This window comes from Liolophura sinensis, chromosome 12 (genome assembly GCF_032854445.1).
Source record: "Liolophura sinensis isolate JHLJ2023 chromosome 12, CUHK_Ljap_v2, whole genome shotgun sequence".
In the NCBI taxonomy this organism is placed as follows: Eukaryota; Metazoa; Mollusca; class Polyplacophora; order Chitonida; family Chitonidae; genus Liolophura; species Liolophura sinensis.
The window spans coordinates 12,227,390-12,299,478 of record NC_088306.1 but is presented as its reverse complement, the minus strand read 5'-3'; the positions used below and the strand labels follow the sequence as shown (position 1 = coordinate 12,299,478).

At 39.1% G+C, this 72,089-nt stretch overlaps 4 protein-coding genes and 1 non-coding gene across 6 annotated transcripts in view; 1 reads left to right on the top strand and 4 right to left on the bottom strand.

Moving 5' to 3' along the window:
* The window catches only part of LOC135479023 (uncharacterized), a 63,077-nt gene extending 56,715 nt beyond the window's left edge, over positions 1-6,362 (bottom strand). The window contains exon 1 of the mRNA XM_064758726.1: positions 6,233-6,362. The gene's annotated coding sequence lies outside the window, so the exon portion shown is untranslated. The remainder of the gene's footprint in view (positions 1-6,232) is intronic.
* Positions 6,363-8,838: 2,476 nt separating this feature from the next.
* Positions 8,839-29,266, bottom strand: LOC135478989 (DNA-directed RNA polymerase II subunit RPB1-like). The gene is given in 27 exon segments (XM_064758689.1): positions 8,839-11,469; positions 11,471-11,580; positions 11,961-12,144; positions 12,539-12,742; positions 13,429-13,611; positions 14,224-14,331; positions 14,482-14,582; positions 14,924-15,170; positions 15,883-16,107; positions 16,354-16,559; positions 16,904-17,009; positions 17,963-18,107; positions 18,765-18,975; positions 19,518-19,740; positions 20,249-20,377; positions 20,662-20,751; positions 21,052-21,300; positions 21,880-22,089; positions 22,440-22,650; positions 23,353-23,477; positions 24,109-24,241; positions 24,510-24,730; positions 25,197-25,358; positions 25,725-26,006; positions 26,240-26,404; positions 26,678-26,947; positions 28,617-29,266. Coding segments are annotated over 27 exon segments (5,853 nt in total). The 5' UTR covers positions 28,698-29,266; the 3' UTR covers positions 8,839-10,197.
* Positions 29,267-29,732: 466 nt separating this feature from the next.
* Positions 29,733-29,804, top strand: Trnaw-cca (transfer RNA tryptophan (anticodon CCA)). The gene has a single exon. It is a non-coding gene; the product is annotated as a tRNA-Trp (tRNA).
* Positions 29,805-33,525: 3,721 nt separating this feature from the next.
* LOC135479701 (general transcription factor 3C polypeptide 6-like) lies at positions 33,526-38,851 on the bottom strand. The gene is made up of 5 exons (XM_064759605.1): positions 38,813-38,851; positions 37,677-37,760; positions 36,297-36,399; positions 34,347-34,475; positions 33,526-33,653 (listed from the first exon to the last, which is right to left on the bottom strand). Exons 1-5 carry the CDS (start codon positions 38,849-38,851, stop codon positions 33,526-33,528), a joined length of 483 nt encoding a protein of 160 aa, XP_064615675.1.
* Positions 38,852-49,162: 10,311 nt separating this feature from the next.
* On the bottom strand, positions 49,163-70,352 carry LOC135479142 (kelch-like protein 26). Of its 2 annotated transcripts, none has more exons than XM_064758898.1 (3): positions 70,253-70,352; positions 57,131-57,275; positions 49,163-56,349 (listed from the first exon to the last, which is right to left on the bottom strand). In XM_064758898.1, the coding sequence occupies exons 2-3, from the start codon at positions 57,254-57,256 to the stop codon at positions 54,730-54,732; spliced, it is 1,746 nt and encodes a 581-aa protein (XP_064614968.1). In that variant the 5' UTR covers positions 57,257-57,275; positions 70,253-70,352; the 3' UTR covers positions 49,163-54,729. The 2 variants fall into 2 exon arrangements, with proteins under 2 accessions (XP_064614968.1, XP_064614967.1); XM_064758897.1 differs by lacking the exon at positions 70,253-70,352 and adding an exon at positions 65,955-66,016.
* Between the last annotated feature and the right edge of the window lie 1,737 nt (positions 70,353-72,089).

Genomic DNA, 72,089 nt, shown 5'->3' with positions numbered 1-72,089 from the left:
GTGCGCTAGCGCAGTGTAATTACCCAGGAGTCTATCACCAATGCAGTCGCTGTGAGTTCAAGTCCAGCTCATGCTGGCTTCCTCTCCGGCCGTAAGTGGGAAGGTCATCCAGCAACCTGCGGATGGGCGTGCGTTTCCCCCGAGCTCTGCCCGGTTTCCACCCACCATAATGCTGGCCGCCGTCATATTAGTGAAATATTCTTAAGTACGGCGTAAAACACCCATCAAATAAATCAATAAATAAATAGTAAGGATTGAGTATCAAGACATACAACTGACAAACTTTGTGTTAACATTTCTCAAAACACTTAGAATTAAGTGTGCACACACAATATGGTGTACACTGCCTAATGAAGGCTTCTCTAGCCGACACGAATCTCCAGATTCTGTGAATGTGAAAATATTTTTAAAATATGCGAAAATTTCATGTTAACTTGTAACCACACAGTCACAATAAATGATGAAATTGAATACAAAAGATTTGAGCTGGAAAACTATTGAGGTTCAAAATGAATATGTGACATGTATATATACATATATACACATATGCAAAATCTGAAATATTAAATCAAATTATTAAATGAGCACCTAGACTGTAAGCTAAATATTCCAGTCATATGAAGAGATAGCTGTAGCCACACCTTACCCATGCAGAGCAATGGAATAACGGTCTGAAAGTCACTTCTGAGTTCTTCCCTTAAAACAACTCTGTCAAATAGTGTCAAGTCAGGCAACTAAGAATATATACATTTGATGTCCAGATTAACACTGGCAAAGACATTAAGAAAACAAAAGTGCACAAAAATACACCTCAAATACATGCAGTTAATAAAATAATAGTGCAGATACCTTTACAAGCATATAGGCAGGCAGAGAATCTCGAGCTGTCAACCTTCGTTGTCGTTCACCTCAGCTCCCAAATAACAAGATCACCCAGATAACTGTATAGGAGAAAAGCCTGATGTGCCACGGAGCTGTGTGGATTTGTTTAAGCTACGTTAATGCCACCTAAACATCGACCAGCGTGTGTGCTGTGAAAAGAGGTCGTTGTTCAGTATTATACACGGATTACAAGGCAAAACTTGCCTGCTGATCAAACTGGGTGATAAATGACTTATTAATTGAAAACTCAATACTTAATAAAGCTTACAGACCCCAAATGCCACTTAGTTGAAAGTTACCCAGCTTCATGAATTTCCTAACCCAATAGTGCTCCTCAGAATTTTCTAGTGAATAGAGCCAAAGCAAAATCAGCCCATGAATTGATGGACAGGACAGTCAAATGGGTAGAGGGTGGAATGGGGGGAAGAGAAAAACAGGAAGCCATGGGCCAACCACAAAGCCTCCATTCATTTTGATCAAAGGTCGAGAGAGGCCTCTGAGATGCCAACCGTAACAAAACATTTGGCAAGATTATAAATTGAACCTCGAGGAAATGCTCCAAAACTGCCAAATTTATAGCTTAATTATGCAACAATACTGCTTGGCACAGTCTCACAACCCACATGCACTCAGCATAATGACCTAGGATAGGAAATCATTCCATTCATTTGAATAATTGTCATTCAGCGTAAGATAATTTCAGCACATATTTCAGACTTAGTACCCATTTATCTGAGCATCAGATATTTATAGGTCTCTTTATATATTTATAGAGCAGACATGTATCCACTCAGAGATAGTTTAGCTGCACAACTGGCCCAATGTGCGATTTCAATGAGCAGTTTGCAAACACACATGTACTACTCACATTATCTCACTGATCAACGGATCCAAGATGATCTCCTGTGTACTGCATGTATCCGTACAGTATACAAATACATGTAGGACACTCTCTGATGTCAACTGATTTTTTAACAATTAAAGATCATTCTGCATCCAAGAATGTTCAACATGTTAAAAGAAAGTCAGTTTGGAAATCCAGATTCAATGAAAATATTACCTGAATACTTCATCATAATTTTGACTCCTAGTTGAAATACAAAGTACATGCAGTAGAATGAAATTGTCTTAAATATTGCGAGCAATTCACACTGAATGAAAAGTCAATCATAACGATATTCTGTTGATACTTTAATAAATTTCAGGATACAAGACAAAGAACATCTGATGCCAAAAGGTAAAAATTTCATTTGATTCCTATGTTAGGATTTTAGTCTATTCGATTTTTGGAAGATCACATTTGAATAACACAACAACTGAGACCCTGATAGATCTGACTGTCCACCATGATTTTCAACCACATGTATAATACCAGGACACCAAAAGTAGAACTGGTGAGCCTTAATGAACATGTCCATTTTCTGCCGCAGTCATTTTATAAATTAACCCTACAACTTGATCATTAGTCTTTTTTGTGGAATTACAACTAATCCCACTAGATTCCAAAGGCTTGGACTTTACTGCACTGTCTGCATTAGTCATGTAAGTAGGTGACAACAACAGCGTTGTCATCTAATGCAACCTGAATATTTTACTGTTTTGTTTTATATACTTTATCCCTTATGTTTAAAGGATTCATGAAATGTACTCTGCATTCCTAAACAATGTCACAGTACGATTAAGCTTCCCCAGCCTTCTTCACCAGAGCAAAATGACCCTAGAAGTTAGGCTTGACCAACTCTTGGCTGTTAGCTTGAAAGCCGATGAGGATGTCCAGCCAGCGGTCAGTGACGTATATTGTGGAAACTGCTTAAACAACAAATGGAAGAGAATAGCAGAGGTCGCCAGCTGCAAAGTCTGCATTTACACCTAGCTTATTGCAGTCACCCTAATTTCCACCTAAAATCACTTTAAAAATTCTTGAGTACTTGCAAAAAAAAAAAAGATTTACAAACATAAATAGTAACAGCAAACAGCAAAGATGCCCAACAAATTAACAATGTCTGTTCATTTCTGTATTCCTGATTTGATTATTGCCTCATGCCAAGAATTGTTCACATTATGATGGCAGTCAGTTTTATGTGTTGAGGAAAATGGAATAGCTAGGCAAAACCACCATTCTTTGGCCAGTTACTGAACAACTTATCCAACAGATACAGATTCAGTTCTGCAATGTTAGTGCTCTAAATTAATACTGGAGGATTAACTTGATACATTTTACACGATTCCCTTAAGGAGGTGAGAGATATATCTTGAGATTGCTGGGGAACATGCACATTAAACCATAGAGCATATAGTTCACTGTTCTCCTCCTGGCCACATTTCTAGACAAGAGACACACAAACAAATCGAGGGCCTCCATGGCTCAGTTGCGCGCTAGCACTGCCTAATGACCCAGGAGCCTCTCACCACTGCGGTCGCTACGAGTTCAAGTTCAGCTCATGCTAGCTACCTCATACATGCGAAGGACTGCCAGCAACATGCGGATGGTCGTAGGTTCCGCCAGGCTCTGCCTGGTTTCCGCCCACCATAATGCTGGCTGCCATCGTACAAGTGAAATATTCTCAATACGGCGTAAAACACAGATCAAATAAATAAATAAATAAACACAAACAAATCAGGCACCCGTATCTACTATTAAGATAAAGGGTGATGTGACACGACATGCATAACTACAGCTGCAAATTGCCTCGTATCACTACATATGCAACTTGTCCAGTGAAAATCATGTATAAGCATAAATAAGATGTGCAATGCAAATACATGTAAGTATCTAATGTACAAAAAGCTTTTCATCAAATGCACTTCATGAGTATCCTGATGTGACATGCGCAAATCTCTCTTTAAGTCCATCTTTGTCTCAATTTTCCACATAAAAACAACCAGCCCATCATATTAATCCTCACAAAACAGAACATATCAGATCACACATGTACATGTATGTTCTTTGAATTGTTTGTAAGCTATATAAAGACTTCAGCATGAACTGGAACATGCAGAACGTCTTAAATTTTCAACATAACAACCCAGACTATGACACAAAACAATTAAGCCCTATGCATCCCTCTGGGGCCCAAACAGTTTTGGAGCATTCTGATAACAGTGTCAAATCAATCATTCGAAGTTTACTGTTTATGTTCATAGAATTTGTTTAGCGAAAGTAGTTAATACAATATTCTCAAAAAGCACAGGTGGGGTGCCTTTGATGAACGCAAGAGGATTTTTTTGCAAATGATTATTTTATACGGGAAAATATTGTCTTGGAAATCATTACTCAATTAATCTAATTTACTGGTCATTTTATGTAGTTGTATTTCACTCTTTCATAAGAATTTTTTTTAACCTTTCCGATGTTGTGCTATGTTTAGTGTACACTAAGATAAGGCTGAAAACAAATTTTCTCAGGTCAGACAGCCTATTGATGGACAGTCAATTAGGAGTATAACTTAATAGAAAATAGATATAAAACAACTTTCATTGTAAGGTATACAAGTAGAGTGACTCATCCTAGCTGCCCCAGTATTACATGTCACAAGTTCTAATAAATCACCAAACTTATAAATATGGAGACATGTATTTAGGAACACTTGTCGAATTTCAATATAATGGTATAATGTATGTTTAGACCAGACTAGTCCATCTACACACAAAAATTGTTTAACATTAATTTTCCTAGCCCTAATGCCCCCAGATTTATAGGCCGTCAACAGAATTCATGAGTTTCAGCCACACCTGTAGACCAGTTTTTGGCTACATGTAATTCTTATCTGTGTCGGAGTCCTTACAGCAGTTGTAAGTTTCAAACAGAGCTTTGTTGAGGCGGCAGAAGTGCATCTAGGATGGGAAGTCTCAACACAAGTCAGACAACACTGTTTACAATCAGCAATACATTACAGATAGGTTATGTTTTAACATTCTGCGATGATCTTCGAGATATAAGCTTAATTGTTTTGTGTCATAGTCTGGGTTGTTAGCAGTCTGCCAAGGAATAAGCGGAGTCAGCATTTCATGAGTCCCACAAGTTCACACAGATATGGATGAGACAGGGTGAAGCTATCGCAAATCAACAAAGCCAAAAGGTGAGATTTTACGGTACTCCTGTAGACTGAATACACACCTCACAGTCATGCCTGTCGGCCTAACTGCACCGTTAGCAGCTGCCATAAAATCCCACCTATTAGCCAACTCAGATTATAAAGGAGAGACCGCTTAAATTGTGGCATGCATATTTGTGCAGGTCTGTACTTTTGCATGATACACAAGACAAGTGCCTGAGGTGTGAGGCAGCAGCTACTAAAAGGAAAAGAAAATTTAAATCAAACAAATACTATTGAAAAGAGTATGCATTTCCTCGCAGGTGCATGCCATAAAAACAATTGTAATATGTACCTCAAGTTGATAAATTATAAATAAAAGTCAGTGCCAAAATCCGCCGTGGGCGACTCCATTTTGCCTCAGAACTAGTCCTGAAGTCTTCTGTGTTAGGAGGAGAATTGCTGTCAGAAAAACGCCAAAGTGCAGTTCGTACATTTCCGGTAAAACTCTTCTTCCCAGAAGGTAGCAAACAGTACAGTTCATTTTCCCCTTGACAATTGGGAAACCGGAATGTTGGATGTAGGCTCAGAGTTTACACGAACAAGCCGGCAGTTTTAACGACTCTCATTGGCTGAGAGGCAACACACCCCCGGGATAAATTACGGGGTGTTAAAAATGGAGTACGCCATGGACTCAGAGATTTATGCCAGCTTTGCTGTTTTCAGGCTTTACGTGTATGGCGAGGAAAAATCGCAAAATTCTGCAACAGGCACCACCAGATAGAAATAAATGTGCTCTTTTCAGCCTATAGTGTCAATGTTTTAAGTTTTCTTATCCTTTAAAGAAAAGTAAATGTGGTACGTGCATAGCTCCAATAGAATGTGAGAAAAGATGGAGCCATGGAGGGCTAAATATACATCTGAGAATGTGTCAACAGCATATACCTCAACTTTACAAAAACCCTCTAGAATTCTGTAGCCTTTTCGGCAGTCCCATAAGCATAAGGATCAAACTACAAGTCACACAACACCCTACAGGGAGTGACCTTTACACATGCTGATGACAGAAACCACATAGGGCTGCCAAATAAAACGCTGAATGCCGACACTGCAAATATCACATCGGAGAGAAAGACAATCGAATTATACCCAATCTATTCTCTAAAGACGAAATCAGTTGTGGTTAAAAAAAAATGAACGATAATATTTAATCACACTATGTCACGGGGGAAAAAAAACACTGAAAAATCCTCCCCCGCACATGGCAAAGGCGTTCTAAAACCAGTAAAAGCTACCGTGTGAGTATAAGATCATACCAGTATCAGCGTTCCTTCAGTCACTGGGTTGCGCTTAAGCACCAACATTTAGGCCGCCGTAAACATTTCATTTGTCAAAGTTTGTTTTCTAGTTTCTTCCAAACCCCACATCCTGTTGTTTCTCTGCTTGACACCATGCACTGCGCACTAACTGGAGAGTTCCGACAGGGGAGGCAACCCACATCCGCGTAATCCCATTGAGTTTACTTTGACAGAATGTAGACGTCACAAATATTGCTTTTGCCATTAAACGTCATGTTTGAATTATATTTACTATATTTATGCTTACATATAGATTTTTTTGGCCCATTGTTTGGTGTGTATAAAAATATTAAGAATATTATTACTTAGCCGCAGTAGTGGCAGTAGTACATACAACACCGGTAGCAGTAGTAGCGGTACATGCGGTAGTAGTGCTACATGTAGTAGTGCTACATGTAGTAGTAGTGGTACACATATGCCTTGGCCTACATATTTATACCTCTACGGTTACACCCGGCAACAACGTGAGAAGAAAAAAGAAGAGTGAGAGAGGGAATAGGAAGACTTTTATCTTCTTTGTTGCTACATGGGGCGACAAACAATTTTTTTTTCAAATTTGAATCCGCGAGTTGCAGATATATAGCCTTATAGCTAAAGCCTGTCTTCTTTCTGCACCTACTATGTAGACTAGTATGTGAGACTGAAATTAATTATTTGCAGTTATCATACCATATAGTCGTTCGCCAGTAGGCCTCTTTGCCTATATCAACATAAGATTGTTTTAAAAAAACTTATTCTATTAAATTATTGAGGTAGCTATAGGCCTATAAAAAGCTGCCGCGATTCGACATAGGCCTGTATCTACATGTATCCCATTACATTGGAACACGATCTTAACAAATTCTGTCATTTACGTGTATACCCCTGTATACCAGGGTAGGCTGTATCTGCATATATAGGCTGAGGCCTTTATTTATGGTGTCATTTGGAAATAAAATCCTCCACAATTCCTTAACTACACTCGGAATTTGATCGTTTCGGTGGTCTAGTGGTTAGAGAGTTTGCCTCGAAAGCGGGAGAGCTGAGATCAAACCCGGCTAGGCCAGACCAAAGAGTTTTAAATGGTTCGGTACTTAATTGTTGCTGCCCCACTTGGCACTCAGCATTGAGAGCTGGTTTAAGCAATTCAGGAAACTCGACTGCATCAGTGTTTATTACCTCGTTTCTGGATTGGAATCCGCTCAAAGCATGCAGCTTTCACTGTTTATATACACCGTGTACATATGCAGTTCTCTGTCCATCAGCATATATTGAAGGAGACCTACAATTCTGTATTCCCTTCCCCTCATATGTCCACGTTAATGGGCCTGAATACACTGAGAGTTGATGGCGGTGCTTCCCGGTACCGGTATTCTGCAAGTTACTGAAGTACAAACTTGTAACTTCAAATCAGAATTAGTTCACCGAGTTACAGGTCTCTACGGACGAAGTTCTCTACACGTGTAACCCGCAGACTTGCTCGCTGTATTGGTGGAAGACGAGTGGCGTCCAGAGAACTTAAAGGCTACATGAAACGTTTGATTTTTATTCCCTAATACACAGTTTATAGATAGTTTATGTCCTAACAAATAAAGCAGCAAATTGAATTTTAAAAAAATGAGCTAAGATTGTCATTTTTGACATAACCTTCTTCCTTTCCCTTAAATCGATAATCTTTGTTTAAAGAGTTCCTTTTCATGTATCCTTTAAGATAGTGCCAATGGGCCTATATACGAATGTCGTCTCCCATTTGTCTCTACACCAAGGTCTCTATACGAACAGCTGAATGGCGAATCTACCACTTCCCTTTCCAGGACTGGTTTGCTGGTCTACTGCAAGTCAAACCCAGATTCTCATTACACGTGATTGTTCTTTCTATATGTAGTTAGCTCACGCAACTCTTTGACGCACTCGCGATATAATGGTTTGAACGGTTGATTTGTTGACATGCTGCGCTTACCTGTATGATTCTATTACGGCTTCAGTGATCAGGGCCGATAATTCCAGTCATTTTTGACTCCCGTGAAAATTTTAAACTCATCACTTCAGGTACTGTAGTAAAGTTGAAAGTTAAATTGTTTTACTGGCGTCTTCAAACTTCACTAACGGGGCTTCAATAAGTACTAAAACCCTATTTCAAATTTTGACTGTAGTTTGATTTATTTATTTGATTGGTGTTTTCCGCCGTACTCAAAAATATTTCACTTATACGACGGTGGCCAGCATTACGGTGGGAGGAATGACTGTAGTCTGAAACAGCAATGTAAAATTAGCCCTCGGAGCATGAAGGTTTCGCCAAGTATTTATTTGATTGGTGTTTCACGCCATTCTCCAAAGTATTTTTTACATACACGACGGCGGCCAGCAGTTATGGTGGATATCCCACGTCCATCGGCTAGTTGCTGTCAGACATTCTGAAGTACGACCGGGGAGTCCAGCTTAACTCCTAGCTATCGCATTGGTGAGAGGCTCCTGGGTCATCCATCGATTATTTCGCCAAGTGCATGTGTACATTATGTAGTAACTCAAGTACTTCATTTTACACAGTCATTATCAAAACAAACTGAAAAAAAGACATTTTCCAATTTCTGACAAGATCTTTATTTCAAACGGACTCGTAAGAACAATCCTGCATATATACTTTCGCATCAATCGCAAACTTCAGAGCGCTCTTCATACACCAAAAATTCTGTGCACCTATAGTATAACAATAATTGAATTCAACCGGAAAATAAAATACAACCGTGCAAGTAGAGCAACATTGAAGGCTGTAATCCTTCAGCAATAGTAGTCAGACAGTCCGTACAAGCGGCGTACTCTTTCCGGGACACCTACACTGAACGCCAACAGAATCCGCACAGCTTTATAGCTGTTAACATATAAGATTTAGTTTCTACCACACTGATTCATGGTTTGTACTACCTAGAACAGTTTCTCAAAATATTAAGGGGATGTGAACATGGGATGGAATGGCAGCATTACGAATACAAATACGCAACAAATGCGCATCAAAGAAATTGTAATTGTTCGGGTGACACATAATACATCACTTCATTCTTCCTTACATGCATGTCCATACTGGACTGTGGAAATTGAATTGGTCATTCACAAGTTTCAAAATAAACTGTGTAGTTTCCTTCCAACAACAATTTTTTTTTTTACGGCAAACTCAGGAAAATTTCAGAGCCATATGGTAATGTTAACATTTATTAACAATAAATAGAGAAGTCATCAATGTCTATGTACAAAACTATTTTACTATGTACATTAAAAATAGTGTGACCACAAGAATGCGCAGCAACCTCGGTTAATCTTAAAACGGACATAACACAAATTACATCGAGAAGTAAAAACTGCATAGCCTTGTATGGCCAAGACTATAAAACAGTCAGAACATATAGTTATCTAAGTGCTATTAAGCAAATATTAGGTATTTAAAATACTAGTACTTGAAACCTTTGAGAAATCCTCATCAAATCAGGTCGTGACTGGGCCAAAATGACTTAGCCTCCCAGGCAGTTTGGAAAGATGACCTATTGTGTCAGTACACCGCTATGCAGTGACTTATAAAAAGTGCTCGTTTTAAGGTAATTGGAATACCATACCGATGATACCACGAAGTTAGCCATCTGACTGGCTTTGAAATTTTTACATATTTACAGTTCATATATACAAGATAATTCACTTATACTACAGTCTGTAGTACTTCTCTCAATCAGGCCATTTTGTATCACTTATGGCCATCTTCAATGATCATGCTGACTCTTCTTGCGCAAAATAAGTACAACATACGTACAAGCACATGTAGGCTTGTACCAGATATTCACCCGCCTACAAATTACATTACTTGAAAGTTCACTAATGTCAAAGTTTTCTCAATCTTGCTGGTCACAATTGTGAATCCTCCTCCTTTGGGTCTGTACTTTGTGGATACTGAGATCAAATTATTCTTTATCACTGTCATCATCGCCTCCAGAGTAAGCTGGGCTAGTAGGGGAGTACTTTGGTGTTGTAGGCGTGTATGTTGGGCTGGTAGGAGAATACTTGGGGCTGGTGGGACTGTATGTAGGGCTTGTGGGGGAGTATTTTGGGCTGGATGGGGAGTATGTTGGGCTTGTGGGAGAGTACTTTGGACTAGACGGAGAGTATGTGGGAGATGCTGGTGAGTACTGGGGAGAGCTGGGAGAGTACTGAGGGGAAGATGGGGAATACTCAGGGGAGCTAGGGCTGTACTTGGGTGATGTAGGCGTGTACGTGGGAGAAGTTGGGGAGTACTTAGGACTACTGGGTGAGTAGGATGGGCTGGTTGGAGAGTAGTTGGGGCTGGTAGGACTGTACTTCGGTGAACTGGGCGAGTACTGTGGTGAGCTTGGAGAGTAAGAAGGACTGGTTGGAGAGTAGTTTGGGCTCGTAGGGCTGTACTTGGGGCTACTTGGTGAGTAGCTGGGGCTACTAGGACTGTAGCTAGGGCTGGTTGGGGAGTAGCTAGGGGATGTGGGGCTGTAGCTCGGACTAGTTGGACTGTAAGATGGACTTGTAGGGCTGTAGGATGGGCTGGTTGGAGAATACGATGGGGATGATGGAGTGTAGTTAGGGGAGCTTGGAGAGTAGCTAGGACTGGTTGGGCTGTAGCTTGGGCTGGTAGGGGAGTATGACGGACTTGTTGGGGAGTAGGAGGGGCTGGTTGGAGAGTAAGAAGGACTAGTTGGAGAGTAAGATGGACTTGTAGGGCTGTATGATGGAGATGTGGGGCTGTAAGAGGGGCTTGTTGGAGAATAGGATGGAGATGTAGGGGAGTAGCTTGGGCTTGTTGGGGAGTAAGACGGGCTGGTAGGAGAGTAAGAGGGGCTGGTTGGGCTGTATGAAGGTGATGTAGGGCTGTAGGAGGGGCTGGTAGGAGAGTAAGATGGAGACGTCGGACTATAGTTGGGGGAAGTCGGTGAGTACCCAGGGCTTGTAGGGGAGTATGATGGGCTGGTAGGAGAGTAACTTGGACTCTGTGGCGTCATCGCTGGTGAACTTGGAACATATGAAGGTGATGCTGGTGAATAGCTTGGACTCATTGCGCCGGCAATGGGGCTTGGAATATATGGACTTGATGGTGAGCCAGGAGAGCCAGGCTGAGGTGACCATGCCGGTGAGTAACCAGGGCTGTACCCACTCTCGCTGGGGGCAGGGGAGAACCCAGCTGCCCCTGGGGTCATTCCACTGCCCACCACCTGGTGACCATGCCCCATAGCCTGGTGTGGCGCCTGTGGACCACGGCGTCATCTGTGGCGACATCCCACTGGTTGGGCTGGCCCCAGAGGCGAAGAACATGCCAGTTCCTGAGAGGCAAACAGAAAAGGACTGTAGTTACTCTATTGTCAGTTTAGTTCAAACCATTATCATAACTACCATTATCATAACTACATATTATCCATAACCTCTTCAAAACAAGAAAGTTCAAAATACACTGAAAAATTTTGCTACGAAAACAGAAACAAAAATTTGAGAAATTAGATCCCTACAAATACATCTAACATATATACCCTGAAAGTGGTGCAACATCTGAAACTCTTGTCAAATACATTTTAAGATCAGAATAAAGCCAAAACATTTTTAAAACAAATAAAACTTGGACTTCCTCCAATGCTGCATGAGCTCGATATAATAGTACTACAGTATAATATCAAGATGAATATTCTGCACGCAATGACACACTGACCTGGTCCCATCATGCCGCCCACATTTGTGGGAATCTCCATGCCGTATTTGCACTTCTCTGCATCCAGCATCAGGTCAAATGACCCAGTCCCGATTCGGGCCAGCTGGCCTAACATGATGTTTTCTGATACACCCTTCATTGGATCAGATTCTGCATGGGATGCTGCCTCCATCAAAATGTCCACCTAAGACATCAGAAACATTCGCTAATTATAAACATACATTCTAGTCTGGCACAACCAGCTAAAGTAAAAGGATTGGCAGTAATCAGTTGTTCAACTGTCAACTATTTAATATTTCGCACAGCATAAACAAGGAGTGTGCAACACACAAAATCCTGTTAGTTTTAACAACTTTGCATGCACAAAAACGTCGTTCATTCAGTAGATTTAGAAACGAGAACTGATACTATAAGCTCCAGTTTAGATTGGTAATTTCTTCAGCCATTATACCTAAAGTCTGTACCTAATAAAATTTGGAATTCCTTAGTGAAATTGTAAGACTCCTTCAGTATGCCAGGAAAATGTTAGAGACTATTTACATTCTTCCACGTTTTAGCAACATCCGACCTGAACTTACCGTTTCCTCAAAGGAACACCTGGCCAGAGCTCCTGTTTCCTGTCTATTGATACCGTGACGTGTGATGGCCATCAAATGACCCTTGGCTGTCATGGCGTCGCAAAGCAAGGCTAAGTGACGGTAGTTGACATAGGAGCCATCAAAAGAGATGACGTGATTCATCTCTTTCTCTATGGACTTGCGGACGGCTTCAATTCCCAGTGCCTAAAACAAGAATGTTCACCATAGTGTTGGAGCGGCAACCGACATTCTTCTGATTTTGATCCATTTTACCACTGGAATATGGGAGTGAAATTCCTGCATTTTGCTCACACCAAAGTCAAACTTACAAATCTTCGTTCACTGATATTCTAACCCAGAATATAATTTCTAAGCAAGCTTATGAAGTTTACTGAAACTAGTTAATAACTAGACATGTTGTAGAATGCTTAAAAACATCACAGGCAACCATTCCATTGATAGGGTTGTATCTCATTTCCTGGCAAGGAGACCGGGGTATATGGATACAACTGAGTGAGTGAGTGAGTGAGTGCTTGGGGTTTAACGTCGTACTCAACAATTTTTCAGTCATATGACGAAGGAATCCTGAGGGCGTATGTAATGTGCCTCCTTGATGGAGGACAGATTTCCACCGTTCTTTTATCTGGTGCTGCTTCACCGAGACGACTTACTGAAGGCAAGTAAGCCGCCTCGCCCGAGCCATTATAATGATATGGGTCAACCAGTCACTGCACTATCCCCTTCATGCTGAACGCCAAGCGAGGAAGTTACTACTTCTTAGTTGTGACTCAACCCAGGACTGATCCTGCATCTACCCCTCCCGAAGCGGACTACTAACTGTGCTATCCGGGCCAGTCCTGGATACAACTGATAAAACGTTTATGACTTACGGAGAAGATTTCCACGATATCATTGGAGGTTGATCTGACAGGGTCCACATCCTTCTCACTGATAACTTTCATCAGGCTGGTTCCATCCGTTTCCAGAATCCATTCTGCGATGGCCTTAAACTGACCATCGTCTGTGATCACAATACGCTTTTTGTCGTCTGTGGTTGGCAAATGCATGTACACCTGGTCAAAGACAAAATGTACAACTCAAGCGTGTGACTATTTTGTATTTTTCCGTTTTTCATACACATTCTGTACATGGATCAACTTTAGGATATTTCTCCTCAATACTCAATGACTTAAATCGAAATTTCATTATTTTACCAAAAAAATTGATTTATTTATTTCTCTGATTGGTGTTTTATGCCGTACTCAAGATTATTTCACTTATATGATGGTGGCCAGCATTATGGTGGGCGGAAACCGGGCAGAGCCCAGGGGGAAACCTATGACCATCCGCAGGTTGCTGCAGATCTTCTCACTTACGGCCAGAGAGGACAAAAAATTGAGTGTTGCATATTTATTTTCAGTCATTTGATTTGTGTTTTACACCATACTCAAGAATATTTCCCTTTAACGATGACGGCAAGCATTATGGTGGTAGGAATCTGGGCACAGCTCGGGGGGACCCACAACCCATTTGCAGGTCTAATGGCATTCTTCACCATGATCAAGAATATTCCACACTTCTTGTCATTTCAATATGGTCAAATTGACCAGATTGTCTTTTCAGTTGAATGCAAACATGCCTGCCTACTGGAGAACCAGTAACACACGATCACAAAGCTTAAATACCTTGGCAATCTGTTCAATCCCCTGTAGTGTCATGTCTGTTAGGATGTTGGCCTCGATACATCTCAAGAATACATCATCTTCCATCTTATCTGCCATTTCTTCTTCAGTCTGAAAAAAAAAATCTCTGACATGATATATAGGGAAGAAAAATGAAGCCCATCAAATAAGTCAAGTTGACAATATAGGCAAAAAGGATCCGTCTTGTGTTCATCATCATGCATAACTCTAATCCCGACCCATGTCAAAAGCTTTACTTACATCTTGAAACTTGCCCTCATCAGAATTCATAATTCGGATTCTTAGCACCAGTTTTTCAGCATTGTCATCATTGAAAATGCAGTTTAGGTCATCGCCAAAACCTGTAAACAATACACAACAGAGATTCATAAATGAACTAGTTTTTAAAATATCAATTAACAAGACATTAACAGGTTGAAGGGATTGCTCTCAGATCTGGTGCCGCAATTGGTTTCACTTCGAATCAAACGGTAATTCCGTTATAATCACAGAGCAGTAACAACACATATATGTACTCAAAATATTCCCCCCAATCTAAAAGAGCGTGAAGTTGGTGACATAACAATACATCACAGGCTGCATGTACAAATACAGATTTACAAAATTTAGAGAGTTATCTACCGCAAGCAGTGGAAAATTAAACCAAATACAATGTAAGTGAAAATTTAGGTTTGGTTCACACCTGCTGTGATTTTCTCAGAGATCTGTTCCATGGTGAGCTTCTTGTCTGTCATACGCTTGCGATCCAGTTCTATTCTTAGTAACCAAGACGAAATCCTGGAGACATCAAAGTCAGGCATCTCATAGTAGACATTCACCCATTCTTGGTCTTCAGCGATCACTGTATTCTGAGGGTCAGGGTCGTAGTAGATAGCGGTGTTGGCTGTTACCTTTCTCAATGTCGTGTGCTCCAGGCGGCACAATACATCCTAGAAAAGATTGTCCGTTATAGAAGGTTCTTAGTAGAGATAAAGTATATCGGAAATTTTTTAGAGATGTAACCCTGTCTCTTTCTCTCTCATGCTGATCATTTCCCAGTTTAACCAGAAAGTGCTCATAGCAGTTCATAACTCCTTTCATGTAGAGGCATGTAGACTTCAGCTGAAAGAGCTCAGAAATCAGCTGAAAGAGCTCAGAAATCAATTACAGGTGGCTAATTAATATAATCCATCATGACCTGTGGAAACATTGGAAGTGGTAACAGGTTTTAAAGTTAGTGACGGAACCAAGCGGAGGGGTGAACCCAATATTTACCAAATCCATTGATAGAGATCGGACTTTAAGTATGGAGGCAATTTACAGCTCACCTGTGGCCGATTAGTCATGCCAGGTATTTCTGTAGTAATTTTTATGTGATTTATAAAGGTTGACCTCACATGGTTTTTATTTATTTATTTATTTACTTTATTGGTGTGGAACCCACGATCATCCGCAGGTTGCTGAAAGACCTTCCCACTTACGGCCGAAGAGGAAGCCAGCATGAGCTGGACTTGAACTCACAGCGACCACATTGATGAGAGACTCTTGGGTCATTACGCTGCGCTAGCGCGCTAACCAACTGAACCACGGAGGCCCCCACATGGTTTTTATACAAAACTCGCATACATGCTTGGGTCACACCCATATGAAGTTATCCCTTACCTTAGCTTTCTCGGCATCCCTGGCAGAAGCTCCAGTCAAAAATACAGTTAGGGATGGGGTCTTTGGCTTCTTGGAGATATTGATGATCTCCTTCAGACGTGGAACACCCAGAGTGACATTTTTAGCAGACACACCAGCATAGTGGAAAGTGTTCAGTGTCATCTGTGTGGCGGGCTCTCCAAGCGACTGAGCACCCAATGCACCCACCATCTCACCTGGATGTACCTGCACAGGTAATAAATGTTTATGTCAGACAGAATAGACATTTCAACAACCATGGACCAATATGGCCTCATTCCCTGCTCAACACCAGCATTGAGGCAAGCATGCACAACAGTTTCATTATTAACCAGTCTATACCTTAAAAATAATCTGTTGTCTTGCTACGGTTAACTAATCTTTAATATCCGACCAATGTTTATTTTATTGACCATCTTGCTAGTCAGTTTCTGGCTAAATTGTTACCCATACCTGTGACTGATGAAATCTACTCTCCACTTCCCCCAGCAGCCATTCAAATGCCTCGTGAGACAGCCTGTGTTCCTCAGCCACCCGTTTAGCACAGAGGGTGGAGCGAACCAGGCACTTCATGAGCAGGGTGGCATTTTCATTGGCCTGTTTACTTAGTCTGTCCTCGCCAGCCACAATGATGAGACGTCGGCACAGGTCTCGCACACCTATTACAACACAGCAAATTTACATGATTGCTACAGCAGATACTGAAGGTTGAATTAACCATAGTTAAAACTATAGTAATTCTTTGGCAAGAAACACAAAAGGATCCTATTTGTGTGTTATAAATCAGAACGGACGATCAGTTTACAGACTTTTACCATTTGGGAAAATCGGATTAACAAAAAGCGTTTCCATCATGCCAATATTAAATACTAAGCTTAAAACACTGCTCTCAGATCTGGTGCCGCCATTAGTTTCATTATCAATCAAATGGTTATTCTGGTATAATGGCCGAGCAAACGTTCAGATTTATTTTTCCTTACGAAATGAGCATACAGGTACACACCTTCGATGACCTTTAACGGATGAAGGTCTGTTGGTTTCCTAGAATCCAATCTGAAAATTTTCTGTGCATTCCAGATCAACCTCTTTAAGTTACAGGGCAAGACAACCTGCAATTACAATATCAACCATACGCAACAGTCTGGAAGATTTAAACCATTTTCAAAAACATTTTAAATTAGAGCAAACCAACAGAACTTAAGTACTTGTGTATTATTTAAGTTTCATTTTATTGTTCATAAATTTGTTGCAATAGCTGCAACATCCTGCAGGGCAGACCTCATCCAACACTAGGTGTTCCTTGCTTAGTGAATGGCATATGAGTGGTGTAATTAAACGCCTGCCAGATTACTAAATGCAAGTGATATCGGCGTCGGGCAAGTAAATCATGTTTTTTGGTTGCCCGTCAGCGTCAGCTTGAATCTTTCGACTGTTTTGGTAAAACACTTGTGTAAAGCCCCAAACTTCACTTCGGCCATGCATAGCTTTCAGACGGGCGGATAAAATCAGAACGAGGATTTTGCTTAGTGTGCAGCACGTACTCTCAAACACACAGATATTTTTGTGCTATAAAATCAGCAGTTTGTTTGTGCATAGCCTTAACTTCTTTCAATAAATATGTTATGTTTATGTATGGCTAATAATTGAATACATCAAAAAGTGACATGAATGAATGGCACAACACAAATCTGAAGTCATTCTATTTTTTAGAAAACAAAAATGTGGTTTGAAACAGCTGTTGTTTTTAATTCAATACAATTTTAATATTAAGGTTTGAAATAAACTGCTAAACATATGGTTACGTCGTGGTATGGCAAGTAAATATTAGTGCAGTTTTCACTGTCAGCTGGCCCGGAGAGCAAACACCCTAAAAAGTTACACCACTGCATATGTTAATGCAAAAGGTGTCACAAAATTGACCTCCCAACCAACATAATGTGGTTACTGGAATACTTCAGTTTGCCCAATGTCTGATCTTTTCTGGATTATACCACAGTAATCATTTCCCGTATTCACACACAACACCAGAGCAGGTTGATGATGAGTTAACGCAGCTGCTCACCTTACTGTCACCCCGAGGGAACACCTGTCTGAGGATCTCACGATCTTCCTTCAGCTGCTCCCACTCCCTCTCCACCTCAGCTAACACCGTCGCATCACCAGCCAGGTCCTTGATCACATCCTCTGCCAACCAACGCTTCAGCTCTCTACAGGCAAGATACATACATTACTCAGTGGGGGGTTGGGGTTTGGGCATCTGTGGCATAGTTGGTAATGACAAAGAAGCCTCTCACCAATGTGGTCGCTGTTCAAGTCCAGCTCATGCTGGCTTCCTCTCTGGACGTACATGGGAAGGTCTGCCAGCAATCTGCCCCCCCCCCCCCCCCACATCCCGTTTCCTCTCAACATAATGCTGACCGCCGTCGTATAAGTGAAATATTCTTGAGTACGTCATAAAACACCAATCAAACAAATAAATCAAACCAATCAAATAAATGCATTACTCAGCTCAGAGATTCTTCACAGAAACATTACATCAACACATGAATGATTACACAAATACTTTTTTACAAAAATCATATTTATGAATTGAGGAGCTGAACAAAGACTGCCAAATTTTGTCAAATCCCACAACCATCCGACCACAATTTATCCAAATCAATAACCCAGTGAAAAGCGATAGGCTAACCCTTAACTTGTATACAGGTAAACAAGGCTGAGGAATGCTACACATAAAGACAATTTATCTGCATCTTAAACAGTTTTGTCGAAATGGGACAACTGGACACAAGAGCATCACAAATGAAAACAAATCCCTCATCCCAGAATGGATGAGTGACTGATTCAAATTGCAAAAGGCTTGCCTTTCATTTGTGGTGTCAAATTTGAACCTCCTTTCAAAGGCGTTATCTGACGGCTTCAGACTGGGCATTTCCTGAAACTCCACGGCTGTTCCATCCAGTCCGTCCTCCCCATATCGTAGCTGAATCAGTTGTTCAATTTGGTTCCTCACTGTTCCGTCATATTTCACCATCACACTCTCCATAGCCTTGATCAAACGACGCTGGATGTAACCTGGTTAGAACACAATTTTGTTAGGTTTGTGCAGCTGCTCTCTGGGGATTTTACCATGCAACAAATGCTCAGGAGTTCAATGTTCTGGCCATGGGTGAATTTCAAGGCCATTAATTTGTTCCATTCTATAGTTCTCACAACTACATGAAAATTAACTTTTCACCGAGGGAAGAGGGAGCCTATCCAACCAATGTCTGTTTATTCTGTCTTTTGGACAAGAAAACACCCAGGACTTAAAGCGTGCCATTTTTTCTCTGACAGAGCTGTTACAAAAAACCCACCAAACTCAATACCCAGCATTTTTCTTTGTAGCCCTCTCGCCATGTATAAAACAACAAATAGAAATCAATGGTTGGGTACCCTCCCTTTACTTGAATGCCCACCACATGATAGGTGACAAAATTTTAAGATAGTCATCATATAGGTGACTTCATTAACTCTTAGAACATATAAAACACAAAAATTATATTTATGAAATGGCTATGCATCACAATTTTCCTCTGTTGAGTAATTGTACATTTCACACATGACGTCGTAGTTACCTGTCTCAGCAGTTTTGACGGCTGTATCAATCAGACCCTCTCTGCCTCCCATAGCGTGGAAGTAAAACTCGGACGGTGTCAAACCAGCGAGGTACGAGTTCTCCACAAAGCCCCTGGACTCAGGACCATAATCATCCTTGATGAAATGTGGCAGAGTTCGATGCCGGAAGCCAAAGGGGATTCTCTTACCCTCCACGTTCTGCTGGCCTACACAGGCAATGACCTGACAAGATACATTCATAGGTTTGATCAAAAAGAAATGCTTGGTTTGGTCTACATACTTTACTTTAAACTGTAAGTAAAGACAGTAATTTCAAAAGATTATCATATGTATGTGTATGACCGCTTTATAATCTGAATAGTATTTATTTATTTATTTGATTGATGTTTTACGCCGTACTCAAGAATATTTCACTTATACGATGGCAGCCAACATTATAGTGGCAGAAAACTGGGGGAAACCCACGACCATCGGCAGGTTGCTGGCAGACCTTCCCACGAACCCGAATAGTAAGAAGATTGAACAATTGGAGAGAAAAAAAGTACAGGTAACAGATTTAAAGCGAAATTCCATCAACTGAGCTGTAAGTGGTAGCTTTAACACAGATTATAAAGTGCTCTCAGATCTGGTGCCGCGATTGGTTTCACTTTCAATCAAACGGTAATTCCATTATAATCATTGAGCTGCACTAATCTCTCTCTACAAGGTCATGACAGTATCATCTACTTACCTGTGAGATGTTAATTTTTGACCCCTTAGAACCTGCCACTACCATAGATTTGAAGTTGTTGAACTCTGACAAGGACTTCTGAGCTTTACTCCCAGTCTTGTCACGAGCATCATTGAGAATACGATTGACCTGCAGAGAAGTAATACATAATACACACTGTTTAGTTCTAACATGGGCTGGGATCTATTTGAAACCAAGACTTTTTGAAACAAGATGGATGAAGTATACTAACCACAGTAACCATTTACTAGTCTGCTTGTCATGTTCACTATAAACTAAACAAAATATTGGAAACAACAGTGTATAAACAGTACTCCAATTGTTAACAAATGCCAGAATCTCTTGTCTCACAGCTGGCCAAAATCAAGAATACATGAAGAAAATAAAAACATACAAGACAAATTCCATCGTACCTGGTTCTCAAAGGTCTGTCTGAGTGTGTTACCAGGTGTCGGCTCCAGCTCATCATTATGGGCCTTTTCAATCACCTCTATCACGTCCACCTGTAAGGGAAACATAACTTTCAACTTTTACAACTTACTCTATGGTATTCACCTTACATACTGTAGTCCTGAACTTGCTGTCTGAGACAGCTTGAACTCCTTGCATAAGATAGAATTCCTCTAATACAACTGCTGGCATAAAGATTGTTGAGCACTACTGCATCCAATTTAGACCTTCACACTAAAATCGCATTATAATTACGAGGGAATTCAGTTTTAGGTCTTTCTACAAACAGAAGGTTTTCCCCTTTGAAACCTCATCCCATGGGAGACAACTCTTGCGGTAACCTGTGATCTTACCTTAGCCTTCTTGATTGTGTCCTGTATATCAACGTAGGTCTGAGGATCAGCGATGGTGTCTCCAATCCCAATGCTGTGACCCTCTAGGAGAAGCCAGTTGTTAACGACAGTCTGAATGTTACCGTAGAGTTCTCCAGCCTGTTCAAACCCCAGCTCCAGAAATGTGATATGGACGAGACCTCCTGTAGAGGCTCCCAGAGTCTTCTTACACAGGATACCACTGATGAGGGTGCCGTCCTCTATTAACACCTGTCACACATAATACATTTACCTGTCACACACGTTACCAGCTCTTTGTCATCCAAGTTACTATTTAAAATAATTTAACACTATGAGGAATATGCCACAAGTTCACAAAAAGCAGTATTGAGAATAGTGTCATTCTGTACATCAGAATAGCAAATGTGGCAATCTTTCATTACAGACTAACACATCAGATTAGTAACAAATGATATAGACCTTCAGATTTCTTTCACTATTCAGCTTTGCGAAACAACCATGGATGATTTGGCTTACCACCACACAGGCTATATTTCAGCTATATCGTGGCAGCGGAAAACGATGAAATTCCAAATAATTAAGTCCACAGTTAGGTGTCATTATGCAGCCACCTTCAGAAAAGTACAGCAGAAACAAATGTTCAGGCTTGTATACATATACAGCAGAGAGCACAAGGAAATCAAGAAATTTGAGAATTGTAACCAATGGTTCAATATATGTCACTCCTTTTGGGTCAACTAAAAATATTCCGAGCCTGGCTTGTTTGAAGGGAAATTGATCTGTGGCCGCAGTCCTCCTTGAGAGTTGAGGGAAGTGAAAAGCATTTACCTTTGTGTCTCCTGGAGAGATCCACTTGTACGGCCCGCGATCCTCCTCATCAGGGTGGGTACTGTGGGTGCGGATCAGGTTTACGCGACCAGGTATGATGAGTGAGAACAGTTGTTTACCTGTCCACAGCGGCCGAGGTTTTAAGATGGCAGGTTTGGGCATGCGGCCATCCCAGATCGGCAGAAACATCAACAGGTTCATCATTTCAGCCTAGAAAAACAGCAGTCCAATTGTGTCATTCACACAAAAACAAAAAAAAACAGCTTTACTAAACCCTTCCATTCAATTAACAAGTTCTTGGAATTTCACGCTAAAAAAAATAGATTGATAAATACAATGTAAAAAGCTGCAGAAAACTAACTCTGATGAGCAAGGGTGAAACGCTGGAGGTGAAATCAAATTTCAAAATTTCTAAGAGTAGCATCTTCACAGAAATCTAAGAGTATTCCACTTAGTGAGATTACATACTTGCGCTGCATTATTGTTGATCCTGAATAACTTTGAACATTGTAAAAGTTTACATGACTCTTGACACAACACCGAGTCACAAATCCCCTCACCCTTGTAAGGAAGACATCCCTCTTGGTCATTTTGCGCACAGCACAGAGCGTGTCCTGCACGATACCCATGACAGGTCTGTTGGCTTGAGGGGTGATAATCATCCTGGGGACAGCAGCCAGCTCCCAGATCTCTGCCTTTGTCTCCAGGGACTGGGGCAGATGCAGGTTCATCTCATCGCCGTCAAAATCAGCATTGTATGGGGTGGTGACACTAATAATGGATGACAGCAGTTAGCATGAGGAAGAACGTCTTTCGTTCAGTACTGGGAGTAACCAGTCCAGTGAGACTGGGATGCAAAGGAAACAAAGATTTGACATTCCACTTTCACTTTTGGGCTCACCTATGATGATTTTGGAGGTACCCCTTTTGTATCTTCTTTGCTCTAGAGCAATCTAACATTTTCAATCCTGTTTCCAACTCCAAGGCGCAACATTTCCCTTTTAGCAGCACACTACCATTTCTGGTCAGAACAGTTTTCATATTTCTATTTCGTTACAAGATGTCATATGGTCCATCAGGAAAAAATTAGAGTGATTATAAAATGTTCTCACAGACATCAAAATCAATCTCTCATCATCTGGCACAAGCACATCTTGGAGTAAACGATGTTAATGAAACAAGGCATATAAGATGACTGTGTGTGTGTATATCAGTACAGACCTCTTAGTCCTCGTAAGCCCGAGTTAACCACTATGTCATTCCAGCCCATTTTGTTCGTGAATAATTCGCTCAGTTTGGCGAATTCTGAGTTCTACTGATCTTAGAACGGTGCTTTGAAGATTGTTTGGAAGGTACAATGACATACGTTTCTGTACTGAAGTATTATTTTATGATCTTTGTCTGTGAAGCTGCAATTATACAGACGAAAATTTAGCTATTATACAACTGAGGTAAGCGTGATGAATGACATACCTGAGGTTCAGACGGAATGTAGACCAGGGTAGCACCTTCACTCTGTGACACATCATACTCATTTTGTGGAGAGTTGGCTGACGGTTGAAGATGATGTTGTCTCCGTTCTGCATGTGCCGTTCAACCTGTTGACAGAAGATACAACAGATATCTTTGTTAAAAAATAAATTGCACTATTTACATCTACCTGTAGCCAAAATTTGTAATGGTGGTTTAAAAGTATTGCTCTCAGATCTGGTGCCGCGATTGGTTTCACTATCAATCAAACGGTAATTCCGTTATAATCACAGAGCAATATGTAAATTTGACCAAAATTACAGCTTGTGCCACTCCACCTTCTGGTATCAGACTTATTTCAAACCTGGAAATCAGCTGTGTTAATCTTATGTTCACTAAACCTCTAAGTAACTCAAACATGACATCCAGTGTATTACAACGCAATCTCAACATAGTTCTATTTTTTAAAGTTTCTTTCTTATCACTGCCATCTTTTACAGATACATGTATATGGGTACTGTAAACTAGGCCTCAAAACTTTACGAGACTGAACAAATGCAGCTATAAACCGAAAAATACTGGCCACCACTGTACAAGTGAAATTTTCTTGACTGGTCTAAAACACCAATCAAATAAATAAATCAACTGCGCCATCATTCAAATCTGAATTTGTGAACACCAGTTCATTACATATGTAATTTGGAATTGAAAGGTACTTGTAGTTAGCTTTCACCAGAGACTGTACTTTTGCTCACTAACCTTATAGCCGATCTGAAGATGGAGATCACTGGCTTTGGGGTGAAATCTCAAGTCTACTCTCTCTCCATTGTCACGGATGATGTACTTTGCACCTGGGTACTGATTAGCTCCCCTTCTGACCAAATCATGCAATCTGAAACGAAAGTCAAGCACACATTTACAACCCTGACATTTGGAAAAAATGTTGTCTGTTATAAATTCATTACAGATAAACAAGAACCTACAGATCTCCAAGTATACAAAAGAGATTTCTTGTGTTGAAAAGACAAATTTAATAAAAACAAGCTGGCTAAATAAGAAATCCTTCCTACATCTTTGCAATCAATACAAACCTTACCAAGTATCACTTGAATCCATCCTGTGTTTTGCAGATCAGGATCATTAAATTCCAGCTATCTTACCTGTCAATGTTGAAGGGTGTGACGATCTCTGGAAAGGTCATGTTCTGTGCAATGGACCTTGGTACGCCCACTTGGTCAATCCTCAAATTAGGGTCGGGTGTGATGACTGTGCGTGCAGAAAAATCCACACGTTTACCCATCAAATTGCCTCGCACACGGCCCTCTTTACCTTTCAACCTCTGCTTCACAGACTTGAGCGGTCTCCCTGACTTTTGAACAGCCTGTTAATGACAAAAATACATCAACATATAAACAACTGTTTTCTACAGGGAACAAACTGTACATGTTGAAGTCAAAGGAGAGTTTTCATTCAAGGAAAAACAAAACATGAAGAAAAAAATCTTGTATTTCAAAGCCTGGGTTTAGAAGTTATCTTGAACAAATCGGTGCCATCAGAGAAAAAAATTAGAGATTTGGTGAATCACAGAGTCTCATTCCATATATAACTTCATCATGTGGCACAAATGAAAGACATGTAACATCGATGTACTCATACCAGTTACCAGTTTAACTGTCACTGAAGAATTGCCACCCCTCTCATCATTTCATTAATAATGTATGGCAGATATAATATTTATCATGACCTGAAGTGATTTGCTAATAGAAGGCATTTTGGAAGAAATATTGCCCAAAGTAGCACGAGTGGTGATTACCTATTGGCTCCAACGGGGCTTATTAACCTCTCACCTTTGGTAGTCCTGGTAACTCGTTGTCCACCAAGGTGGCCACATGGTACTGAAGCATCTTTGTGTCTTCAGATATAATGTGTGCTGCAGCTCCGTTCTGTTCATTTCGTCTCAACTGATTGTTGGCTTTCACAATGTCTGCCAGTTTGTGAGTTAAATCATCCTAGAGCAGTACACATAAACATGTCAAACCGTTCTTTGAAGCAACTGTTTGCAGAAACAACACTGATTTGTTTACCATTTTAGAATATGAGGAAAGTATAGGATGGCATTTATAACACGGAAACTGCTCATAATTTGTTAAATTTTTAAACTTTAATGTGTGTGGAGCCAGAAAAGAAGTAATCAGTGTTTAAACCATCCCAGCTTCATACAGTCACTCCCAATTAACATCCACAGAAAACAACTAACAGATCCTATATTATACAGATACATGTACGGTGCATGAAATGTAACTTTCTTGTATGTTCTTCGAAGGAAGGTTACTTTGCAGAACAGTGCTTCATTTCCTACTGTGAAAAGCACTGACCTGATTCCGTGCAGAGCCATGCATGACTACAGCTGGTCGGACTGCCAGTGGTGGAACGGGGAACACAGTAACAATCATCCAATCAGGTCGCGAGAAACGTGGGTCCATTCCAATGATAATGCAGTCCTCATCAGAGATTCTCTTAAAAATTTCCAGCACACGGTCAGCCGTCAGTGATATTTTCCTCTCCTGTGAGTCTTCGTTGACATGTTTCCACTCAGCTGTTAAATCTAAACCCACTTTACGGATCTGTGGTTGGAATCTACCACAGCCGCCATGTCCCTGACAAAGTAGAAACCAAACTCAGTCTTGAATTGGCAATTAAGATTTGGGCACAAACACAAATAATTCTGGAGCATATATATATACACAACAATTCTCACACCACATGCAGCTGGTATGAATATCCAAATAGTACTCTGATGCCAACTTGACAGTTCATTAAATGTAAAAGCGAAATCGAAATTCATGTAACACATATCTGTTAACTTCATCGGATTAAGAGGCAGGCCTACCTTTTTCGCCTCTGCATTTTCCTCAGTGGACTCGCCTAGCTTTGTGTCCATTTCGTCACCCCCTTCACACATGCGCTTACTCTTACACAAGTCATACACATGGGCAAGACGTTTTCGGGGATGACCCTTTGATTTCGACACAATGTCTTTGATTTTTGGACTGCTCTGAAAAAAAGTAAGTATTCACATTGCCTTTAAAGCTGAATAAAGGACGTGAACACTGCTAACAAAGCATTTGTGAAACTACTCCAAAAGGATAAGGAATAGATAGAGAACCAGTGAACAATCCCATTATTCAGTTCGAAAGATTTTACATACAGCCACATGTACGTAATTTTAGACTACATGTGCCACACATGCCTCTAACTTGATCATTATCATGTATTATGCCTTTTTACTATAAAAATGTCAAACAATACAATAGCAAGCATCACTTACTGGATCAACCAGGAGCTTGGAGCAAAAGAAACACACACATCGAAGTACTTTCACTGTCTTTGTAAGAAATCCAACATGGAAAACAGGCTTGGCCACCTCAATGTGACCGAAGTGACCAGGGCATTCTGACATGTTCCCTGCACATGTCTGACACCGAGACAGTCTGTCAACAACACCCTGCCGTGGATCCATAAGACCTCCCAATTTGGGGCGGCCCCCTTCTGTCGTCTCAGAATATTTAATTCCGCCATCCGTAACAGACATACGACGCTGAAAGATTAGAGTTTTTCTGATCAGCAAGGCTAAACCTACAAACTCTTGACAATACACAGGTACAACAAGCGATACAAAATAATTGTAGACATTACCTTTGTTATCAAATGACAAGACAGGATTTTTGCACCAATATTTATTGAAGTGGATACACTGGAGACTTTGAGCAAAAGCTTCATATTCAATAATCAAATAAAATTCTCTGCATTTACTAAGAACAGCTAAAATGAATTGTTTTTCACAAAATATCAGTGTATATTTTCCTTCATCCTCATACCAGGCTCATTTTTCTAATCATCAAATAAAGCAATCTTCAATAAGAGTCACCTGTACTCACTGAAAATAATGGGTTTGCACATCGCATGTCTCGACTGCACAGCTATATGTCATTATACACATCACAACAATTATGTAATATATTTTAAGATGTACCATCAGAAAAAAATTAGAGTGTTTAACAGTATATTTCATCAACAATCAACCAGTTATTTTTTCATCATATGGTACACTGTTTTCTTTAATTTCAATCTGCTTGACTATCTGCATTTGTGAATCAAGATTGACTATCTGCAATTGTGTATACTTTTATCTTCTGTACTATACATACATGCAGATGAACACCTGGACCACACAAACTTAATTTAAACAGAAGAAAATCATTTTCCAAACATTCAGGAAATGTAAACTTGCAAGAGTGATTAAAATGGTGCTCTGTTCCTTAATCGACACAAAATATAAAGTGGTAATTCAGTTTTTGAGAAGACCGACCACTTTGTACTGGATTTGCAGGAATCATTTGATTATTACTTATTTTCATGATAACTTAGGTATTCTTAAAAATAGCACTAACTAACACAAGCTGCTGTTTTAGAGGGGATTTAAAGGCAATCTTTGTTCCACATACCTTGCATGGCCTCGAAAGATTTATCAATTCAAAGTTTGATTTATTTGTGTTTTACATCCTACTCAAAGAGTAGGCTATTTCACTTTAACAACAGCAGCCAGCATTATGGATGGAGGAAATGGGGCAACTCATTAGAATTACCTATATTTACCTTACCTATACTGCTTTAAGATTTACAAAACTTAAATACTGTACCCAGTACTCTTTATTTTCACATCAAGATCAATTTTGTTTACATTCAAATTTTGTGTCAACGAAAGATAACAGACCCAGGATAACTAGTAGTATCTGTCTCTCTTTCCATATATGTAACTATTTCTCACATCCCTCAGTATCTTATTGCCGACTATTTAAACTTAAGTTATTTCGTTTTGCTTCGTCGTTCATTTATTTTCTTTACACTGTGTTCGCGCGCAGGGTAAATGCCGGCGCATAAAGTCATCCGCTGTAAACAAGACCAGAAGTTTTGCGTTTTACACCAACAGTACCAAGTTAGTATTCTATTCAGCTCCTGGTTTTCCTTCTTCCTTCATATTTCAAAAAAATTTGCAAGCTTTTACTTCCTTGCTTATGCAACATGTTTGTCTACATTCGAGCGTGCGCACACATGGCACACAGGCAGTTCCGGCTCACGGCACCACTGCGTTGTCGATGTGGACACTAGAACATTTCCATTTTCGGGACATGATGTCAGATATAGGAACAATGAAATGGGTATTTCATTAGGTAACAATCACTGATAACCAAAAACGGCTAACATACTATTTCATCTGGACTCAGGATACCAAACTGGACCCGTTTTACGGTCATCAACGGTGCACTTGAATCCCCCGTGTACGCCATCTTGCTGGCTTCTTCACTGTCTCCGTTCAATGAACAGAAAGTGGAGACCTGGCGGTCTCTTCCCTACAAATTACTAAATTTCTGGAATTTAATACGAGCGGAAATACTTCTCCACACAAATACACAAACCAAAACAGGTATATCCACAGGATAACACCGTTTCACTGGGTGAAAGACCTTTACTCTTCCTCAGGTCTATCCACCTCCCCTAGCGTAGGGGAGCTCTTGGCTCTCTTGCGATGTGCGCGGCCTTTTATAGGGTTATCGAACTGGGGGTGTCCACAACTAAGTCATGGGGTACCGGATCAAGTCACATGACACGCCATTACACAGAAGAATTCGCTGACGGCATATGAACAAGAACCTACAGATGCAATGCTCAAAAGATTACCCATCAGATACATTTTTTTTATGTGTAAATTTGATAAGCTTAGCAATAGAAAAATTCAGGAAAGTTCAAAGAGGCGTAAATGCATGCCTACTTGGATCATATTTACTGCTCAGACTGCATGTTCTTGTAGGCCCATTGTAGAAAGTTAGCCAACCTGTACATTTGTATCTCAGATTAAGCTGGGAGTATGAGAAGGCCTATACCAGAAACGTTATTAAAATTTTGATATTCATCAATATATTGATTAATTATTTATTTGTTTATTGGGTTTACAGTAGTAAATCTAATTTTACAGTCACGTTAACTGTTATGGGTGTAACGGATTTAATATTATACCGGTGCCATTCACCGTAAGTGTGCCTACCTGTGAATTTCAAGCTGTAAAAAGAAAGTATGTACACATAAACGTTAGGAGTGCGGTGTTAATAATGCATGCATGATGACCTACATGAATACAGATAGGCCTAATTTATATTTACCTAGCGTCATAATAATTTGACCTATATATTAATGTTGACGTTGTATTCAGATTTAGCCGACAGTGCACTTGAACTACACATATTGATAAGATGAACCAGGGATTTTGTCGTACCACCGGACTTCAAAATCCTATACTTGTTATATTTTCAATCACCCTTCATGTAGACTCCGTGGCGCAACGGTAGCGCGTCTGACTCCAGATCAGAAGGTTGCGTGTTCGAATCACGTCGGGGTCACAGCGTTTTTTTTCTTTGTTTTACTTTGTATTGCCTTTTTCGTTTGATATTAATGCATTACTATGCTGTCTGGTTATAAAGAAGACCAAAAAAACAATCAGACTTGTAAATGGCAACGATTTTCCTGTACGGCTATACAAGTAAAATTATAACTGCACGTGTCCTCTTTGACCTAGTAACGAGATTTAGACTTTATACTCATCTAAGTGGAGTTTCAAGCTTTACTCAAGAAGTTTTCACTTGACACATATTTGTTGCTTACGTGTGCATTTGTTTTTCACGTCTCTTCCAAGTCTTCTTATTTCAAAAAAGAAAGGTTGTTTATTATATTTTTACCGTTACTTTTCATAAAGCCATAACATTGTATCAAATTTTAATTGAAGATGTAAATGGCTCTATTGAACCGTCTGAGGGATCTTAGCAGAGAGTTGTGGTTTAAGCCGAACACTAGGGTACGACGTTAAGCACCAATGAAATTAATAAATCGAGCATAATGTAAAAAAGAGCATAACGCCCCCAAAGATAAAACTGCAGATGAATAGAGCAAAATGCCAGTCTACGAGATGTTCTGTAGCATTCACTGTCACCACAACAACATGTGGGTCACACAAGTTACGGACTTGTGATTGTGAGTTCAGGATCACAAAGCAATCTTAGACTTCAGTGAAAATTTTAATCATTAAATTTGGTACGTTCCTTCCGTTGCTTTAGCTGAAATTTGTTGTACCCAGAATTTACATTGTCAAACAACAATTTTACCTGGTTACATCAGAAATAACAAGTTTAAAGTCATTTTAAATTTTGACTTGAGACTAAGATCGCTTTGCAATCCCGGGGTCAGCAGTTTTAAGTGACTATTGAGGGATCATGGGCTATGTGCCTTCCCCACCCTGCTCATTTTTTCTTTTATAGTCCCACCTGGATGATATAAGCATGAATCTGTTTTTAAAATTCTGGACATAACACTTTTGTCCCGAGATACAATAAAACAAACATCAAGTTCTTAATGTATTGCTCAGCGTGTTGATTCAGTTTAGATGTTATGTTGCTGCCCAGTTGTTTTGTAGCATTCTCATGGTTTTTCTTTGACTAAGCTAATATGCAATACTGAATACCAACCAGTTATGTGCCCTTCAAGACCCTATTGTATATCAAAACACCTTTAATACCTATCTAAAATAAAACACTTTCAACTCTCTGAATTCTGGCTGACATGTCTGAATGTGGAAAACATGAAATATTTTGAAGGCATATTCTGAAAAATCTGCACAACTATAAACAATGTTTGGGATTGTAAGACAAATAATCTTGGTCCACAGACTATTCCAAGATAAACTCTGATAACAACAGAAACATTTTTTGCAAACAGCAAATTGCTTCAGCAGTTAAGCAGACCTCGTTGAAAGATTTGTAACCACATCTAAATGCATATTGATTACAGCAGAGTGTGGAATAAATGATTATGGCTTAACGCCACATCAGCAATTTTCCAGCTATGTTGTGGCAAGTGGAACATTGAAACAGCCAGTCCTATTTGTACGTGTCACATATAAACACCTTGCAGCAGGCTGTGGCTTATTGTGATCATCAAAGTTACGAGATATGACTCAATTCTATAACAAGACATCTGAATGGTCAGTTGTTCGAGACAACTGTTTCGCTAAGCTACGCCATGCTATGGTTTCATGAAAGTTATCAGCCACCATACACATACAGAGACATAGAAGGCACGTATCCAAATATTTCATATATTGTTTTATTCAATGATCCCTTTCACAATGCAGTTGGATACGATATATATACAACTAAGCTTTTGTCAAGAAAGAGCAAATTGCCGAATTTGAGTGAATTAAGCTTTTTAAAACAAACACGTTACTAACCAGTTAAATTCAGTACATCTTACATACAGACCCTTCCAACACACATGGCTATGCCTATAGGAAATGACTGCAGTAGGCATGTGTTCCTTATACTGACCTGAGTGGAAAATAAACTGATGATGATGATTTAATGTGTACAGGGACAAACATGTTCCAGGTTTATTGATTTGATTCATGTTTTACTCTGTACTCAAGAATATTTCACTTACACCACTGCGGCCAGTAATATGGTAGATGGAAACCTGGCAGAGCCCGTGGGAAACCCATGACCATCCGCAGGATGCTGGAAAACCTTTCCACATACTCCCGGAGAGGCAGTCAGCATAAACTCGACTTGAACTCACAGCCACCACATTGATGAGAGGTTCCTTGGTCACTGCACCGTGCTGGTGTGCCAACCCCCTCAACTGTAGAGGCCCCTGTGCCAGGTTTATGATTGGACAGAAAGCTTGGTACAAGTGCACTGGTGCCACAATGTTCTGAATCAGCATTCTTGTACATATGTATTAGATCCATGAGTGGCATACGGTTTTGCAGTAATCAGGTATTACAACAAAAATTTTATTGAGTTGTTAGGTGAAAGTAACATCATACAACAGGGTCAGCAGCCCTCCACAAACTGAAATAAATCTTCTATCGATTTATTTACACGTATTTGATTGGTGTTTTACCAAAGAAGACTTTCCAACCTATGACCGGAGAGGAAGTCAACACAGGCAGGACTGGAACTCACAACAACCGCATTGGTTAGAGTTAGTGAGTGAGTGCTTGGGGTTAAACATCATACTCAACAATTTTTCAGTCATATGACGACGAAGGAATCCCTTAGGGTGTATGTAATGTGCGTCCTTGTTGCGGAACGGATTTCCACCTCTTTTATCTAGTGCTGCTTCACTGAGACGCCTTACCGAAGTAGGACGCCCCGCAAGAGCCATTATACTGATACTGGTCAACCAGTCGTTGAACTATCCCCTTCATGCTGAATGCCAAGCGAGGAAGTTACAATTTCCTCTTTTAAAGTCTTAGGTGTTGCTCGACCCAGGATTGACTCTGGGTTTACTGCTCCCTAAGCGAACGCTCTACCAACTGTGCTATCTGGGCCGGTCGCATTGGTGAGAAGGCCCTGGGTCATAGTGCAGCACTACTAAGCTAACCACTAGGGCACAGAGAACCCCTGACTAACAATACCAGAAACATGTCTATTTATCCACGACCACTTAACTGAATACTTCATGATATAATTCATTCAATAAGAACCTCATCTTAGTTTCGTCTTCCCCTCATCGGATAAAACCACATCACATGTGGCTTTCCATTTCGTGATGTTGCAGCTATCGACGTCATCTGAGCGACAACTGCAATGTACCATGCTAACCATGAACGTCGTGATTTGTTCACCCTTGTAATTCTTATCAATTTTGCGTGTTGCTGATGATCCACTAATATGTAATAATTGTATTTTATCACACGTCATGGGCCTCATCCTTCTTCTGAACACATTAGATCATTTTGGAGGCGTAAATTATGCCCACAGCCCCCTTAATCTGGAGCGCTGACAATAACAGTGCAATTCCATGAGGCCAAAAAGTACACAGTCAGTAAAGGGCTTATGAAGACACAAAGTACAAAGATACGATGGAATAGCTGAATGAATCCCGCCTTTCTCACAACTTTTGAATGAATCCCGACTTTCTCACAACTTCTGAGCTGTCAACAGCAACACCGGACTCATTTCAAGTAAAAAATGAAATTTTGTGAGAACAAGATCGCCAACTATTGGTCTGACAAGCTCCTTTGTGGACAATCACGGTTTCACAGTGTTTGACAAGGGAAGACCACTCTCATGGTGGCAAATCCATGGCACCAGTCTGTTCCTTCACAACTGTACCCTTTTCTGGTTGGCTGGTTGAGGAGATTTGAGACTCGTCTTCACCTAATGAAATTCCTGAAGAGGACTGATTTTCAAAACCTGATGAGCAAATCACACACACAAAAAAAACAACAAATAAATGCAACTGCAAAATTTACCAATCAAGAATAATGTTCACACTGGGCCCAGAGTCTTGACCAAATTCCATATAGAATAGGTGCGAAATGAATGAAGTTCTAAAACATACACCCATTCACGTGCACAGTGAGCAATTAAATGCTCAATAACTGATTCAGCAACACAAGAAAGATGGCTCACAGACCAACTTTTTCAGGATAAAGAAATAAAACCGAAGTTTTTACTTCTGACCAATCATCCTCCATAATGTTCACTTACAGAATGCACGGACTTCGAGACATGGCATCAGATAATAATAAAGTTGAACAACTGACAGAGATGATGGAATAAACAAACTACAGTATGCCCTGTACAAAATGGGCAACGTTTCAGTTCAGAATCAGGGCAGATTTTCGGGCCTGGTGTGAACATATCTACAAGATGATGAAATTTTAATTTCACATCGAAGTACAACTGAAACAGACCATTAAGGAGCAACTAAGTCTACATATCAAGGAAAAAAGCACTGAAATATGCAACACAGTCCCAATAAAGCTATTCAATGGCTAGTGTTATAGATCGTTGCTCTAATCTTAAAATCAAATTTTCTACATTTCATGACCATGACGATCATGAAATACAAACAATTACATTTATTGTATATGTAAATCTTACTCAAGTTTTCTTCATCAAACTGTAAGTCTCCTTTTTCTGAAACAAATGCCCTTTTCATGGAAAGTTGTTTGACGGTTTTCCCAGCATACTTTAAGGCTTTTGCTTCTCCAGAAGAAGACAATTGAGAATCTGTACAAGAAAAAAAACAAAAACGGTAAATGAAAACGGCAGCCCTTGTTATCACTCACTGTCAAGTATAAGACTTGTCAGCTTAATGTAGAAATCTGTGAGATTTGTTTTTCTGTTAGGGTGCAGAGTAATGCTAATAGCTTATTCATCTATTTTTAAATGCTATTTGGCATGTATTCTCTTGCGAATTTCATGTCTTGTTACATATATGGAAGGTTATGACACACAAATGACACCCCTCTAAACTGTTAAGGGGGTTCTATTTGTACGGTATACAAGACAGTGTGGGAACTAAAGTGGGAGAGTTAGACTGTGAGGAATAGACTGTAGTTACTATTTCAAGCCCTGGAGATCAGACCCGGACTGGACACTACACAAGTAAATCAGCCCAGCAGGAAATGCGTACCAACAGTACGGCTTAGCAGGACACATAAAGTCCTATTGTGTCCCTCAAACTATGATCAATGGTATCCGTGCCTGGATTGTGGCCATGCCTGGATTGTGGCCGTGCCTGGATTGTGGCCGTGCCTGGATTGTAGCCATGCCTGGATGATAGCCGTGCCTGGATTGTAGCCATGCATGGATTGTAGCCACGCATGGATTGTAGCCATGCATGGATTGTAGCCATGCCTGGATGATGGCCGTGCCTGGATTGTGGCCGTGCCTGGATTGTAGCCATGCCTGGATGATAGCTGTGCCTGGATTGTGGTCGTTCCTGGATTGTAGCCGTGCCTGGATTGTAGCCGTGCCTGGACTTCACCCGTTCCACGGCCGTGTGGTGAATTTGGTGACCCAAACAGTACAACTGCTAGGAAAGGAGTAGTGGAACACAGCTCTGCATTGAATTTTTTTTTTCCTTCCAGTGTAAAGAAACAGTTTAGATCCAATTGTCAGCATACTGGTTTGTAATGTTTGTAATATGTTGTCTCATGGTGTGGCCACACAATTTCTGTTTGTACAATTGTAATACTTGTAGTATACTGTATACTTTGTTTCCATTCTCTGAGGGTGAATATCAGCTTGCAATTAAAGAAGAAAAAAAAAAAAAGATTTCTTCTTGCATGTGCATGTGCATGATTGTGATTCTGCACATCTATTTTATGACACATACCCAATAGTACATATTCTGCATTTGAAAATCAGTTAGCCACATAAATACTGACACACTCATCTTAAACTAGCCTACACATAAAGTATATGCATGTATGTATGAATGGGGTCTACCCTCATACCACAAGTAGTCATTAGATGTCTGCACATATACTGTGTCTTTTTGCTGCAGGGTAAGTCAATGCCACCAAAGTGCTGTCGCCACTGAAGTATCATGCCGAAGACACCACACATGACACCCCACCAAGCAACATTATACTTACACTGGGCCAACCAGTCCGGTTTCCTTGTTCTATTTAAACCTCTCAGTGCTGAGTGCCAAGTGAGGCAGCAACAAATGTCATTTTTAAAGTTTTTGGTATGACCTAGCCTAGGCTGGATCCTGGGTCGCCTGACTGTGATACATAAAATAAAGTACTGGTGCTGAAATATATTTCCTTTGAGTTCTTCATTCACTGACTTCTAAGGGTGGCTCATTCAGAGGGATTTCCCCAGTAGAAAAGATTAATTTTAAGCAGTGAATCACGGCTTTGTTTCCAAAAAAACTATACAGCACATTTTTACATGTAAACCTAAAATTTTCACACAATAGAGTGCATACATGTAGCTTTATTTTATCAGCAATAACCTGTTAGAAAAGTATTAAGTGCAAGTGTAAATAAGTAAATAAAGCAAGCAAGTCTGGCAAAAACAACAACAACAAACATGTACCTGATGTTTCTTCAAAGAGCAGCAGTGTTCCCACAGCCTCCTGATATTCCCCTACAAACACACACCGGTCCAGCTGCAGAAGAGGGCTATCTGTGTCTGCACCCTAAAACAATAATAAAAACAACACCATTGGCACTCTGTTCTGATTTATGTAAATAATTGACTGGCTTTCAAAGTCACCCACAAGTTTATAAGTTGAGAAAACCATACAGAGACTGATGATGGTAACCACCTCACCTCAAAGGGTCCCTGGCAAATCTCCTACTGTAAATCTGCTGTCCTTGGTCAGAGGCTATTCATCTTATTAGAGCACCCAACATCAGTGATTACATGGTAAAAGACCAGGTTGATTTGATTGGATCTTTTATGGGTAGAGAAAATAGTCTTGTGCAATGGATCCATCCACCTTCCACAAGTAACTGTGAAAGACGAGATTAATGCTAAATCATTTCCATGAGGCTTTTAACTTTTAAATTTATTTCATTTATTTGATTGATGTGTGAGTGAGTGAGTGCTTGGGGTTTAACGTCATACTCAACACTTTTTCAGTCACATGACGACGAAGTAATCCCTAGAGTGCATGTAATATGCCTCCTTGTTGCAAGGATTTCCACCACTCTTTTATCTAGTACAGCTTCACTGAGACGCCTCAACGAAGGCAAGTAAGCCGCCCCGCCCAAGCCATTATACTGATACGGGTCAACCAGTTATTGCACTATTCCCTTCATGCAGAACTCCAAGCGAAGAAGTTACGACTTCCTCTTTTTATGTGACTCGACCCAGGATTGACCCTGGATCTACCGCTCCCGAAGCGGACGCTCTACCAACAGTGCTATCGGGGCCAGTTTGATTGCTGTGTAATGAAATACCCAAGGATAATTGTCAATACTGTGGGTGGAGGAAAGCAGACTGCCTGTGTAAATCACTGATGTACAGCAAAGCACTGACAAACATTCACATGGGAAACTTACAGGTATGCACATGCAATTACTGGCGGAAGGCAAGCAGTGTTCAGCGAACATAATACTTGTCGGCTTATTGTTACCTTGGCCTCCAAAACAATGAGAGCAGGTAAATGTTGGGACTGAATACAAAATCAGTGGCAGTTTGCACATAATTTGCAATACATTTACAATACACCAAGAATGGAGGAACTTAATGTGTTCCCACTTAATGCAAGGCCCAGGCAAAAGTGGGACAAACTGAAATATTTTGTTTCGTGCTATTCCAACAAAAACAGGTTTCAATATCCGGCAGAAATAATCATTCTAAATTTCCATCTTTTAAAATGCTCTGAGCTACTCTGCCCAGATCTATCTGTTAACTTGTAAATATTGTCAAAATATGTTATAAAATGAACAATAATATTAAAAAACTTACCAATATGTTACACTTTGAGGGGTCTGAGGATGTAATCATGTCATGATCAATGACCCCAGATAGCTCGACCAATACTAGAGACTCCTTGAGAACAGAAGAAAAATAAATCAAAAGCATGAAGTTTTGTTGTGATTATGAATCGGATATATTCAAAGCAGTGAAAATGGTGTATAAGATCTCATAACATTTTAGAGCTTTCTTCTCATTTTTGAGATGCAATTCCAGACTGAGAGTACTGGCTGCTTCTGCATGTACACTTTTTCTTGTGTTTGGGATGAGTGGAGGAAGAATTAGTGTTGAACAGTTACAGCCCAGTCTATATAAGCATACATGTATATGCTATCAGATAACAATCCTTTGTCTCACCTTTAGGACGAACGTCGTTTGGTCGAGACTGGAATATAGGGCCTCTTATTGACATAAGTTCATGGGAGTTCTGCGTGGGGGCACTCATGTATGCGCCCAAAGTTGGGGTTAGAACCCTGGTGTGCATGAGCGTTGGGTGAATGATGCGTTTCTCTAACCCCAACTTCCAGTATAAGCGCAACCGCCCCAGCTCTGAACTCCTGCGAACTTGTGCCCCCCCCCCCATAGGCCCTATATTTCTGTCCAGTTATGTAAAGTTAGGGTTTACATCCCAGGCATTCACGCTATAAACCTTGTTATACATATTAGGTATAAGTAGAGTTTGGACGATTCTGTCACCTATGGATCGGGCATGTATGTCATAACCTAAGAGTGGTTTCAGATTAAATCGCAGAAACAGGTCAGATCGAACTGACGTTGTTGTTGTTGCAGCAGCACGTTATAGCTGTCTATATAATTCTATTCTGAATGATACTAGCGATGCTTTTTGAGAGAACTATACTATAATTTGGAATGTGTTTGAGAGTGGTTACCTGGCTGAAAGGTAGCCTATTACATAACCAGCGACAACGAAGAAAAAGACCACGTCGTGCGGTACAGGTAGAGCAACACAAAACAGTCGTTGTTGTTGTTGTTGTAGGGGTGTCAAATTTGACTACAACAAACTCTTCAATGCAGTGTGCCCTTACCAAAATATGTCATGTGCAGATGCATATACGTCTTGCTTGCACGCCCAAATCTGCCACATAACTGTCTAATTAAATACCTACCTCTTCTTCCCACTCGTCGTCGTCTTTACCACCCGCCATGCTGTTTACATTAAGGTCAAGGTCATGGTACCAAGTCTGAAAGTCAAGGTCATCATTTACACCCGATCTGTAAGTGATGCTTGAAATAATGCTTGCAAACTGTTTGATTCAAATTTTGTACATTGTTTTCATACCTATCCTTTCCCACCCATTAGATCAGTCAGATGGCTTTAAAAACATATTACTTATATCTTTCTTTGGTCTAAACCTGGAGGTAGAAATTTTTCTACCTCCATCCATGGTTTAAAGCTGTTCTCACTGGCCATTTCTCTTGCTGTATAGTCCGTTCTCCTTTATCCTCTCTCCTGTATTCAGTTCTCTGCAAAATCAGTCGTACTCACTATTACGTAATACGTAAACAGACACATAACACCACAAGCCCTAGACATTGGAATGTTGGACTTCCATATAATGGTACGGAAAATCTGGGGAATAATATAATTGTTATATTACTCCGAGGGGAAAATGCAGGTAGAGAACTGCAGTACGTGTATTGTTAATCCATAAAGTTAATTGTACACATTTTAGTGTAGTATTACTTTAATGAATGAACTTTATTTTATCTGTATATCTCTTGTAGTATATGACCTCACGACAGAACTGGATGTTAGGAAATTCTTTTAATAAAAAAAATATGTGTACCGGTAGTCTATTCGCGGAGACCGTGGTGCAGGCCATGTTACAGCGTGGGGTGTGTTCTAAACCGCATGTTTGTGAAGCTACTGTAAAACAAATTGCACTCCTCGCCCATTGTCCAGCATGGCACTTGCTTGGAATACTTATCACGTCACCTGAGGCACTGAGTTCTTGGTGTCGAAACCATTTAGCTTACGTGGTTTAGAAAAAAATATTCTAAACGCACTTTCTTTGCAATGATATTGATTTTTTTTTTTTTTTTTTTTTTTGATTGGTGTTTTACGCCATGCTCAAGAATATTTCACTTATACGACGGCAGCCAGCATTATGGTGGGTGGAAACCGGGCAGAGCCCGGGGGAAACCCACGACCATCCGCAGGTTGCCGACGGACCTTCCCACGTACGGCGCAATGATATTGAAGTCTAACATATCAGTGTGTACAGCTTGTGGGGTTACGTGCCACTGAAGTAAGGCAATTAATTTTGGTAGCTAGTATGACTGATTTTAGAGATAGCTGAAAATAGGCGACAAGTTGAAAGAAGCAGACTATAGGAATTTTCAAGTTAGCTCAGACGCTCCTTGTAATTCAACCCTTGCCAATGCATGTACATGGGTAAAACAGCACAGTAAAATGATTGCGCTATGTAATATATATCTCTGTTAATCAACTAGCACAATGCATATGTAACTGATTTCTTTCCATAATCAGGAGCATATATATCATATAGGTTATATACGCTTTAGCTTTGTCCTCTTTATTGGTTTTGGCCTTTGTGCATGTATCTGCTCATGCAGGCTTCCTCTCCGGCTGAACGTGGGAAGATCTGTCAGCAACGTGCGGATGGTCGTGGGTTTTCCCTTGGCTCTGCCCGGTTTCCTCCCACCATAATGCTGGCCGCCGTCGTATAAGTGAAATATTCTTGAGTACGGCGTAAAACACCAGTCAAATAAATAAATAAAATAAATATGTATGTATTTCTTCAAATCTGCCTGTTCCACTGCTCGGTGTCCACAAGGGCAGAAATAATGGCTCTCTCTTAGGTGATATAGTGAAGAAAAGTAAGAAATTTATGAATAACCACAAAATCTAATGGAATGTGATTAGGCATGCGCATATCATTTAACATACACGTTTAAATCAAGCTCTATATCTAGCTGTGCCATCGATCATGTAGGCACTATAACTATAGGCATGACTATATACAGAGTATTTTCCAGCATTTTCTCCACTTCTGTCGAGTACTAATTATTTATTTATTTGATTGGTGTTTTACGCCGTGCTCAAAAATATTTCGCTCATATGATGGCGGCCAGCATTATGGTGGGAGGAAACCGGGTGGAGTCCGGGGGAAACGCACCTGTCGAGTACTAGTAATGATAAATAAAATTACAGCCGAAGCTAATAAAACTACTTCTTTCTCAAATATGTCTTGGTATGTAATACATAAGCCCACAGCGCACTACAATGTGTTACTGATGGATATGAATTAAAATGAAATAGGTTAGTCATTTCGAGATTATATATTCAACTATTATTTCCGATCTGATGTTTATTGTTCAGCTTTAGGGGACCGACGGGTTGAATTCTAGAGACATGCGCAAATATTGCCCACCAGTTGAGGTAATTATAAGATTTTGGCACTGCAGCGCTATACTGAGGTATGATGAGAGAGGCATGAGGCAAAAACAGCCATTACAGCTAAAGGATATGAGATTTATGTATTTTGTTGTTTAAAAAGGAGTCGTCATTTATACGGTGCCGGTTTAAAATTTACGCATTTTAGCTGATTTGCGACTGAACATATTCGTTTCAGTTCCTTCTCCTCTCAGAGTTTAACTGGTTGGCCGCCTAGTCCATGAAGCATGGAGATAAAAGGAAATGGTCTGCATCATCAGAAGAGTGTCCCCCAAATAACAACTTGGGTCAGTGGTTAGATGCGTTTGATTTTTTTTTTTTTTTTTTTTTGATTGGTGTTTTACGCCATACTCAAGAATATTTCACTTATACGACGGCGGCCAGCATTATGGTGGGTGGAAACAGGGCAGAGCCCGGGGGAAACCCACGACCATCCGCAGGTTGCTGACAGGCCTTCCCACTTACGGCCGGAGAGGAAGCCAGCATGAGCTGGACTTGAACTCACAGCGACCACATTGGTGAGAGACTCCTGGGTCATTACGCTGTGCTAGCATTCTAACCAATAGATGCGTTTGCAGCAGGTGAATACAGCACTACAATCGTACCTCAGTTTAGTAAGAATTATGCTTAATTTTCCAGCTGCTTCTTATAAATTGCTTTATATGGAAGTTGTTCTTTTTCATATTGATAAATCTTCCGACATGCAATTATAACTTGTAGTTCAAGACTAGTCTATTCCCGTTTGTACTACAAGAATGCAGGGATTTCTAATTGTTTTATCTCATCTGAAACACAATGTACCGGTATACTCCACTGTTTCGTAATTTAAATAAATGGTGTGATGTATCATAAATAAGGGTTGTCAAGAGATTCAGCGCACATATGCATGTACAGAACTAGACTTTACCATGATTCAATCAGACATGCATAAGATTTACTAATTCCCTTTCATTTTGTAGAGTTTCCAACAAATTTCAAGACACAGAGAATTTCCTGCTTTCGTTTTCGGATTACGCAGCAGTGTATATACACTATGATTTTGCCCTCAAAACCATATAGTTGCATACTGAACAACAATTAAGCCAATGTGCTAAACAGTACCAAATGTGTTCAGCCGTTATACACTTGTCAGTTTATTTTCTCCTTGAATGACAAATGTAATGATAACCCTGTACTTGTATACGGAATTGTCTTTTGCCAGGTTCTATAGTGAAGACAGAAGACATGACAGTTTCCTCAATCAAAGCATGCCGATTTAAACTGTGCCATACAAGAAAGTGTGTTCAGCATTACTTGGTTATTTATTTATTTATTTTATTTTTTTTTTTTTGGTGATCAGTGTTTTACGCCGTTCTCAAGAATATTTCACTCATACGACAGCATCCAGCATCATGGTGGGAGGAAACCGGGCAGGACCCGGGGAAACCCACGACCATCAGCAGGTTGCTGCAGACGTTCCCACGTACGGCCGGAGAGGAAGCCAGCATAAGCTGGACTTGAAATCACAGCGACTGCATTGCAGCATTACTTGGTCTTGTTTGTGAAGAGATCGCTCTGTAAGTGCAAGGCCATCCTCTAAGATTTGAATGCATTGGCGTAAGTTAACACCTGCGTGCATTACGTTTCCAGTGTTATATGGCATTAAAATTTAAAATGGATGTGCTAACCTTATATTGAGAATGTTAGATTACAGCTTTGAAACACGTTAGCAGTAATATCCTCTCCATAGAGACGCGGCTCGGGAGGTGTACGACTGGCAATTGCTTGTACACGAGCTACGGATTCAAGTCCCAGCAGGACACGGTACTCCACAGTCTTCTGGGCCTCTGTGGCTCAGTCGGTTAGCGCGCTAGCGCAGCGTAATGACCTAGGAGTCTCTCACCAATGCGGTCGCTCTGAGTTAAAGTCCAGCTCATGCTGGCTTCCTCTCCGGCCGTACGTGGGAAGGTCTGCCAGCAACCTGCGGATGATCGTGGGTTTCTCCCCAGCTCTGCCCGGTTTCCTCCCACCATAATGCTGGCCGCCGTCGTCTAAGTGAAATATTCTTGAGTACGGCGTAAAACACCAATCACCAGTCTTCCGCTTCCATTGCCTTGGTAAAAAGTATGTGGGGTAGGTGGTGCACGCAACATTGGCTGTTTGCGCAGGTCATTTGTCTTCTACCACTCCACACGTCAGTATACACGTAGGAAAGTTCGTAGGTAAGTTAGCAAAGGTTAATGGTTTAACTGGGCACTCCGGTTTCCTGTACCCAATGAACTGACTGGCATTGTATAAATAGAAAATTCTTGAGAATGACATTCGCAAAGACCAACGAATCAATCATACTAACACAGAGCTAGTATCAATATCCAGATGTTAAATGTTGGAGGTCATGTTGACTTCATCGGACCAGGGAGTTGATTTCCAGGTCACGAGGCAGATCCTTCGATGAATAGGCCTGCTGGGTGATTGCAGTTCAGCTAGATAAAAATTATACATGTAACATGCAGTCCTTTAATAAGAGTGAGTGAGTGAGTGAGTGCTTGGGGTTTAACGTCGTACTTAACAATTTTTCAGTCATATGATGACAAAGGAATCCTTAGAATGTATGTAATGTGCCTCCATGTTGCAGGACAGATTTCCACCGCTCTTTTATCCAGTTCCTTGCCTTACCGAAGACAACTAATCTGCCCCGCCCGAGCCATTATACTGATACGGGTCAACCAGTAGTTGCACTATCCCCTTCATGATGAATGCCAAGTGAGGTAGCTACAACTTTCTCTTTTAAAGTCTTAGGTGTGACTCGACCCGGAATTGACCCTGGATCTACCGCTCCGAAGTAGCACCAACTGTGCTAGCGGGGCTAGTACCTTTAATAAGAAACAAACACAAATCCTATGTGTCATATATCAGTGGATTTTATTTATTCTAAAATTGCGTCTATAATAAATGTCACAGAGACAACGGCTCTCATGTACGTGATCACAGGCTTTCATTTGAGATAATTCCAACATAACATATCTGCATAGCAAACGAATGCAGCTTTCAAAAATTGCCCCCAAATCATAAACCTGACATTGGCAGTTATCTGCCTACTGTTTATCCATGTACTGCTAAGAAAGATATATATGAAAGAGAACAAAGCAAATGGATTTTTTGTTTTATATATATATATATATAAAAAACTGCATTGGTCGTCGAAAAGGTGTTGTGCTTTCACCTCACCCTTATCCAGAACATTCCCACACTATATACATGCATGTAGTTCAAGCATTTGCAGTATAAAAATGGAGTTATTTATGCATGATTTATAGGACAGATTATCATAAAAAACAAGAGGTATGAATTTACACAATTCGCAATAAAATGATAGTCTTGGTTTTATGAAATGATCATATTTACATAAAGGGGAAAACCTAATTTAGGTATGTTAAATGCAGAAAGCATAAATTAATTAATGAAGAACGTGACAGTTTCCAGCAGGCTTCAGAACGAAGCTACAAAGGTTTATAACTGTATTTATATGCTGTCCCAGTACATTATGATAACTGGTTTTATATGTAACCAAAATGACACGACGTAAGACTTCTATGTAAGTCTTATATCTGAATCAGGAAGTGAATGTAAGCTGTAAAAACATAGGAAACAGGAAAGACCAACTGAAAAATTTGACATATATAAGAAACCTTAGCAATATAAGTTTATACCTGAATACAAATAAAGCATATATTTTTGAAAATTTGACACTACACGTATTTGTTATCATATCACACAACATTTAATGCCATACACATGTCCTAGCACTAGATAACAGCATGACAATTATGTAGAGTGGATATTGAAAGTGTGAACGGATCTGTGCAATATGGAACAGTGTGAAATTATGTGAAGTAAGCAAAACAGTTTATATAGAAATTACAACATAATACAAACAACATCAAATGAGAAGAGAAGGTGAAAAAGCGACATCAGAGAATTTTAGAGAATTGGACCTGATTATTAAGATCTGCCAAATGATATCAAACAGCAACAGTTGAGCATAGGATCTGATCATCATTTGCAGACAAATGATATCAGACAGTAACGGATGACCATCGGATGTCATCTTCATTGTCAGACAAATGATATCAGACTGCAATGGTTGGGACATGAGATCTGATCATCAACCAGACATTACCAGATAAAGAAATTTTGACAGAACTGATTTAGACAGAAGTTTAAAATAATGATCTGATTATACAAAAAGAAGCAAGTGATATCACATAAAGGATATTAATGTAATGATATCAAAAATGTCAGCAAATTAACAGGTGACAACAGGAGAGCAATATGTAAGTAATGCTACACAGATTACAGACATCTGGCAGCATAAAGAATACAACTAACTCAAGTTAACACCAATTTCAAATGTTGTTTTAGAGGCAGAGTAAATCTTTTCCAATGTAGAAGGAGCGTATAAAAATAAAAATTAAACTTAAAAATCATCAAATTTGTGGGAAATGTGAACTGTGCCCACATTTTTTTTTTGTTGAACATATATTTATATATGTTGAATATATATTTATATCGGAAAACTTTGAAAGACAGGAAAATCCTACAAATATCAAGATCTGACAAAATAAAAAGGTGGATTTTCAGTCTTTTTACTTTAATTCCATTTTAACCAACTCAAGTCAAACACTGTGCAAAGGTCAGATTTGAACTCCTGAGGATCCCGTTGTAGTACTTTGAACATCTCTAGGGTGTAGTTAAACACAATCCAAATTGAACAAACACAGAACAAACTAAACCACATGCCTATATAACAATAATGAATGTGTGCACAGTCAGAAAATGTAAAGCACAAGTCTAGTTATCTCCATCAGAAGGTAAAGGTGTTTTCAGATGAATTCTATTAATGCAATATTGTCTTGAACTTACAATTAAGATTACCAGCTTGAAGATAAAATTGATGTCGGGCCTGGTACACAATGTCCATGTATTATACATGCATGACATTACATGTTACAAGCTTATAACACAATAAGCATCCCGTTACATTAATATGGTTTTAACAAACCAGCTACATGTGACATTTGAATTTCACTCTTATGTGAAGCTTGTTAATATACAAGGAACAAAGAATGTGCTCTTTACATCCTTAAGGATACATTGTATCCTTAGCTGTGATTTTTGGAATTTATCTTAAGGATACATTGTATCCTTATCTTAAATTCCAAAGATCACAGCTAAGGTTCAAAAATCACAGCTAAGGTTCAATGCTGAAAAGCTGAAAAACAAGGCTTCACTACCAAGAGTAAAAGAATCCGATCAGAAACACTGCCATTTTATAAGCCAAAGACAACTTTCGAACAAAATGAAATCTTTCCACAGCATTCACATCCATAAGAAGATGTTTTTCAGTGAGTTTCACCGACCTATCTCATGTTATCAAGCATTATCAAAGACCTTCATGTTTAGATTATTGGATCTGCTGTAGATTTATTTACCTATTGCAGAATGTAGTTCTGCAAGATTATTTATCAGACCATTATGGAACTTAATGCAATTTGATATTTAGCACTAAAAATAAAGTAGTTTCAAGGATTTCCGATCTCTTAAAAACTTTCCAACAAAGTTCAAGAATTTTTAAAAATTTTAAGAGCCATGGAAACCATGTTTGACCCATCAAATGGTATCATGAAACATATACGTCTTCAGTTTCAATCTAACAGCAGCCTCTTTGATTCCATTTATGATCCCTTATGTCAGTTTGAGTTTGAAAGTTGCCAGGGATAATATGGCATCATAACAACCATTGCTCTAACTCTAAAGAACATCAATCATCAGTATACAATCAGAGTAAAAAAAACAAATACACACACTTTTTAAAAAAATGGTAGGAAATTATAAACACATTATCACAAGCAAAAGGTACTCTGTTAAGCTGAGCTTTCATGGATATGTGACTGATTGCCCACCGATCTGCCCAAAACAAGGTCAAAACAAGGCCTCCAATATGAGATATATGTACACATCGCCGAAAGATTCTGGACTGAAGATATTTTTATATCCTCACTGATGATAAGAACACAGGATTTTGGTTGAATGGTTGGACAGGCTATTCTATCCACCTCAAGCTTTCTGGGTAGACTGTTGAGCAGGATTATCTGGTTTCTAACTGGACAAGGTACACCTTCTCATTACATCAAGGTTGTTGTTGTGCTCATCTGTGCACACTTTCAGTGAAGAAAACCTTCACTTAGAAAATTTGGTTATGTATTTACTCAATCTATCATAATACAATAATTAAGCTTATAATTAACAACTTTCCCTGCTTTATGTCCATTTCTGCATCATCATTCTCCAAGTCCAACATTCTCCATCAACATTTATACATGTACAAGATGTATCATCCATAATAGATTGGCCAGATTTAAATGTCTACCAGGAACAGCTTTGAGATGAGGCAGAGGTGTATTTACCTCAATTAACAGATGAAGCACCCTGATTGGTTACATTTTCACCAATCTAGTATCAGATACTACTAGGCTGTGGCCAGTTTTATAAAAATCTTTATTCCAGGCAGATGGGTGGCATTCAAACCATCAAGGCAAGCGGACAGTAAAAACATATTTAATGACTCTTCTGTGTAAAATCCACCGGGATAAGATGAAGCACTGTTAACAAATGTACAAGAAAATATGCATCAAAAAAGCATACATTGCATCTATCACAAATCAACACCTCATAAACATGATAAAAGCCATGGATACAATCACCGGAATACTCCTGCCTGTCACTGGGCATATATATATATATATATAGATAGATATATTTAATATAGCCAACTTTTAAAAGGTAGGTGCATGTACAAAAATTTCAGGCAGCACATTAAGACCCCTATTACATTTTTACAAGAGAACAACATCTGTACAGAGAAAGTATTCTACACTGATGACCAGTGCAGGAGAGCAAATTCGCAAAAGAAGTCAACACAGGGTTTCGTGTCATCTTACACTCAGGCTCCCCATTAAATAAATGGCACACTGCACCAGAGATATGATGTGAACATTTTCACTGAATGACAAACAGATGAGGGAATAACTGACCGAAAAACAGAAACAATTTAGTACAAATTGCACAAAATTAAGACAAAAGAAATTTTGACTGCCAAAAGGTTCCAAAATTAGGCAAAAGTATCCACCATTGGCAGATCCTGTTTCTGAAAAATGACACAAGTATGCCACTGTAAAATGTCAACTGTTACTAAATGTTAATAAATGTGTAGTCAACTATAACATGAGTTTCACCACTACACACACCCAACAACTTAGTTTTCAGTATTGCGAGCAAGATGAACTTGTTCATATTTTTCTTGAATTGTCTAGGATGAAGTAATAGGCCAGATATTTTAGGGATTGGTTTGAATGCCCAAACCAAGTAAGACATCAAGATGTCTGATAGCAAGGCGTCATCAATACGCACGCTAAACAACGTTATGACCATTCTCGCAATTCAGATATCAAAATACTGAGCCAGGTGAGATGACATGATGTCATGTTGTACCAGATAACATGATCACAGGAAAACAGGAGCTGGAGCTAACAACAACATGACGCTGGTGGTAGGTCAGACCAACAAACCATGGCAAGTACAGAAACAACTAGTTATTATGATGGAGGGTCAGATAATACTGTCACTGGTCAAACAGGGTGATAACATGCAAGCTAATACACGTCATATAACAAGAGAACCTTTCAAAAAACATAGCAACAGGTGGGGAACATAATGAAAAATCAGAATCTGGTAACAAGATAGATAACAGTTGCTCCAATCAGATAACAGGGTGAAAGGTCAGATATGGAAAAAGTCATGCAACATGTCAATAGGTCAGATAACATGACAATAGGTCAGATAACATGTCAATGTCAGATAACATGTCAACAGGTCAGATGACATGCCAATAGGTCAGATAACATGCCAATAGGTCGGTTAACATGTCAATGTCAGATAACATGGCAATAGGTCGGTTAACGTCAATATGTCAGATGACATGTCGATAGCTGAGACAACTTGGTGACAGGTCAGATTACATGGTAATTGCTTACATAGCATGGTAATAGGTCAGATAACATGGTAATAGGTCAGATAACATGCCATTAGGTCAGATGACATGGCAATAGGTCAGATAGCATGTTATCACGAAGTCAGATAAAATGGAAATAGGCCAGATAGTATGGCTGTACAGCCCAGATACATGTAATGTGGCGTTATGCCAGCTAGCGGGCCAGAAAACATATATGGGATATATGCTGCACACACTAGTACTAAGAGCCATGGTAATGATGATAATACAGTCAGATATCAGGATGACAGAGTCTGTAAAAGTTTCATAAGTAACAGTCAGATGTTGCTAGTTTAACAGTATGTAATAATTTTAATTACAACGATCAAATACATTTCAACAATCATGTAACATGTTAAGTAAAAAGGACGACAATGCTTGAATATCACAGTTGTAGTATTTATATCGACTCCTCATCCCTTTCCTTCACACCATAGAGCTTTTTACATTAAATCATGAATTTATAACAAATGTATCATAAAGTGATCATATACACATAATGAATATGTGAGTAATGCACCTATGCATATACACAATGTAGCCTTATTTAATTTAGTGTCTCCTGCCTTATGTGGGAAGGTCTGCCAGCAACCTGCGGATGGCTGCGCATTTACCGCCGGGCTCTGCCCGGTTTGTTTCCACCATAATACTGGCAACAGTCGTATAAGTGAAATATTCTTGAGTACGGCATAAAACACGTATCAGATAAATGAATAAATAAATCAGTTTAGTGCTGTACAATAAAATGACTGATGATAAAACTGTTCAAACAATGAGACATTAGTTAGGGCTTCAGCCTCATCTGCAGGCCTTAAGCTTGCTATGACAAGCAATGAATATCTTAAATTCATTTGACTAACCATATGCAACTGGTTTTACTACGCACTGCAGAACGGAACATTTTGAGGAGAATGAATTGTGTTAAATAACCAGATAAACTTACCTATGAAAAGTATGAATTCCAGAACCTCACACACTGATTTCAACAGTCAGCGCTGGATAATTGCGGGTACATGTGACCAAATTGTCTTATATTGAGAATATCAACACACATGTACCTTAAAATACAATGTGAATTGGGCACTGTGGATAGCACAGACTTTCCGATTACCGATTACAGGGTACGGATCTGCTTACACCACCAAAACAACTGAACACCAGGCCCCTATGTAACCCATAAGGATGGGATTGGTCACAGCCAGAGGATATGATCATGTAGGCTCTATCTATTAAAGCACTAGCACAACATTTGAATCACATTGCAAAATTTATACTCTCTATTCACACAACAGTGCATGTATATACATAAAGTTACGAAACAATGTGACACATTTTCACACAATGTGACACATTTTAACACAATGTGACACATTTTAACACAATCCTACACATGTACATTGTGGCCATAACATAACCAGAACATAAATGCAGAGGTTCAGAATACTTCACTGCTCATTTCTAGGTTTGCAATTTGTTGTAACAACTTTCACCCCATCCTTTTTATATGGTCATACAAGCATGAGTACACAATTTACTCACAAAATGTCACTACATATAACCTCATCCCACTTTAAACCTACATTTACTTTGTTTTCATTGAACCTCTCAAGTAGGGAAAAGAAAATTCACCAAACTTCACCGGGGTACCTTCTACATTAAATATAATGGGTAGGTAATTTTTCATAAACTTGGTGACTTCTTCTTTATCCAAAACGAAAATGTGTCATAGGCAAAATGAACAAATACATGTATGCTGATCATGACTCGTAAGCTAACCAAAGCAGAAAAAAAATCTGTGTATATATGTAAATAGAAAAATCACTGGGTATCTCTTTAAAACATAGTTTTAGCACTCGATAGGTACAAATTAGAAAAAATTTGGCTATACATATAGGTGATGTAGCGGTTCTCCAGCCATGATTATAAGTCACATTTCTAAAGACAGGCAGCACTATTCTTATCTCTTCTTATATCATACAGAAACAACTACATGTAGACTTTACCTTTCATACAAGTGTACTTTACCTCAAAAATCTTAATCTTACAGTAAGCTTTAAAAGGAATTATTGTGTAGCAAAAATTGCACCTAAATTTACTTTCAATAACTGAAAGCATTGAGAAATGCTGATAAAAACACGCCAACAACACATTGCGTGGAGGCATACAGTATCTATACAAAAATTTTATACATGTAGACTTAGGGTTGAAGATGTTTCTAAAATTTCATATCAAGGACATATTACAATACTGAACACAAGAAATGCCACAGGACATACACACTTGTACCGAAGTGCAAGATCAGCAGTGTATGTAGGCCTATATGCAAGTCTGCTCAAAACTGTTCATATCCACCCCTGAACTTATCATTACCCACAGTGTAATGAAGAGACGTTACTGCATTGAATAACTGTTCATGCTTCAAAGGAAAACACTAGTACAAACATCACCCACCTACTTGTTCATGTAACCGTCTTGAAGAGACTGAAACATTAGTTTTGCTCAATACAACTGGCCTAATAAATGGTACCTTGTTTGAAATGACTGTATGAAGAATACTTACATCTAAATGTCTCATTGTAAATTTCACCTCACTCGTAAAGTTTTCAAAGCCAAAACCTATCAACAAGTTAAATATCTAAACACTTAATTTTCTCCATAAGAAATGCAACAGGTCCATCAATGACCGGCATGGTAACAAAATATCATGTACAAAAATCTCATATCTACATGCAATGACATCTGAGGTATTTCTTCTCACACATGCACAAAATAAAAAACATAAATAGTATCCTCTTGATAATGGCAGATAGTTCAGCTGCATACTTCCAATGCTGGCACATTATATACATGTATCGGTATATCTGTCAACTCCTCAGCAAATTCAACCAGTAAAGTATAACATTAGAATGACGCAATTTGAAAATGTAACTTTGAAGACTAAAAGGTAAGTTCAGGTAGGGATACATACATGTATGGGTAAGAACATCACAGAAGTTATAGAGTAACCTGTCTGTATTGGATAACATTTCTTTATCACACCTATACCAAAACATATGAATATAGCCCTATTTCTTCTAAAATTTGGGACACCTGGTCTGCTCATTTTAGCCAACATATATATGTAACTCTAGCAGGAATACTGAGTCTTTTCTTCTCACATTGTTAGACCATCTAATGAACAATATACTCACCTCTTTACCTTTCCAAAAAGCTGGTAAAGAAATGTAATATTCTGCTTTCAACACTACTAATATCTGTTCCAAATTTGAGAAGAATTAGGGTATTGTCTGTAGTTGAATCTGTTGAGGAATTAGGGTAGTCAAAGAAATCATCTTCACCCAATTCTGTCCATCAGAAAAACAAGACTTTCAGAAGAAAATATAGCCACTTTTCTGCAACTTTGCATGAAATTCCAAAAGTTAACAGGAACACATGCATATATCATCCGTGGCAGGTATCATCATTTAAATGCCAGTACATTTAGCCGGGTATGGAAAGTTTGTGCTGAAATTTGTGGCCTCGGATTTCAAGAAATATCTAGTGCTTTTGCCAAAATATACACATAAAACAGTTTTAATTATTCTGATATTACTACTTGATTTGCAAAGAAAGTGTTCTGAATTGCCACTGAAACTTTTGACTATCCTTAAAAAAACAATTGTATGCCATAAAAAAGATCTTTACGTTCATATACACCAAACAAAAACCATGCCATGTTGAAAACAAAATTCGAAAGATCCTCCTAAAAGAGGCCAAACTACTTTCAAAGCAAGCATAATAAACGTATATATATATAATACCAACTTAACCAATCAACTTTTATGATCAAAACATTTGATGGCTGTATAAACACAGTTTGCTTTCAAATTATGAGCTCATGATTACTATAGGTGTGTAGTAGAAGACAGAAAGCCTTGAATGTAACTCAACCTGCAACCTGTATCCAATTAGCCCATTAACACTGATGGTAACCATGATCACGTGTATTAAAGATCTTTCCTGACAGGGAAAACTTTTTTGCCCTAATGCTGTTCTACATGTAGCCCATTCCTGTTGTATTTTCATAGCTTACTCGGCATCAATTTGCTCTCATTATCCGTTTTACTAACACATAACCGTAACCATAGCATCTTCAGGTAAACGGTATTCCACCAGGTGAATAACACTACATGCCAGGGTGTTTATTAGATAATGGTCAAAAAGAAGAAAAAAAATTAGCAGGAATAGTGGCTTCCTATTTTGATCAGAACTCATTTACTACTTTTCCAAGGTAGATTTCTGCTCAAAAAGGAAAGCCATGCATGAATAGGTAGTGCTGTAGGTAAAAGGCAATTCAAGTTATCTCCCTTAGTTCAGTATTCACTGCAGTCACAATTTAACCTTATTGTAACTCTTGACAATACAAGCTTGTTACATGCACCTGAGACTTGAGCAAATTTTTCTCAATATGCTACACATGCACAAGTAGACATAAAATGTTCATTTAAAGGTATGATTTCTCACTCATTTCTTGATTTCTTATCTGGACATTCTTAATCAAAATTACATACATGTGTAAGTTTCTATCCAGAAAATGTTACAGCTGTTTTGTGCTCAATATGAGAACATTGCGTAATGCCTGTATTTAAAGTAGTGTTATTTGGTGTTAAATTCATATCTCATTGTTAAGTACTTGCAGAGAGTTCAAGTAAACTTACACAAATCTGGGGCACATAAACATAGGCCAAATACTCAGGAGGACTACCAGTTTGCATACAACTTTGGAGCTACCGCTACCTTTTCATTTTTTTAAGAAATTCAATGATTATTGATCTTTTTCATCAGAGTTATACATGTACCAGCAGAGATCTGATCAGAAATGGCAAATAATAGTCAGTTATGGCTACAGTCAGGATAAAAATAAACCAAGATTTACAGAGGTATCAACCAAATCTTCACTCAAATTGTAAACACCTTGTAAAAAGTTGAGGTACTGATAATCATTAAGGCAGTTCCATGGTAACAGACTTCTGAACATTGGTCATATAATTATATCACAAAAAAGTATTTAAAATAGTTGTAAGTTTCCAAACATTATCAAACAAAACTATGTTATTTGTCTTTCTTTTTCTCTTATTTTTTTTTCCTTGTCAGTAGGCATGATAGGTCAATAGCATATATGTATGTGGCTATTTCACATTCGTATGAAGAACAATTTTGCAGTGTTCTTGTATATCAATTGGTCCACAGGACAAATTTTATACAGTGTACATGTACATATCTGCTGGCTTTTTGAGGATATGGCTTCAAGGCTACACACCATAGGCCATCATAGGCCAATTGTAACCACAGTGACTAACTATATCGTATGTATTACATCAGATAGTAGTAACATGTATGGAACGGTATGTGCACTTCAAGAAACAGGCTCTGGGCAACTTGACACTTCAGAGTTGTGTCGCTGTACTAACCTTGCCCTGAATGAAATTTGACTGAGACATATTTCGCATGCACATGTGCCTTAAGTGATTCACTTATCATATGATGATGTTTTTGTCAACTTTCTCGTCATAGAAGTTCACAAAGAGAGACACACAGACAGATGAGGTCAAACTCATTCTCTGCGGGGCTTTGGCATATTTGGACCAATCGTCTATGTCACTATTGTAGAGCCAGACCTCGTCTTCCGTGGCGCTATGGTGCTCGTGCCCAAGGGAGAGAATCTGATCCTCGAAGTTAATGTAGTGACCAACAGATCTGCCACTCAACGTTGACGACAGCATCGTCCACTGATTTGACTGAAAATCAAAGCTTTCAATGGGAATTTGACCTTGTAATGGTACTCCTTGCCTTGGTAGTCCACCCAGTACAAATATTTTGCCTTTTGACACGACCATATCATGTAATCGTCTTGCATAGAACATCCCTGGTTTGTTTTCCCACGTGCGCGCCTCTGGGTTGTAACAGAGGAATCGATTGGTTGCCTGCCTGTCCTGGCCTGACACGCCCCCAGTGAGGTAGATTTTGTCTCTGAAGGAAACAGCAGCGAGCGAGTGAGCCGGAGTCGGCAGAGGTAACGAGTCTTCCCACGTGTTTGTCAACACATTGTACACTTCCACGGAATCCAGAATTGCAAACTGCTCTGTGGACCCACCAAACACGTACAAGGATTTCTTGAATGTCACCAGAGCGAAGTCCAGCCTGAGACATCTCATTGGTCGAAGCTCATGCGCATTGAGGTGGCGAGGATCAAATCTGAAGAGTGAACTCATCAGGGTGCCACCTCCATAGTCCACAACACGACAAATATATGCAAAATTGTCCACAACACTCACTCGGCAGTCGCGGCTGCCATTCACATCGGAAAACAAGCGATGAAAACGACTGGTTGAGGTGTTATAGGCTGTGACTTGAAAAGCTATATGAGATAACCCGTGGTGAAACAGGACTAGACTAGGAGAATCGGTTCTCATTGTTGAGACCTCTTCAATGACAGGATGCCCTGTCTTGCAGTCCATGTGATAACGGAAGCCTTTGTTAAGATGTCTCGCACCTGTTGGACAACATCGTATAACCTCTGTTTGTTGAACATGAGCTAGTTCAATTTCTGACATGAGAGGGAAGCGTACATGACTCAGCACTTTTTCACCATCTGCCATCATGCGAGTGCGGTTACCCTGGAACCAAAGCTCTAAACACTTGAAGAGCTTGAACTCTGAACTTGCCCTCATGGAGTCGCTGGCGAGATACTTTGACAAACTATCTGCACTTAGTTTCAAAAATGCTTGGGACTGACTGAATTCCTGAAAGTTTGACAAGATCATGTTGTCCCAGTGTAACTGCACGCTTTCCAGAGAGTAAGTGTCCGCAATGCTCAGAAACTCCTCTGCATTTTCAAACGTCATCAGCGAGTTGACGTAATCGCTGCAGACATCAAGCGCGCTGGAGACCTGAAGGTGGCTAGCCGTATTTATGATTTCTGTTAAGTTATCATAGTGTAGCGTCAACTCGCCGCTGTAGATAAACTGGAGTATCTGCTGTAAACCATCTGCTGTGACACCTTTCAGATCCACACTGTCCTGGCGACTCTCCTGCATCAGCCCCCGAAACATGACACGAAAATACTCACTGGTGGCAGCCAACAACACCTTATGAACCTAATGAGAGAACAGACAGAGGAACAGCTTCAGTAGACATCCTAAAACCAGGGGTCAAGATGTGTAATACTTCAGAGCTGCTTAAGAATGATGGCCACAACAACAAATGAGGTCATCCACTAAGTATTAAAAGCGAAGTGTATTTATTTGTTTATTTATTTATTTGATTGGTGTTTTATGCCGTACTCAAAAATATTTCACTTATACGATGGCGGCCAGCATTATGGTGGGTGGAAACCGGGCAGAGCCCGGGGGAAACCCACGACAATCTGCAGATTGCTGACAGACCTTCCCACATATGGCCGGAGAGGAAGCCAGCATGAGCTGGACTTGAACTCACAGCGACCGCATTGGTGAGAGACTCCTGGGTCACTTCGCTGCGCTAGTGTATTTAAGATTCCATTCAAATCATCCTAAACAACAAGAAGTTAGTAAAACATAACTGAAGACTACTGTAAAATTTAGAAACTATTTATAGCCATCTTTATGAGGATGGGCTGACATTGAGGGCAACCTATTTTATTTTGAGCTACATGTATTAACAATTTAACAACCAACCCTTTTGGCACCTGAAAACGCTCTTTTTTTCATATTATGCTTAAAAGCTGAAACAGTCATTTGCAATTGTAGATTGAAGGTTATATACATTAGAAATAAGTAAGAGAGGGACATACACATGGATGTTGTCCTAATCTGCTGTTGGAAAAAATATCAATAGCCCAATAACTAAAATGGTGCTGGTCCTTTAGCCAGAAGTTTTGACTTTGTATATGAAGCTCACCTTAAATACCCGTCCTTCTGCCGTAACAGAGAAATCACACAACTCCTCATTCTTCCTCAGCTCACCCAGACTCTTTATGACGGAGTCTCCATATCCCTCTGACTTCACCTGTCGCCCATTGCTCATCGTGGACAGCTAGATCAGCCTGCTCAAATGATAAACAAACACAAAGCTCGTTTGTTTGTTTTCTTACAGTTTTAGGCCATGCACTGTATTGCGACTAAATTTTGGTATGTCAAACTGCACTCTCTAAAGCACATGGAGGATACTTTTGCTGACAACATTTATGTGTTCTGATAAGACAATCATTATTCTCAAATAAAATATAGGTGAATCAGTCAGAATCAAACAAAATAAGTCATCTGAAAAATGCTGAACTTCAGGTGTAATGCAGTACATAAAACTAGTTAATATATATGACACTGAGATTTAGGGATACATGTCATCATGCGACAGTTGAAAACCAATACCCCCTGCAAAGTTCCCGGGAAACTTCCTGATGTTAAATCTGCAAGCAAATCCTGCCAGAGTTGACTTTCAATAATGCTCATTGGTTAAAGGGCTGTTGTCTTCAGGAAGGCACACTTTGGACAACTGAGCCAGCAAGTGACATGCAGTACTACATGTAGAGTTAGCTCAGTCTGTTGCTCCAACAACACAGCCTGAAAAGTATGGGCATGTGTCTTTCCTACATCACTGAAAACTGTTGACTGCCTTCTCTTTCTCTTTATATGATTCCTTCCTATTTTCGTACTGTGTATACTTTCGTACTTCTATGGTAATTTGTGTTAAACATCCTACTTGATTGATAACTGGTATACGAGTGTCTGTTTGGACGCACAGATGTGGAAAATGAAAAATGTTGATAAACGGGAGGTATTTTTAGTTGAATGACATTAGTTTTACATGGTAAAACGAGCTGGTATTGAGCCGTAAGATTACCACCAAGGAAACATGGGTATTTATTTGCATATGCCCCTCCCCTTCTACTCTGGAGATTGTCTCCATACGATGTTCAAATCTTTCACATCATCAAGCTCTACGACATATTTCTACACTAAGAGTCATGCTGAAGCAATGGACTGACATTCAGGCTATAGTACATCACACCAATGCTCCTGATGGCGCCTGACCCTACATCCCAAAGGAATAGCATGATTTGTATAGCTAAAACTTTAATAGAAAATATGCTTGCATGTGACACGAACTTCGTGCAGCATTAATTTAACTAATTATGAAAGAGTTTCATCAGGATACTGCAGTAACAACAACAACAACACTGCAAGAAAATAACAGAATACGGGCAAAAATTTTGCTTTTCGAGCATCGTCCTGAGATCAAGGACATCTTGTAATATCCAGTTTCAAGTGACTTCTTAATGCAGTCAAATTTACAACAAAAAGCAAGTTTTTACATGTATATTGCATGTTCAGAAATGAATGCCTGTCATCTGTCAAATAACTTTTAAAATTTAAGAGCGAAATATTCTCGTAATAAACAATGCATAACTGCATATGAATATCACTGGTGCAAACCTAACTGGTGTAGAGCTAACAGTGCAGTGATGTAAAACCTTATACATGTATACCCTTGTCTGCAAATATTTGCAAGTCACTCTATTTGGCTGTGTCTACTGAAAACTATACGTATACCATCCACGTGGGTTTCTGTACTTGTACGCTGCCGATGAACCTCTTATCCTCCTGGGTTGCAATATCGGAAGCAACACTGACTTAATTTACATGTACTGGTCAGTCAATTTAGTGCTACAAATGAGGGTTCTTTGGAGCCCTCTATAAGGGGAGGCAAGTCTGTAATTCTGAACACAGCAGAGCCCTCTATACGTACGTGTACGTGTACACGTACGGATGTACACGTATGGTAGGCCTTAAAGGTACTTGTACATGATGAACATGAACTCACAATGCTAAACTCCAACAAATAATCCTGTCAAGATACCATGCAGAATTTCTTTAAAAAATAAAGAAAAAAAAAAAAAGAAAACAAGAAACAACTTAAATAGAAAAATAAAGCTAAATTCACAATGACTAGGGAAAAGGCTGGCCCCATAAAGGTCACAAAATATTACTTGCTTTGCTGAATTTTGCATGTTATCATCATAGTCAAGGCTTTACCTACTTTAATGATAACGAATGTTGTTATGTCAATGTTCATCTGTCGTATTTGTATGGCTGGCGTACCTGTATTTAAATTCTACTTACGCCATTTCACCTGCATTGTCACATTCTATGTACAAACCACTGCTTTGTATGTACCCTTAACAAATCAATTAGAAGAATATGAGAAGATATGCTTTAATCCACTTAATATACATGTAAATTCTGCTGACAGGCCTATATACTTGACTGCACGGAGAACTACTGGTCCAATATTAGCTTATTAGCTCACATCCAGCTGATATCACTACTCTGACATACATGTAGTGCCAACAATACATTGTCAGAATCTAGATTTTTTAGCTACTGTCCTATCTGAAAGCTGGTTATTTTCAGTAACTACTAAACTCTTTGAAATGAATGGATATGAAAACTGTAGAAATGGTGGAGGTGTTGTTCTGTATTTAAACAAGCAGTGTACTACATGTAATTCTGTTGTTTCTATTCAAAACAGAAACACTACCCATCTAAACAGTTTCTAGAAACTGTGCAATCCTATTATTAATTCCCCCAAAATTACAACACCATCAAGAATGAAATCTAACAGTGCCACCTTAAAGGATACATGAAACACTTTGGTTTCATTTCTTAATGAGCAGATTATGATGTGTAATAACATATAAAAGTACATACAAATTTTTCAACTTTTGCTTTAGAGGGTAAAAATGGCTTCAAAGTTCAGTTTTCTTAAAGCCCTAGCGGTGAGTCCGGAAATTAAATAGCTTGCAGCGGTGACGTCAAGGATAATTCCTCTTTGAAAATAACTCTTGGGGAAAGCCTGAATGGGTCTGGCCGAATGCAAATGGGTGTGTGGTGAACAGACCAAATGGTGGCAGATGTAGGGGTGCGGAGGGGCCGTTAAGCTGGCCCGAAGAAGCTATGCAGTATCTGTGTACGTCGCCATTCCCACACTGTAGCCACATGGTTCACAGGGCTCGGGACACTTTGGGAGTTCACCGAGTTTTGGGCAAGATCAACGATGACATAATTTCAGAAAAACTCTGACCGTTGACAGAAAATATGCATAATATAAAGGGGCAATTAACAAGTATAAAAATACCTCCAAAATGAATTTTTTTTAAAATCCCACGGCATAGCTTTCTTCATATGGCATAGAAACATAACCATTGTTTTAGAGTTCCTTTTCAAGTATCCTTAATTGGTAATATTTTTACTAACTTTCACAAAACCAAAATCTTGTCAGGAATTCTCCTCTCAGATGCGACTGATCATTGTCCTGTTTTCCATATTGACAACCAAAATATCCTCATCTCACATCTATATAGGGAGTGTGTTATTATCTATCTATGTAGAAGCATATATCCCAAGGAAAAATGACAGCTTGTTCAAACAAATGAGCAACAAAACTGGACTCAGCTCTCAGAATATACAATGTAAATTTATACAGTTTTAGACTTAAGTCTTACACGATTTAACAAATACATATAATGAATGTTTCCCCAATATTAAAATAGCAAATGAAAAAAATTACCAAGACTTTTAAAGATTATATATCTTCAAACAAAAACATTGACATACATGTTTAGTTTAAAAAGTAGAGACAAATTGAATCATATGCTGCATACAGCAAAGAAAAGATACTATGAAGAACAATTTATAAAGGCCAACAATATTATAAAAGATACCTGGAAAATAGTGAACAAGCCCACAAACAAAACCAAATCAAGGAAGTAATACTTTCAAAATTAACATTCCTATAACATCAGATCCCCAAACAATGGCTGATGGCTTAAATCATTACTTTTCCAATATAGCTCTGACAATTGATTATAGCTTACAACAGCCAAGTAAAAGCTTTCAAGACTATCTCGTAGAACCCTGCAGTTTAGACTGTTTTATAGCCATGCACGCAAACAGAAACAGTAAATATTCAACGTAATTTGAAAAATGGAGTAAGTGGTAAAGAGAGCATAAAATCTTCTCTTGTTAAGCTCGTCAAAGATCATATCTCTGTAATTTTATCATTCATGTCTGGAACATTTCCCACAGCATCAAAATGTGACAAAGTTTGTCCAATATACAAAGCTGAGGAGAAATCTCTCATTAAAAACTGCTATACTGTTTCTGTTCTGCCATATTTTAGCAAAATATTTGAAAAAGCTAAGGTCACTTGCATGACTTTTTAGAAATATCCAAGTATAATATGTTAAACCAGTGCAGATTTTGATCAAACCACTCAACCTCCTTAGCAATAATCTATCTTCAAGAGAAACTCATTAAAGCCAATGAATCAAAACAATATAGCATAGTAACATTTCTAGATTTAACAGGAGCTTTCAACTCTGTCTGACTGACAATCGTGAAATTCTTTTAACTAAATTAGATTACTACTGATTTCGCAACAATAGTAAAAACTGGATTAAGACTTGATTAAAAGACCATTTTCAGAGCAATGAATATAATAACTTTTTGTCTGCTCCATTCACATTCCTACAGTGTCCCCCAAAGATCTATACTGGGTCTCCTCCTTTTCATACTATATATAAACGATATCATAAAATCCACAAATTTATTGACCATACTACTGTTTCCTGATGACATTCCTATCCAATTCAATGGCATGTGAGCTACAAAAGCTGCCTGATGTGCTTGTCAGCAATAGATTAACACTGAAAATTAATAAAACAAAATTTACGCTAAAAAAGGCCTTATACTCTCTAAAAGGCTGTTCATGTGTAGTCCTTAACATATCGGGCCAATCGCTGGAAGAAGTTAACGAACATAAATTTCTTATATTTCCTAATAATTATAAATCAACTTGGGCTATTTATATTAAAAAATAACCAAAAATAATTTCAAGAAACACCGGCTTATTATACATGCATCATATGAAAGAAAGTGTAAATATGAAATATCTTGTATTATTCCTCGATATATACGCTTATCTGTTAACTGTTAACTATGTATCCTTCTCACTTATTCCCAGTTGGTTAGCCTGCTAGCGCAGCGTAATGACCCAGGAGGCTCTCACCAATGTGAGAGTTCAAGTCCAGCTCATGCTGGCTTCCTCTCTGGCCATATGTGGGAAGGTCTGCCAGTAACCTGTGGACAGGCGTGGGTTTCCACCGGGCTCTGCCTGGTTTCCTCCCAACATAATGCTGGCCGCCGTCGTATGAGCGAAATATTTTTGAGCACGGCGTAAAACACCAATCAAATAAATAAATAAATAAATAAATAAATAAATAGTACTCGACAGAAGTGGAGAAAATGCCGGAAAATACTCTGTATATAGTCATGCCTATAGTTATAATGCCTACATGATCGATGGCACAGCTAGATATAGTGCTTGATGTGTGAAATATTCTTGAGTACGGCATAAAACACCAATCAAATAAATAAATCAATTAACTTATTCCCATTAATTTCTCTTCAAAAGAAAGCTATTAGATTACATAGTATCTAATGATCACCGTAATGTGCACACAACACCTTTGTTTAGGTCACATGACATTTTACCGCTTCACTCATTACATTTTTATCATCTATTTCTACTACCTGTGAATTTCCAGTCAATTTATGAAAGGATTCAAAATATTCACCATCAAACAACAAGACATTATACACTAAACCCATTTCTCCATTTCACAGAACAATTCTCTCTTTCTTTTCCTTATGTGCCAAAGGCCCTCATCAATGGAATAAATTAAAATACCCGTTCATATCTGCTTATAAAAGGGACCTCAACCTATACTAACACATACTTAAAATGGTCGATTAGTTGTAAAAAAAATTTTTCCTTAAAATCTACAGACAGTTGTATTGCAGGAATAACATTATTACTGATTTTAACCTTTATCTCGATTTCATTATAACAAACTTTATTAGAATTTCAACAAGGATGGAATAAGTCCCTGAGGGTTATATTCTTTCTTTTCCAACTTACTTCTTACGTAAACATATTGTAAATATTTGGAGAAGTAAATAAAATTTTAAAAAAATCAAATGGCATGACAAGTACATGTGAACTTGAAGTCTGTGAACCGATCAAAGCTGATTCCAATACTTTTGATTTACTGGAGTCATGACCAGTATTGGATTCCCTTCCAAATTACAGGTAAGAGAAACTCTTCCATGAAAATCAGCTGAAATTTCTTATACTATATGACAATCAGATAGCAGTTTTGGTCAAAGGCTACATGTAGATACTTCAAACAGATTGATTTCCCTTTAAATCAGCTGATCAACTGAAAATTCTCATCCCTGAAAATACAGTCCATAGATTTTTTACTTGTATTCCATCTGTTGGGCTAATTCTGGACAGGATGTAACGATTTGTGAACTAGTGAAAGTGTGAACATGCAGTCAGTGCAGATGTATACTGCAAATGCACTTAATTTTCACTGTAAATAGCAGCATATTTATGTGCAATCAGAACAGCTGCCAAAACACATGCACTAGCACCCATCACCTTGCACATTCGTGATAAACAACTTATGCAATTACAATGCCCATGTATGTTTGGTTTGCATGTCATCCTTCATGTGCATGCCATCCAAAATATAGCTGCATGCGCTATTTTATAATCTGTCAGCTTAATGCAAGTTATTTCATACCTGACCAAATCATTACTCACTTTATGAGTCAGTTAGCATATTAAGTTATTTTTCAAAATTCCCTCTTGAATTGGAAATGTGACTTCTGACATGGCTAATTTAAAAACACTTAACATTTATATTCAACCTACTTGTGAAGAAAAAAAAACATTTTGAATTTGTTTTTTAATTCAAAGTACTGAGCACATAAATACTAATGTTACGATATATTGACATTATTTAAGCATAGAAATGTCTTTGGTATGTGCAAGAAAGGTTTCCATTTCATCTGTCTCTGCCTATACATGTAGCATATCAAACTAACAAAGGATTACCCAGACTACAACAATAGCTAGCTGTCAGAGAATGATGGTATTCCCATCTATTGTTAAACCAAAATGTTCAACTGACTAGTATAAACTAGTCGGCTGAACATTTTGAACCTATAAAGACTGATGAAATTTCTAAGGATCTTGGATGGCTTGACAGTTTCAGTAACTCCCACCTCTCAACTGTTTTGGTTTTCCTTCACCTACAAACCTACTTACTTCAATAGGAAGAATAGTCTTCAGTGTTGAATAAAACACCAATAATATACAGAAATGTGGCTTTATACATCTAAATAAATGACTGCCGATTATAATTAACTGCTAAGACTAAATATTTGTCTTGAAACTTGTGAAATCATCCAGTACAATGTGTGAGAAAAAGATAGAAGTATACAATTTTTTTTTAATAATTCACCTAAAATGTTTCAGGAATTTTTTTAGAGGTAATAAGGTTTCCAAAAATAGCTCTAACCAATCAGCTGGATCTCACAACTAAGGACATGTGCACCTTCCATAATACTGAATATATTGAATATATTGCCAGTACATGGGTAGTGAAAGCTTCTCCTGAGTAATGATACACTGAGCGAGAACAATTAAGAAATGTCAGATTGATTCCTACAGACGTATGGGTAAGAAGTTACAATTTACTACGCAGTGAACCATTGGTTATTTATAAAATTAGAAATGCACTACCAATGATAAGACCTGGATAACGTGTAGACATTAAAATGAATTCAGATAAGTAATTATGTACATGTAGGCATTTATCCTGATATTAAGTTTGTTGCTCCTTCAGGACAGGCCTACTAGGTGGAATGACCTACCCTGCAACCCTGGATTCAAACTGCACACAGCTTTATTGTATATAGCCAAATGGTTTTTGTGTGGGATAAAACAATAGAAAACAGTTGGTCTGCCCTTGGCAGAGGTATAATAACACAGGCCCTCCTGGCTTACCCCTGAATCAGGTCGCCTACTAAAAATACCCAACACTGTTCCAACCCACAAGGAAGGGAGGAAAAATCTATAATTTGCCGACCATGGCTTCTGGATTCACCCGGTCAATGCAGTACCACTGACCTTAGCCAGGCAAGTTAATGATTTAAGCTTAAACTGAACACTGATTCCAATGAGACTGGACCTAAAGCTAATCGATTAGCGGTAAAAATCTTTATTACAATTTCTGACATTTACATCTCCATAACTGATTACATCATGACAAATGATACTGCCGAAATATCTTCACAGTTCACCAGCAGTTCTTTGCCAGGGCGATAAAAGTTACTCGGGAATGGTTTTCCATAATATTGTAGAGCTGCGTTTTATGAAGTTTACGGTAAACCCGGGTTCATCCAAAGGACACGTATCCACACATAAACACAACGGATCGGCCTCGGGTTGGCCTACTTTGGCACGCGGCGAGCTGCAGGCCGTGCATCGTATCGTCTGCAAGGCTTCTAGAATGCCTATACATCAGTTACACACTCAAAAGTTGAATGGAAGATTAAAATTACACAAGGACGATTTATCTGTCTTGCCGTCTTCCAGAATGATACATTTCAAACACAGACAACTCACGCTTGAAAAATGGGACAAACGAAAAAATAACTGGGTCACACTCGGTTCGCCGTGTGCCGGCGTGAGTTGCATCTACGTCTCTCAACGACAACAAACCAGTAAAGTTGATCGTGCGCTTTTATGTCACTGCAGTCCACAACAGAGGAGAAATCGACAATTTAAATCTGCAAAAATAACAACTCACCCGAAATAATCCAGCCCAGAGTACAGCTGATAAATTCAACGACTGCCATGTTTTAGTTTCTTATATCCTACACCCTATTTCCAGGGCACCCCATTGGAATGGCTGACTGGGTAGGGTTTTGCACTGGGAATGTCGAAAACAAAACCGGGAGAGCGAGCGCCTAAGTACAAGGTTTGTATTGGCAACAACCAATACTACCTCAATGACAGGAGAGTCAGCCGACGGTTTTGTACTTTTCATTCATGAACTTCTTTTGCGTTCCCAAATCAGCGCATTTGGTAAATACAAAAATGTCATTCACGCAGCTCAGACCAAATGGCCAAATTAGGTAATTAAAGGGTGTCACCCCGTTATCTTGTGATAAATAAATCCTCATGGCATTTTAAAAGTAAATAATTCCGATGACAGTTGCATAAATATGTTGTTTGCAGTGACTTCGTGGCAGCACCACACACCTATAAGCTATAATTTAAAGAAAGATTAAGAATATACAATATTCATTTGAATAAATAAATAAATAAATAGAAGAACAAATAATTTAGGAACATTGGTATCGCTTGCGGTTATATTTGCACATGTTCTCATCGCAAAGGCCTTGACCTTTTGTTACATGTAGGCCTGTACAGGCCTATATGTACCGGTTTTATATTTGGTGGCAAATTTATAAACACTTTTGTTACAACCCGAGTCAAGTAATACCCCGGACTTTAAAATAGAAAATCTCGGCGCTTCCCTGGTATCTTGACTCAAGAGATGCAGGCTGCCTCGTAGAGGCTGACCAGGTGGAAATACACTGTGACTGAACAATTAATGTGACGGAGTGTCGTGTCCGGTGTTGGAATGAAAAAGCTAGTTATCTTTAGTGGAGAATCAGTCCTGTGTCACGTGCATGTTGAAGCCACAGGATAAATGAATGGAAGGATATAACTAGGCTAGAATTTGCGATCTGTTGTATAAACTCGTCGAATTCAACGAAACCGGTACGTTATCACTCAAAAGAAAAGAACTTTTTCCATGTACGATATAAATCTATAGCTTTCGATTTAAATTATATAACGGTTCACGCGTTACACTAGGACAAAAATCTGTTAATCTTAACAGAAAGTCTGTTGTCTGAGTGATGCTAGAATGTATTCTGTTATTATAACATAATATTCTGTCATATTCAACACAATATCCTGTTAATCTGATAAATGCTTACGCTGAATTAATAGAACAGGTGTTCTGTGTTTAACAGAATGATCTGCTAGAATAACGGATCACATTGTAACATCACTCAAACAACAGACTTCCGTTTAAATATAACAGATTGTGTTTTTTTATAATGTTAAATATTGTTTATTTCGGATACCAGGAAGTATAAAAATAGTCCGGTGAGGTTCATGTATCCCGACTACCATAATAATAACAAGATGTATACGGTAATAAAATTCTTTGTTGGTGCTAACACTGTTAAAGTTGGTATGGTCAAGTTACACGCAAAACAAGAACAATGTATGCGCCAGGGAACTAGTGTTGATCAGTCTACACCAATGTGGACATTCGTTTCTGAAATATAGAATTTACATATTTTGTAAATATTTTGGTGATAATTACACACGCTCAATTGTGTAACATATATATTATCGTTAGCTACATGACAGAGAAAGAAAGTTATCTTGTTTGCACAAATCTCTGTCCATTCGTCCTGTATGACGGCGAATCACGGGGATCAAATTGTAGGCTATGTACATATGATGGTCAGCACATTGTCCAACTGAATTTATAAATGTTGCTGCAATACATCAAAATGTCTGGGAAACAAAATGTGGCCATGTCATATTATCATAATGTATGCAAAGACCAAGTCCAACAGTCCTTTCGGTAATGCCACAGTGTCCAAATTTCGAGGCATGCAATGGGTGAAAAAGTTTTCAAATTATTGTCCGGACAAAGGAAATGGTTGCAGTAACCGAGTATCATTTTACGTACTGGTACAAGATAAAAATCAATAGCAGTAGTCTTCTCAGTAATGTGATACCACACATGTGCAAGTATCAATGTACTGGGTCAAAGTTCGATCTCAAGTTATCGTGGGGACAGTTTAATGATCGGGGCAAAAAGACAGCCGCAGGGACCATATTGTTTGGGGCACATGCAGAGGTGAAATGGTCTGAAATAAAAAAATAAAAAATAAAAAAAACAAGATGGCCGCAGCGGGCATTTTATTTCTACACCTAAATATATGTAGTGATGTTATACACTGTTCATGTTTGGAGGTAGTCATTCTCAAGTTATTGCCCAAAATGTACCAGTGGTGGCAGTGATGTAAAGAGAAAGGCAGAGGGCGACGCATGCGCTGTAAGGAGTATGGTTATCGCCTGGATAGTGTTTGTGTGATCGATTAACGTCACCACAAACCTCGCTGTTGGTTTCGCTATAGGCCTTTTTGTTCCCGAGGCAGGGAACCAAAAAAATTAAAAGAAATATATATGCACAAATGATTACATCTTGATCGGCCTTCACAACGCCTGTCATGTCTACCCACATAAAGGGGTATTTTATCTATATTTTATCTGATTGTTTTTTTTTCTTTTTCTCGCTCTTTCGAAAACATTAATTTTAAATATCAGATTTAACTAGCGCATTGGTCGTTTGTCATACTTCATTATTGCCTAATTTGCATATTTTTCGAATCCTTCACTTCTCTGGATCTAATTAGAAGTACATCCGACAGATGTGAAGTCCATCTCATGGACAATAGTGAAAAAAAAACAACAAAGGAAAAATTTTGATAAAAGGACTTCCGGTGTTCGTGTGATTTGGGTTTAACGTCGCTTTGCAACGTGCATCGTTTTAGTCTTATCATGTCGCCTTGAAGCAGGCCGGACCCAACGTTGCCATTTATATAGTGCTGCCTAACTGACCGGAACGCGTTGTTCAAGACACCGGACACGACGCCTCCTCAGTCAAATATCAATGGCACTGGACCGACCAGTACTTGGCCCATAAATCTTCGTACATGCAGGGCCCAGTCCGTTCGAAACTGTACTAGCTAATACTGGTATTAAGTCATATTTTGTATTTAAAATTTTAGCCTAACTCAGTGGCCAATGGACTTATCCAATGCATGACAGCAGCAGTTTTTGTTCATATTTTACACACTGGTAGGCCTACACAATTTCTTTTAGGCTAAGTACAAATTGAAGACTTGGTTTAAAGTTAAGTCTGTCTTTAACCATTTCTGAACAGCTGGGTCCCGAGAGCCAAACGAAGTAGTACCAATACTACAAAGAAAACTCCTTCTTTAATTTATTGTTAAATTTGTTGTAAGGTTTATGACTAGAGCACGCACATGTACAGTCTGAGCGATCTGGCGGCGACCACAAATCACAGGCGGACAACACCGGCTATGTGCCATGTAAAAATTATATATACTGTAGTTTTAATGTTTATATATACCACGCCTTGCCCATACGTTGAACAGTGATATCTAGTGGCAGATTTGTTACACACTAACACGATAATCTCAGATTGGAAAATGCCAACCTCTCCAGATAAGAGACCACTGAAGACAAGTACATGTCTATGGGTTATCACTATCATCTTCAATTGTTAAAACTTATATCTGCTCTGTCACATATTTGCGGTTGATGCTTAGACCTATATAGATAACTATTTTCCTAGATAACTGCTCTTTGTGTGATATGAATGCAGTATTTATATCTTCAGAGGGCTGTGCTGTGACGGCCCTGCATGACGGGAAAAAGCCAAAGGGTGTCTCGGGCTCAATCTTGAGTATACGCCGGGTCAAAGACAGAAAATCAGGCGTCAAACTGGACGATCAAAGTATAAGTCGGTGACATGGTAGATAAAGTACATCTAGGTTGAAGATGTGTCATTAATAATTTATATGCCAAGTACCTTGTCTTTTTCCATTTGCACCATGTAGTAATTTGCACTGTGTAGGCCTACGCAAATCTTGAAATCAGTTCTACTGTTTAATTTCGTAGAAAAGTGTCGCAGAAATAAGAATATAGAAAGTGGTACATGCAGGTCGCCTATACATACAAGGGCCAAAATTCAAATCAGCTGGCATATGGGCCTATATTAATTTATTCTTCAACGCGATAATAAGACAGATGTAGGCCAATATACACGTCTTGATCATGCTATACATTTTTCATATCACAGCATGTACTGTCGGTACAGTAAAACGTGCAGCTAAATTTTCCAATGGTATTATATTTCAAATTTTTCATAATACATGTACATTGTAACTGCGAGAAGCATATAGTCTGATATGAAAATTCACTGACCGTCTTTGGGAAGGCGGTGTCGTGGAAGACGGTCTAGATTTAAGCCCAGGCTGCGTTCCAGTGAAGCAGCACCTTGTAGTCCAAAGCATACATATATATATACTTCTTATAATTCTTTGTCAGCTCTTCGCCTCACTTTTGTCTGGACTGAGCTTAAGGCTTGGGTTGGCGTGATATCCAGCTTTGTAAATTTTGTGCCCGTTTTACAACTTTCCAAGGAGTCGGGTGCGAGGAAAGAATCGGGGTCAGTCGTCATGCATTGACGTCATTCTTCGTAATGCGGTCAGAGCGACAAAGGTCGCTTTCATTGGGTAATAATCGTGTTGATCCTGCTTTTTTCATCGCCCGCCATTTATCTAAAACGTGGCAACAGGTCGTGTGTCATTCTGAAGCAGCCCGAGTCACGTTGGGGGCTCACACTCTACAGCACTGTACACAGTTAACAGTAGCATGAAGGGCGGGGTGATAGTCATGAGCTAACTGACAGAGCGATTAAAAATAAGAGTAACAGTTAACGCTCTTATCTGTCCTACTTTTCTGAGAAACTTTGGCATATAATCTCAAAAGATTTGCTTTTATTTTAATCCTATTATAGGTTTTTCACAGTTCTGTTGGAATTTCTAGGCTATTGAATATCTTCTGTCTTCAGATAATGTGAAAAGATGCATTCTCTCTATAACGTTTAAGAAGTGCACAAAAGAAATGTATTTTGGGCAAAAGTATGCATGCGTGGGAGCTCAGGTTGACGTGTTCATCTATAGGCTGGGAACTGTGGAGTGAACACAGGACGTACACGAGCGGCTCTCGTGCCAATGTGAAAACTCGCGAGGCTGAATGTTAAGTCCGAATTATTTGTGTTGAAAAATAAGCAAAGTGTGTGACGAGGGAGGGGAGGTAGAGGAGGTTAGGAGATATAGTACGACTGGTATAAGGGCGCGTGGCACGTGGCGAACAGATGTACGAAACCATGCATGTACGTCGAGTTCAGACGAACAAAGCCTATGCAGCAAGTGAGATGTAATACACGGAGATCACATACTAATGTAACAAACACAAATGTGGTTCGTGGATCCATATATTGCAAGGGTTAATTGTATTAGAACTGATTCCACCTTCATTGTTAAAATGAACATATCTTGTGAATATAAATAGGGGCCTATGTTGTACACGCACTTACATGCCAGGGATGTGGCAAATCGAATACATGAATGACAATCACTGTTTTCTTTTCATAGCCGACGTATTAGATAATATTCTCTCTCTTTAAACAATGCTTCAAGGTTTTCCAATTTATAAAGTGCAAGATGGAAATCAGGCACTGCTAGAGGTTAAAGACACTTTGTTTATGAATGTTCCTGAATGGAAGCTATCGGCCGTAATAAATCTGGATCATTCTGACCACACTTGTTTATTTATTAGCTATAGCCTACATTGTTAAAACATTATTAAAGATTGCTGTGAATACAATGATACATGCACTGTGTTACATGTGATTCTACAGCGCTCTAGTTTGATGTCCCTACTTGAACATTTCTTGCCTATAACTGACATTTATTCCGTGGAAACATGTATACTTATATATAAAGCCTGCATAACTCTTATATTCCATTCCGTGATAAGAAAAACACGTTCGAACTGAAGTCGGAATGCAAAGATGTAGACATTTTTTGAAAGACTCATTTGTTTTTTTAGTCCATCATTCCTCCACGTGTTTCAGGAAAAATCCCTTTTTTATTTATTTATTTATTTGATTGGTGTTTTACACCGTACTCAAGAATATGTCAATCGTACAACGGCGGCCAGCATTATGGTGGGAGGAAAAGGGCAGAGCGCCGGG

Excerpts from the sequence above, each read along its gene's own strand:
- LOC135479701 (XM_064759605.1), bottom strand. The coding sequence starts at position 38,851 with ATGGCGGGTGGTAAAGACGACGACGAGTGGGAAGAAGAG. Across the intron at positions 34,476-36,296 it reads GCTCTTTGAAGAAACATCAG|ATTCTCAATTGTCTTCTTCT; the intron begins GTACATGTTTGT and ends TTTCTTGTACAG. Across the intron at positions 33,654-34,346 it reads GTTTGATGAAGAAAACTTGA|GTTTTGAAAATCAGTCCTCT; the intron begins GTAAGATTTACA and ends TTTGCTCATCAG.
- LOC135479142 (XM_064758898.1), bottom strand. The coding sequence starts at position 57,256 with ATGAGCAATGGGCGACAGGTGAAGTCAGAGGGATATGGAGACTCCGTC. Across the intron at positions 56,350-57,130 it reads CAGAAGGACGGGTATTTAAG|GTTCATAAGGTGTTGTTGGC; the intron begins GTGAGCTTCATA and ends TTCTCTCATTAG.